The sequence below is a fragment of the Chlorocebus sabaeus genome, chromosome 1 (genome assembly GCF_047675955.1).
Source record: "Chlorocebus sabaeus isolate Y175 chromosome 1, mChlSab1.0.hap1, whole genome shotgun sequence".
Taxonomy (NCBI): domain Eukaryota; kingdom Metazoa; phylum Chordata; class Mammalia; order Primates; family Cercopithecidae; genus Chlorocebus; species Chlorocebus sabaeus.
Window position 1 is genome coordinate 54,094,854 of NC_132904.1, and position 72,089 is coordinate 54,166,942.

General features: G+C 42.4%; 1 protein-coding gene across 1 annotated transcript; it reads right to left on the reverse strand.

Annotated features, from left to right (window-relative positions):
- Nucleotides 1–3,101: 3,101 nt before the first annotated feature.
- CTR9 (CTR9 homolog, Paf1/RNA polymerase II complex component) lies at nucleotides 3,102–32,046 on the reverse strand. Its single transcript, XM_008006764.3, has 25 exons — nucleotides 31,368–32,046; nucleotides 30,061–30,159; nucleotides 27,628–27,867; nucleotides 27,029–27,146; nucleotides 25,977–26,066; nucleotides 22,515–22,663; nucleotides 20,794–20,901; nucleotides 19,308–19,415; nucleotides 18,967–19,203; nucleotides 18,645–18,734; nucleotides 18,413–18,541; nucleotides 18,118–18,301; nucleotides 16,368–16,456; nucleotides 14,867–15,052; nucleotides 14,701–14,788; nucleotides 14,371–14,519; nucleotides 12,538–12,654; nucleotides 12,232–12,377; nucleotides 11,249–11,320; nucleotides 10,218–10,353; nucleotides 9,593–9,739; nucleotides 8,691–8,848; nucleotides 7,552–7,648; nucleotides 7,227–7,339; nucleotides 3,102–4,161 (listed from the first exon to the last, which is right to left on the reverse strand). Exons 1-25 carry the CDS (start codon nucleotides 31,410–31,412, stop codon nucleotides 3,735–3,737), a joined length of 3,522 nt encoding a protein of 1,173 aa, XP_008004955.1. The 5' UTR covers nucleotides 31,413–32,046; the 3' UTR covers nucleotides 3,102–3,734.
- Between the last annotated feature and the right edge of the window lie 40,043 nt (nucleotides 32,047–72,089).

Consider the following 72,089-nt stretch of genomic DNA (forward strand, 5'->3'; position numbering starts at 1 on the left):
TGTAGTCCCAGCTACTCAGGAGGCTGAGGCAGGAGAATCGTTTTAACCTGGGAGGTGGAGGTTGGTGAGCCAAGATTGTGCCACTGCACTCCAGCCTGGGCGACAGAGTGAGACTCTGTCTCAAAAAAACAAAAAGACAAAACAAAAAAACAGCAAAAGACAAGAGCCAAATAAATACACTTCTTTATAATTTTTTTTTTTTAATTGTTTTTGCTGGGTGCAGTGGCTCATGCCTATAATCCCAGCACTTTGGGAGGCTGAGGTGGGCGGATCACTTGGGGTTGGGAGTTTGAGACCAGCCTGACCAACATGGTGAAACCCTGTCTCTACTAAAAATACAAAATTAGCCAGGCATGGTGGCACATGCCTGTAATCCCAGCTACTCGGGAAGCTGAGGCAGGAGAATCGCTTGAACCTGGGAGGCAGAGGTTGCGGTGAGCCGAGATGGAGCCATTGCACTCCAGCCTGGGCAACAAGAGTAAAAATCCATCTCAAAAAAAAAAAAAAAATACACACACACACACACACACACACACACACACATATATGTATGTATGTATTTTTAAAAAAATGAGACAGGGTGTCATTCTGTTGCCCAGGCTGGTCTTGAACTCCTGGCCTCAAGTAATCCTCCTACCTCAGCCTCCCAAAGTGCTAGGATTACCGGCATGAGCCACCACACCTGGCCCAAATAAATGTATTTCATAAGCAAAAATATATCTGTGTCTATAAGAAATTAGGCTTAAAACAGCAGAAAAGATTTTCAATTACTAGAAATACCTCAAGTGAATAATGCAGTTGAGGTAGAGACACTGTATTTAAAATTATTTGGGCTGGGCGCGGTGGCTCACATCTGTAACCCCGGCACTTTGGGAGTCTGAGCTGGGCGGATTGCCTGAGGTCAGGGTTCAAAACCAGCCTGGCCTGCATGGCGAAACCCTGTCTCTATTAAAAATACAGAAATTAGCTAGGCATGGTGACCAGCGCCTGTAATCCCAGCTACTTGGGAGGCTGAGGCAGGAGAATTGCTTGAACCCAGTTAGGTGAAGGTTGCAGGGAGCCAAGCTCATACCACTGCAGTCCAGCCTGGCATCAGAGCAAGACTCTGTCTCAAAAATAAATAAATAAATAAATAAAATAATTGAGAAAGCCCCCAGAATGTTAAAAGGATCATAAACAACCTATTTTATAGATAGGGATACTGAGGCTGAAAAGTGAAGCATTTTGTCACATCAAGTGAGTGTCAAAGTCAAACTAGGAGCCAGGGCAGCCTTCCTATCATTAGGGGCTGATCCAAAGTGAGAATCTCTACCTCTAGCTGCAGTCTGATTTGCTCAGGCCCAAATCGGAGGATGCATTGCAGTCTAGACGCATTTGATTTGCCTGTAGCACATACCCTTTCCTGGGCCCATAATGCCATTGCAGGAAGCGCTGCCACCAACCCATACTTCCTAACACACCCACAAGACCAGAGCATCAGAAACTACCCCGCGACAAAAGCTGCACTGATCATAGGCTCCAAATTCCAGTTTGAGGAGATGATATTATTATCCTTTAAAAGGTCTTTCTTGCCTGTTTTGGCTAATTACACTCCCAGGGATGGAAATTGTTCATTAGTGGAACCAAAACAAGGGATACTTTAAAAGCTCCAGGAAAATCACATTTCCTGGAGATTCAAAATATTTTTCTCAAAGGGAACTAGGAAGAATTTTTTAAAGGATGACCTGTGAAAGAGTAACTGACCTAGTCCCCACTTAGGCTAAACAAGCCAAGCTTGATGAACGGTGCCAAACATTCAGAGCCAATTCAATCACATGTATAATTTTATTGGGAATTTACAGTGCATTCATCATTTAACCTACCTTAACTCATCATCCTCACAACATTCCTGAGTTGGGTATATAGTCTTTTGCTATAATGGGATAGTCTGCTTTAAAAGACTGTTAAGTAATTTCAGTGGGGAAGGAGTTTAAAGCTTCGGATTCAGAATAATGTTTTTTCTTGTGTAAATTTCAACAAAATTTAAATTAAATAGCTCTAATTGTGGTGCTTGGTCTAGTTCTAAATGAACATCAAAGACAATGCAAGTCTTATTCTCTAATTGTGACACTGAACTGAGGCTTTCAAGATTAACAGTGGAGAAATGGTTTGATTTAGATGAGGCACGTGGCCTATCTAGGGGAAGTAACTTGCCAAAAGTCACATGGCTAGTTAGTGTTATGAAGTGAGATTCCAGTCCCGGACTCCTGGGTTCCAGTATCTCTGCTCTCAGCTCTGTTACCCAGGCTGAGTGCAATGGTACAATCACGGTTCGCTGTAACCTAGAACTCCTGGGCTCAAGCAGTCCTCTTGCCTCAGCCTCCCAAGTAGCTGGGACTATAGGTGCATACCACAGCGCCTGGCTAATTTTTAAATTTTTCTGTAGAGATTGGGCCACACTAGGTTGCTCAGGGAGGGTCTCAAACTCCTGGCCTCAAGCAATCTTCCTGCCTCAGCCTCCCAAAATGGTGGGATTACAGGCACGAGCCACTGCACTAGGCCCATTATCTATGCTGCCTGCTCCTGCTGACACCAACTCCACTAAGAAATGGGAGACTGATCCTGAGGTACAGGCAGGAGCCCTGGCTCAGGCTGAGTCATCTCAGGGCTCCTGTCCTTCAAGAAACCTTGTCTTCACTGCTTCCTCCAACCTCCTTTTTGCTCCCACAACCTGTGCAAACATCATCACCCTATTTCTCACGTCACACGGGCAATAAATTTATCTTTACTCAATTTCTGAAGACAAGAAGGGAACTTTATCTCTGCATTCTCACTTCAATGGCTAATATAGCACATTTAATACTACTTGTTGACTACAATAATTAAAGCTCTTACAAACTGCTACATTAAAATATTACTCTTGTTAATTACTGAATTACTGAAAATAAAAATACATGCTGGTACCTTTGTTTTCTTGCATCTTTAAAACAAACACTCCACAAATCTGTAAGAATTATAAAAGTCTTGAGGCTTAATGTAGGATTTTTCAAATATTTGCATAATTTCTGCTAAACTGCCATGCACAAATATATCAAAACAAAAAAGACACAAAATTACCCATAAAAGTTGGTAAAAGAATTTATTACGTGGCTTAGGTAGGTTTTTGCATTCTACTAACAGAAAAGCATTTTCCACACCTTATTCAACCTAACAAATTATATATTTGTGATTTTATCTACATCGCTGCAGTATTACACTATTGAAAACCTTCCTTTCAAATGTACTTTGGTGCAATTACACAGTAGATATCTCTGACTTCAGAAAATAAAATATTCTCAATCTAAACTCAAAACGGAATAAAGACATCAATACCAAGTTTGTGCACCACTTGGTAAAAGATTGCAATAAAAATCAAAAGAGTATGCTGCTTAACATATAAAGATGAGCCATCTGCCACAGTTTCAGTCAAACCTTTGTAGGAATGATTTAGCATCTGGGTTTATTTTTACTGCAGTTTTCACATATGATAGGTGGAATTGTACCACAAAGAATAGTCCCATTTGCACAAGAGACTCAAATATTGGACTCTAGCACAGGAAATGTCTCTTGGGGCTTAGTAATATACAAACTGATAGAAAAGAAAATTGCCTTAAGAAAAATTTCACAATTGACTAAACATCTGAAACATTTTTATCACAGCTTTCATATATTAAAAAAGTTTCCTCCAGAGATGAAGCTTATTGATGAAATAAAACCTAGTCACTATCATCTGACCCATGTTCTGAGCCTCTATCTGAGGCCTCATTGTTGGATCCCTCTGGTTCCGATTCATTTCCAGAGCCTTGGCCAGAACCCTCATTATCAGATCCTCTCTCTGATTCGTGGTCTGATTCGGCACTTGGAGAAGCTGGGCGAGAGTCGTTCTCAGAAACTCCTGAGCGGCTTCTCCCTGACTGCACAGATTCATTGTCAGACTGCTCAGAACCGGAGGGCCTTCTCTTTCTGGATGGCTGGTCACTGTCTGAGTCCTGATCTGACCGCTGTCTTCGTGGCCTCCGGGGACTGCCGGCCTCGCTGCCAGACTTGTTCTGGTTCTCATCAGAATCACTCTCTGAAGAGGCACGTTTCTTTCGCTGTTCGTCCTCGTCTGAGTCACTGTTGCTGTTGCTGTTCCTGGGATGTCTGGCAAAGATGATCACTGGTTAGAAGCTGAGGATTCTGGCTAACTGGGGCCTTGATGAGCAGAGAATGTACTTTTAAAACATAAGGGCATTTAATATTCTATTTCTTGACCTAAGTAGTGGTTACACAGGTATCATTTTGTGATACTTGTTTTGTGTACTATTCTGTAAATGTGATATATTTCACAATTCAAAAAGGTTTAAAAAGGAAAAAAAGATAAGGCACTTTAGCTATAAGTCAAAATATAAACTGGGATGGTGATTCACTGGGCACTTTTAATCAGAATGAAGCATTTCCCAATTTCATATATAAAATTATGAAAAGGAAGGGATACATTTGTTTATCTTTGTAAGCAAATTAACAGCAACAAAGGTGAAATCCAGGATCTCAACTGGCTTGAAGACTTTGAAGAATTAACCCTTTTCCAAAGGCAGAAAAGGGTTTCAAAGGACATTTCCCTGTCCTATTGCCATCAGTGCTAATAGGTACCTGAAGAGTGAGGTCATTATTCCTAAGATTTGCTACTGCGCTAGGTCCCCTCCACCATGACCAGACTTGCTCAAGATAGGGAACTGGGGCTGAAAGGGCCCTTTGGTTTATTTGCCTTTGCTCCCAAGCTCTCCCCTCTACTTCTCAGTTGATATGTGAAGGAAAGGGGAAGTCATGCTTATGCTTAGAATGGTGGCAGCACCCTCAGAGTCTTGGTCTCCTGGAGGCTCTGAGGAAAGAACATTCCCTTAACCGCTGTGACCGCTCCTTTGGAGCAGACACACTTCTCTGGCACCTTCCTTAGTTCTGGTTTTCATGACAGATATTCCAATAAAGGAATACTGAATCCCAGAGTTCGGTCTAGGAACGGTGAGGGAGGTGAAATATATTACTCTCTTTCTGTATACATATTAAAGACCTGTGGGTCTTCCCTGGGATCCAATTCACTCCATTCCATCTCGCCAAATAAGCAAACACACTTTATGATGGTCAGGACAAAGCTTAATTGATGCAAGTGGCTCAAACAAACTTGGCCTTGACCTCAGGTACAGATTTGGAAGCAGCTCAGCATCTCACAATGGACCTTTCTGCCAACACATTTAACAGTGCTCAGTCTTTGAAAACCATGTATTTCATTACACTGATCATGCACGTCTCTAAACAGACCTGGATAACACCATAGGGACAAGGGCTAAACAGTGCTTTACAGAAAAACAATCCAGATGTGTCAGCCGGTGCCTTCAGAGAAAAAGGGAACTGCAAATCTTTTTTGTTTTTGTTTATTTTGTTTTTATAAAATTTCTGTAGTGATGGAGTCTCACTGTGTTGCCCAGGTTAGTCTCAAACTTCTGGCCTCAAGTGATCCTCCTGCCTCAGTCTCCCAAAGTGCTGGGATTATAGGCGTGAGCCACCTCACCTGGCCAGAACTGCAAATCTGGTTCTTTATAGATTACCACCCTATGAGTCCAATCTCCACCAGAAGCCTTAGCCTCCTCAACATGCTAACCTCTGCCTCAGGAATCCCAATTCTTCTAAGACTCAACTCAAACACCCTTTCTTTTAGAAAAAAAAAATCTCTTACAACTCCTACCATCACCCAAACTCATGACCAAACTCAAACTCAAGACCAAACTCAAACTCATCACCCAAACTCAAGACTAGGTATAGTTCCTGGAGAGCAATAATGCAAATTTACATGATAACATTAATCCAACTATAATGTGGGTTTTTTGTTGTTGTTGTTGTTTTTGACAAGAGTCTCACTCTGTCGCCGAGACTGAAGTGCAGTGGTGTCATCACGGCTTACTTCAACCTCTGCCTCCTGGTTTCAAGCGATTCTTGTCCCTCAGCCTCCCTAGTAGCTGGGATTACAGGCACACACCACCATGCCTGGTTAACTTTTGTATTTTTAGTAGGGATGGGGTTTCGCCATGTTGGCCAGGCTGGTCTCAAACTCCTGGCCTCAAGTGATCCACCCACCTTGGCCTCTCAAAGTGCTGGGATTACAGGTGTGAGCCACTGCACCCAGTCTACAACATGGTTATAGTTTATCTGTTCTTCTCCACTGCCTCTGAAGCAGAAATTCCTTGGAGAATTTATGGGCCTATCTTTTCTCTCTGTATTACCAGCACTTATACTATCTCACACACTGGATGTTCAAATGTCTGTTGAATGAATAAATGAAAACGATGGCTACAGAAGAACACAGTGTAGTACAGTATTAAGAGACCTGGTTGAGAAATCCAAATGGGGCACAACTTGAGCTTGAGGGGCAAGTTTAGGACAAATGATTTTATGCTTCACTGGGTGGGCCATGAACTAAAGAAGAGCCTCACGGAAGGAGTCTAGGATAAGTCCTCCATGGAGCAGGTACTGTTGACTTACCACTGCACAACAGGGGAGGAAACAGTCAAGAAATAGGCTCTCTCTCAACACGGAGAAACCCTGTCTCTACTGAAAATACAAAATTAGCCGGGTGTGGTGGCACATGCCTGTAATCCCAGCTACTTGGGAGGCTGAGGCAGGAGAATCACTTGGACCCAGGACGTGGAGGTTGTGGTGAGCCAAGATCGTGCCATTGTACTCCAGCCTGGGCAAGGAGAGCAAAATTCCATCTCAAAAATAAATAAATAAATAAACAAATAAATAAAAAGAAATAGCCTATCTCCATATGACCAGGACTTGGCTACGTGTAACACTTTTAGTATGTCAACAGTAGGGCAGCAAAATGATACATTTCATTTAGAAGGGTGTCATCTAGGAAATTTCAGCTAATATCCATGAAGAAATGAGATTTCAAAAAAGGTTTTCTTCTTTGAGAGAAAAGATGTAGTAGGACAAAATGACAACTTAAACTTTCTTCCAGCTCTCAGATTCTAAGAAGCTGCGGAGAAGACATTTCGGCACAGCAACACTCCCAGTTATCTATTTCCTCCAATTTTCAAGTCTGTCCCCACCCCTCTTATTATTTGTAAATAAAAAGAAAAGTATATTTTTCTAGTATAGACAGGCAGATTAGTAATCACTTTTGATTTATCTACATCATGAGAAGAATTTACAAAGAGAAAATATCCTACCCTTCATCAGCAATTTTAAGTTTATCCTCATCCGAAGAGTCATCACTTGATGAAATTATGGCTTTGGATTTTATTTTTCCCTTCATTGATGGAGGCAGACGTTCTGGCTTGGGCTAAAGAATGTCAAACATAATAGATTTGTCAAGATGCTTACATTAGGCCATCTTGTTAAACTGGGTTTACATTACAATGACACAATCAAACAGCCACTGATGAACTTTGAAAACAAGCATTTGTGCTTGAGAAAGCTGCAAGGAAAGAATGTATTCTAGTGCAATCTTTCATGTCTACTAGGGGACAGAAAAACACAGTACTATAAACTTACAGCCTTTTTCTTCTCTGCTCTTGGTGGACGTCGTTTTTTCTGTTTGGGGCCATTTTCTGTTTCATCATCATCAGATCCTTCTTCTCCCTTCGGAAGTCTTAAATAGTGAACACCAAGAGAGAGTTTGTCAAGAGCCTACCTATAAAGTTCCAGACTACTTTGCCATTAAATTATTATTCATTCTGAATCCTCTTCTATATGGGTGCTGTCCTCAATCATACTGTACACTCCTCAAGGGCAGAAGATATAACTTACTCTTGCTGCACATGGCTCAGAAATCTGTAAAATGATGTATTTATGCAATGTCTGCTGATTAATTTAGTCACTGCTGAGGTCTCATTGATTTGCATTTGAATCTTGCACTTGGTAGAGTGATAGAGAACATGAGAAAAGACACAGGCTCCAGACTTCAACATCTTTCCCCTCCTCTTCCTTCTTTCCCAACTACTGATTCCAGGCCTACTACTAATATCCTCACCACAGCTTCAATTTCACAAGTCTGTGTCTTAATGAATTATCAGGTTCTTTCCCAAATACAGTTGGCTAAGGGTTGGGAAGGGCAGTCTAGGGGTAAGATAGCTGAATGGAGGTTCCTGGACAGGATAGCACAATCAGAGAGGGACAAATTAGCTTAGGAGGCACCCCCACATAAGAAATGGGTAGGGCATCCTTGATCTTAACAGCAGAGAACACTGAGCGGTTTTAAAGGTGCTTTCACACACATTCACATCTTATGCATTGAGCAAAAACCATGAAGTAGGCATTGCTGTTACCAACGACAGAGAGGAAACTGAAGCTTAGTGATTTTTCCAACATTGCACATGCACAGTTAGTGTGGACACAATCCAGGTCTTATTCTAAATCACAAGTTTTCCAATAAATATTTAGAGACACAAGAAAGGCAATTATGACTAACTTGTAGCTCTTAGAAGGAAAGCTGTGGAGATGTATGGAAATCCCAGGTACTCAGTGGATTTTGTACTGGGGTCTATCTTAGGATTAAAGTAGGAAGTGGGGCACAAAAAGCTGCACTGTTTGGATCAAGTGTTCATAAATTCTAAACATTAAAAGATTCAGAAGGTAAAAGGTCTTTCACCACTTTCATGAGGTTACTTAAAACACATTAATGATGACATTACCTTCTCCTCTTTTTCTTCTTTCTCTCACCACCCTCCTCATCTTCACCTTCTTGTTCACTGCCACTACCCTTTCTTCTCTTCTTCTTTTTGGATATAGGTAGGTCATCATCAGTGTCATCATTGACAAATTCATCAAACTCTCCTCCCTTCTTAGAACGCTAAAATCCAAACAAGCCTACAGTTAGTTATTTCCTGGTTGGTGGAATGTGGTTAGAATGCTAAGGTACAGAAAGAGGCCATATCCTATCAGTCATTTGACAATGAAGCATTTTTTTTTTTTTTTTTGAGATGAAGTCTCACTCTTTTGCCCAGGTGGGAGTGCAGTGGGGCAATCTCGGTTCACTGCAACCTCTGCCTCTTGGGTTCAAGTGATTCTTGTGCCTCAGCCTCCCGAGTAGCTGGGACTACAGGCAGGCATCACTATACCTGGCTAATTTCTGTACTTTTTAGTAGAGATATGGACCATGTTGGTCAAGCTGGTCTCAAACTCCTAACCTCAAGTGATCTGCCCACCTCGGCCTCCCAAAGTGCTAGGATTACAGGCATGAGTCACTGTGTCTGGCCCGAATGAAGGATCTTTCACTAAGTCACGTGGAAAAGGTTCTTGGCTAGGCCCATATTTTAAAGACTTCTAATTGAGATGAAAGTCTCAACCGGTTAAAACTTTGCAAAAATCAACTATTTAAAAGACAACTACAAGGTAAAATATACTTAGCTAACCTTGGAATGCATTGCTAAATACTGGATACCATTGAAATCATTCTCTGTGTTGGAAGACTGTCTCTTAACAAAAGAGGAAGTCAAAACTAGTAAGTACAGAAGGAATTTAACCAATTATCCTCATTTCTCAAAGCCAAAAGACAGAGACTGAGGTCACTCGTGCTAGCAGGATTATATCTTACCCGTCCACCACCACCACCTCTTTTCTTCTCTTTTGTTGCTTCAGTCTCACCAGTAAACATAAGAATATTTTTGGTCTTCTCCACATACTGGGCCCGCTGTTCCAAAAGTTTCTTTTGCTCTTCCTTTTCTCTGAGACGTTTCTCTTCCTATGAGGAAAAATGGTACAAAAGAAACACCACTGAAAATTTTCTTATGATGAAAAATTAATGGCTACCATCCTAAGTAGAGGACTTTTTTTTTTTTTTTTTTTTTTTTTTTGAGATGGAGTCTCACACTGTTGCCTAGACTGGAGTACAGTGGTGCAATCTCGGCTCACAGCAACCTTGGCCTCCTAGGTTCAAGTGATTCTTCTGCCTCAGTTTCCCAAGTAGCTGGGATTACAGGTGTGTGCCACCACTCCTGGCAAATTTTTGTATTTTTAGTAGAGACAGGGTTTCACTATGTTGGCCAGGCTAGTGTTGAACTCCCGACCTCAAGTGAGCTGCCCTCCACCCACCTCAGCCTCCCAAAGTGTTGTGATTAGAGGCGTCAGCCACCACATCTGGCAGAGGACTTTTTTTTTAAACATACAAAGTGTATGCATGCACACAATTAATTCCAGTATAACTGGAAAATACAAGATACCTGTTCTTTAAGAAGTTTCTGCCTTAACAGTTCCTTTTCTTGCTCTTGCTTAGCCCGCAACTCCCGCTCTTCTTCATCTTGTTTGCGTGCCCGGGCCACATGGTACTGGGCCTGGCTCAATAAGTCAGAACACTGCCTAGAACATTTCAGGTTTAGAGAAACATGAATGCAACTACTATATTGAAAAATTCAGCACATCTATTTTCCTTACACAAATTTAAAAATCTGAAGCAGGACCATTAGCTGATCTATGTGAAGTCTTTTTTTTTTTTTAAATGTTTTTTTCTTTTTTTTTTTGAGACAGAGTTTTGCTCTTGTTGCCCAGGCTAGAGTGCAATGGTGCCATCTTGGCTCACTGCAACCTCTGCCTCCCGGGTTCAAGTGATTCTCCTACCTCAGCCTCCTGAGTAGCTGGGATTACAGGTGTACACCACCACGCCTAATTTTGTATTTTTAGTAGAGACGGGGTTTCTCCATGTTGGTCACGCTGCCCTCGAACTCCTGACCTCAGGTGATCTGCCCACCTCGGCCTCCCAAAGTGCTGGGATTACAGGCGTGAGCCACTGCACCCAGTCAAAAAAATAATTTATTTTTTGCATTACACTTCCCACACTATACCAATGTATGAAGTCTTAATTAGCAAAATTAACTTAGTTTATTATAAGCCAATACTGCCAACTATGTTAAGTTTCCAAACTATAAATGTCCTCTGAAAGCACAGCTAAAAAGATTTCCAACATTATCTTTCCATATAACTCAGGGTCGTGAATTTTATCTTGACTAGGCTGACACAGCTGACATAAGTAAAATAGAAAAGTATTTCCCCCACAACTCAAGTACTTGTTCTAAGGCAATTTGCCCAGTTCCCTCAAAGGAAAAAATCCTGGTAAAGATTAGAAAGTCCCCAAGAGAAGTGTGAAAGACTGACCTGTGGAAGGTCAGGAACCTCTGTTCCCTACTGTGTCACTTTCCCAGCCCATGCAAATATCACTGCCTCACCCAAAGTCACCTTCCATAAATAGTAACATTACCTGGCTTCTGTAGCAGCAAGGGCCAAATCAAATCTCATTTTATCTCCCACTTTACTCAAATAACTGAAGTATCTAAATGAAATGAAAAAATACTTTACTTAAAAAAAAAGAGATTGTAATGAAATAAAGCCCTTAAAAAATTTAATCTGTTCTACAAAATCTGAGAATAGGTTTGCATATTAACTGATTTACACAAATTTATGCCAATCATTACATTTAATAGACACGTTCATCAAGATGGTCTAAGTTATATTTAATATTATCAGTAAATTCACAAATAACCACAAATCAATTCAAGCAACAACTATTTACTAAACATGAAATTTACTAAATATGTCAGGATGGAGGTTAGGGGGCTCAGGCCATGAAAGCACTTACAATTTACCAGGCAAGGCAAGAATTGTTAAACAAGAATACAAATAAAGTTGGACAAAACCTGAAGAGATGACAGGTTTTAATTTCACCACACACTGAATCACCATATAAATACTATATGGTTAAATAAATTTTGAGCTGAACTGAATAAAACTATTAAGCATTATTTAAGAGGCAAAACCTGAATCCTAGTTCAATGAAAATCAATATCCCATTAAAAGACACATTGGTGTAAAATGGAAAACCAACGTTAAGTGTCTAAAAAATTTCACATGTGTAAAATGCTGGGTCACATTACTGTCAGATGAATGAAAAATCTATGGCAAGTTTGCAAAGCTAGCCAGCCAGTCCTACAGGTTGAGCTACAAGATCCAAATCTGGCAGGATCCTGACTATAGTTTGGCACCACCTGGTGGCAGCAGCTGTCTGCTTTGGCTTAACTATTGCTGGAATGATTCTAATAGACCACCTTTAGAAGTACGTGATTTTCAGCAGCTTGAGACAAATGGCTTTAAACAAACAAAGCATTTCAGACAAAATCGGGAGCGTTCAAGATGGTATGGTCATAGACCAAAGCATTTAATAGGTTGTTTCTACAAAATCTTTACCTATGTGCAAGCTCCAGTTCTTTCACAGCATTAAGTACTTCCTTCAGATTACTTTTTTCATCTTTCAGGACAGAGGTAGCTAATCTTTGTAGGACCAAGGCCACATTAAACATAAGAACTGTATCACTGGGTGCCACATGTCTAGCCTGTGAATAAAAAATAAATATTTCATATGGTCAAGTGACATGAAAAGGATTTTAGACAGCAGAGTATTATTAAGTAGTAGGTATGTGAATATGCATAACAAAGAATTAAAAAATACAATGTAGCACAGAAATGGATGGGAGTAATAGCTCTCCTTTTTACCTTTAGCAAAGTCTGTTTGCATTCCTGTAACTTGCCACACTTGAAGAGGGCCCGTGCCAAATAGAGCACAACTTCAGTGTTTTGGTGCTTATAGAACTTTCTGAGGCAGTTTTCATACTACAAAAAAAGAAAAAAGTTAATTAAAACACAACAAAGAATAAATGACATTTTCATTTTGTAGCAAAATGGCACTGCAATTTTAAAGCTCTGTAAAAAGGTATTTTACCCTTTGAATGGTTAATTTCAAAGAATAATTTGGGGAATGATTTTTGACATTCATCAGGATACATTTTGATAACACAAAAATCTGACCATTAGAAAAACTAGATGCTTGAAATGATTTCTTTCCATTTGAAATGTGGACCAACACTGAAAGAAGGGGTAAATAGATTGGAAAGCCTTTTTCATATTTTTAGCAATACTATCTAGAATCAGCTTATTGACCACTGACTAGAAGTCATATACCTGTGTCCTTTGGGTTTTACTGTCTATACCTTTCTTAACAATTGGCAGAACATACCTACTGGCAATGAGTACAAAGAGTCTTACAGTTCTGATTGTTAACTTCTTGGTAAAACCAATACAAATAATACAAGTGTTATTTGTGACATGAACATAGTACTTTTTGACCATGTAATACCTCTTGTCACAGGTAAGACCTTTTTCATGAAAAATGGTTAAGACAGGTTTTTCCTGAATATCCCTAGTAATTTGCATTTATAAAAGGCAACATTATCATTCAGCAGATCAGGAAGGCCAACCTCACAAAACACAGCCTCTGAAGCTACCATATACAATCTGGGTTCTGTGAGTTTCTGTGATTATCGACTTTCCAGTACTCTGAATACTGATAATAACCCACTCATTTTAGAAAAAGGTAAACCACTTCTCAGAGCCTAGATTGCTCTTTTCTTCTACTTTTTGTAAGCTTTTCCTTTCTGACCATAATATATCCCAGAGAGCCAAAGATCCTTTTTACTTTTTAATGTTATGGATGCTGAGTATGACTTTTATTTCAAACTCAAGCACTCAACAAATGTGAGCATAAAAAAAAATCCTACAGTCATTAAATCTTATCCCTGTTTTCTTTTTTCTTTTTTTTTCCCGAGACAGAGTCTTGCTTTGTCACTCAGGCTGGAGTGCAGTGGTGCGATCTCGGCTTACTGCAACTTCCACCTTCCTGGTTCAAGCAATTCTCCTGCTTCCGTCTCCCCAGTAGCTGGGATTACAGGCATGTGCTACCATGCCCAGCTAATTTTTGTATTTTTAGTAGACAGGGTTTCACCAAGTTGGCCAGGTTGGTCTTGAACTCCTGACCTCATCATCCATCTGCCTCGACCACCTCAACTTCCCAAAGTACTGGGATTACAGGTGTAAGCCACCATGCCTGGCCCGTTTTCTTTTAAATAAGTCATTTAACCTTTCTGAAACTCACAGTTCAGTTTCAGAAACTGAATACACAAATGAATATTAAATCCTACTACTTACTGGGTATTACTAATATGCTAGGCATGCTAGTGCCAAGTAGTTTTCATACTGGATCCTCACACAATTCTATGAAGTTAGGGTACAATTATCTCCATTTTATAGATAGGAAAACTGGCTCAGAAGGGATGTCCCTTGCCTGAGGCATGTAATTAATGGCGGAACCAGGACTTCCATCTCTGTCTGGATACCAAAGCCTGGCCTTAGCATTATATAATTATAAATCTCTAAATAGACACAGTATCACAAGAGATAGCATGCAGTTCCATGGCAGGGCCAGAATGGCTAAGAAAATATCTGCTCAACAACGAACAAGATATAAAAATATCTTGAAAGAGAAGCTATTACCATCTGAACAGCGCTGATGTACTGCTTTTGCTCCACATAGATGTGTGCTAGGTTCAACCATACATCACTAATATCTGCTGTTGCTTCTCTTACTTGGGCAAATACATCACGAGCTTCACGAAAATATCCTTTGTGGGCCAAAACAGCTCCTAAAGATATAAAAAGGTTCACACTTAAGAATTTTCTAATTGGAGCCAGAAAAACAACTAAAAATTATATTTTAAAACAACTACATTCATCACATTTTAAGAAAAATTCTGATTTACAAACATTCCTCTGAAAGTATTCACTTAAAACAAATTGTTATAGGTACTCAAGTTTTATAATCACCTATGCCATTGGCAGCATACAGATTCTTTGCATCATTTCTGAGTACTTGTTTGTAGATGGCCAGAGCACGATCTTGATGACGCTTTTCCTATAGAAACAAGCACTCTTAAGATTCAAACAAGAAAGTAGAGTATCAGTTTTGTTTAAAAGGACAAAAAGAGATTACCTTTTCTCGGTCTCGGGTGGGCTGATGTAAAGTTTGGAGCCACACATTGCCAAGGGCTAGCATAGAATAGGTGTCACTCTGTGTGGATGGCTGTTTTAATATCCTCTCAAACTTCTTCTGTCCAGGACCCCATTCTTGTTTTGCCAAATGAAGATTGCCAATCAAAGACCAAGCATCTGGATGATCCTGAAACATACATATATGAAGAAGGAAAATCTGCAGTTTAGTTTGAGATAGATCAATCATCTTCCCACAACAGTTGATTACTGAAGAGGTTTACAAGCTATGACAGTGGTTTTCTTTCTTTTCTTTGTTTCTTTTTTTTTTTTTTTTTCGCATGGCAATCCAAATTTATTGAACTACTGATGCTAAGTTATACAAAATTGTACCACTTTAATTAAGGCTTTCAGTTTACATTTGGCCACCTCAAAGTAGTTGTAACATTAGGTTGGTCAATTTAAATACTGTGGCTCCCTGTTGGATAGACACAATCTTTACATCCAAACATTAATGCATACAAAGCAACAAGGCATTGTTAAATAAAACAGCAATACTTACTGCAAATTAGGCCTTGTGACCAATTACATAAGATTAAAATTACGTCCCCACATTCACATCCACAGTACTCGTCCACCATTTAACATCTCAACCAAAACGTTACACATGTGAAACCATCACTAACAGGCAAAAATACTAAACCTGTATATTTGGTATTGCAAATACACTTATGCATGAGCAAGCAAGGGATTCACAATGAGAATCTACAGCTGCAGAAGCCTGAAAATGATTTACAAAAATTGTTAAATCATTAAAAAATTGTTTGAAAATACACACTTCTTGTTGTAGACCCCCACATAACAGTGGTTTTCAAACTGAGAGTTGATACCCATTAGTGAGTTGTAAAATCAATTTAGTTAGTATTCAGTTATCTGCATAGTAAATGCAACAGAATGGAATAAAGTAAAAATATCAGTGTGTCGTCCATTGGCAAAAACAAATAATGATTTGTGAAACTTTCATTTCAGTTGTTTGTCTACATACACATTTGTGTGTACTAGGCTATGATGTGAAATCTATTTCTTTTTGTGGGCCCTCAAAACGTTTAGATGACCTCTATGGTTCCATCCAAAATCCTAAGATACTATGATTCTATAAAGTTCTCTCATATGGCACTAACTAAACTGAAAGTGAAGTAAACTAGAGTAAACACAGGAGCCAGGTCACATTTGTTGAAGTGGAGTGAAGGGACAGGATGGGGGAAGGGAAGAAGGAACAAAGAAGACAATAGGAAAGATTTATATAAAAAACATGGTCCCTATTTATAACATGATTAATAATGCAACCTAATACATTCTTTAGTATCTAATGAGTGAATGAAAACAAAACAAAACAAAAAGATGACAAAACCAGGAAGATGTAGCCATTAAAAGGAAAAACTGATTTATGGGGAAGGAAAAGTGAAAATAATTATTTCTCAAACCTAAGAGTTAATATTACCAACCTGATTAATCTGAAGAGCTTCCTTAAACCAATCTGAAGCCTCATAAAAGTTTCCTTTGTCTCTAGCCATGGCTCCTAGGCGCAAATAGCCTGAAAACATATTTAAAAGTTTTTATATCCCAAATATTAGCTATAAAGTATCATAATTTTAAAGTCGTACTTTTGAAACAAATTTTTTTCATTAATACAGCCATACAAGAAACATAAAAGTCCCAAAGGTCAATAATCAATCATCAATCCAACAAGTTAAAGAATAATTTTGTCACCAACTAGACTTACTGTCTGAAATCTAAGACTTACCACCTCTGCCACTCCACTCCCAATTCTAGGTCCCTGGTCTAAGTCCTTACCTCAAGCTAAGTTATTTAAAAAGCTTGGAACTGGCCCATTTCTAATTTCTCTCTAATGCACACCATTGTCAGTTACCTTTTTTAAAAAAAGCTGCTTGTAATATGGCAAAATAGTGAAAGTCTGATGAATAGGTATTATTACTTAGAAGACCTGGGCTCTAACTGGGGTTCTTCCATTAAATAACAGTGAAGTGCTACACAAATGTAAGTTGTTGTTTTCTCTAGGAAATGTTACTTCTCTCAAGAAACCAATAATGGTTCACTACTGCCTATCAAATCAATTCAAATTCAGTCTGGCATTCAACTGAAATCTTGCTTATTTTAAATCACTTTTGCATCCATAACAGCATGACAGGCACTAAGTTAATAGCTCCCGATATGCCGGGCATGGTGGCTCACGCCTGTAATCCCAGCACTTTGGGAGGCCATGGTGGACAGATCACCTGAGGTCAGGAGTTCGAGACCAGCCTGACCAATGTGGCAAAACCCCATCTCTACTAAAAATACAAAAATTAGTCGGGCGTGGTGGTGGGCCCCTGTAATCCCAATTACTTGGGAGGCTGAGGCAGGAGAATTGCACCAACCCGGGAGGCAGAGATTGCAGTGAGCTGAGACTATGACATTGCACTCCAGCCTGGGTGACAGAGCAAGACTCCATCTCACAAAAAAAAAAAAAAAAAAAAAAAGCTCCTGATTTATTAGAGTCAAAACATCATGCTTTAGGTTCTTTTTAAAGAAAGTACAAAAACAAAAAAAAAGAACCCTCATACACACAAATAAAATTAAGTACCCTATGTAAATTATTATTATTTAAAATATAAAGATGGGATCTCGCTATTGGGATTGCTTAGGTTGGTCTCGAACTCCTGGACTCAAGTGATCCCCCTGCCTTGGCCTCCCAAAGTGCGGGGATTCCAGGCATGAGCCACTATGCCAGGCCTAAATTATTTTTTAATTAAAAGCTTTCCATATTTTACAATGTATAGGTTGCAAAACTCAAATTAGGACATTTTAGTAATAATTATTTCAAGGAAAAGCACTTCTCTTTCTCTATAAACACTGCAAAAATGTTCATATGAAATCAAAACAGGATGTTTCAAAGGTAAATGCATTATCAAATATGCCAAGGAGTTGTTAAAAGCCTAACAAAAGTAGTTGATCCATTGAAGATAGCGTAGTCATTGAAATATGGTCCAGTTGGTTTTAGTTGCTTATTTATAGCACAAATGTAAGTAAAGCTGCACCTTTGTTTTAAGGCCACAAATCTGCCCTGGAGAAATGGGGATATCGGAACCTTAAAAATTTTTGACTATCAAATCTAAATTTTTTTTCAGGCTAAATTTTTGCTGCTCTTGTAGGAATGAAGGGATTTCATTACATAAAGAAGTTTAAAATCCTTACAGTCAACATAATTAGGATGTTCGCGTAAGATGTTTTTATACAGTTTTTCTGCTTCATGGAATTCACACATCGCCTCATATAGCCTGGCGAGGTTGTATGATGTGGTCACGGAAATGGCGTTATAGTAATGCTCATCATGTTCCGCCTCTGCTTTTGCACGGTCCAATGATGCCAAAAAATATTTCTATGAGAAAGAAAAATCACACTGTTAAAAGACTTAGTTTATACACTTTTTAAAAAGCCGTGCATTCAACTTGATTCAGTATAAAAGAAGGAAATATTTCTATTTTCCTACCTTAGCCTCCCCTAGGTTTCCAAGTCTAAAATGGAGGGCACCCACATTATTGAGAATCTCTGGGGGGACATCGGCCTGCACTTTCTCCTGCAGGATTCGTGTTGCTGTTCCATAGGCTGAAAGGGCACCCTGTATTATGATTGACAGAAAAAGGTATAAGTGGAAGAGAAACACTACACCAGGCTTACAAAAAACACATCATGTGGGAGATTAAAAAACATTACTCAAACACCTGTATATCAGTCTGTTCCAAGATTTGTGCCAATTCAATCCAAGCTTCAACATCATCGGGATACTGTTCCGTGACCTTCTTCAAATGGCCCTGGGATAAAAGAGATTGTTAAGCTGAAGTATTCCATGAATAGGTTGTCAAAATTAAAAGTGGGGGCTATTTAAGTTTGTTTAATAAGTTCATTGTTTGTTATCTAAACTGGAACAAGCTCAGCTAACAAAACTGTTTATATCATATTTCTACTAGCAATAACAGGAAATGAGAAATGGAAGTTTTGGGATAACCAACAGTAAACAGCTAAGACTTTAAAAAAAAGACGTACCTTGGCAATATCTCGTTTTTCTTGATCTTCTGAGGCAGCATACAGAGAGCCAAGAATTTTCATAGTTTCATAATTATTAGGATAAGCTTTCAAAACTTTCTCAAAGCATTGAGATGCATTTTCTTTGTCACCTCGATAAATATACATTTGTCCCAAACCAAAAAACGGGAGCACAAAAGAGGAAGAGGCAAACTGTGTGGCTTGATAATAGTACTGAAAAGCTTGGTCATAATCTTCCTAAAGAATGAAAATAAAACAAGACGAATATGAACAGAAGTATTGGAAAGACTTAAAACACCATAAGCAAAAAGATTAGACATTTAGAGAAGTTATAAAATTACCTGAACATGGAATGATCTAGCTAGCTGATAGCAGCTCTCTGCTTGCATAGCTTCCACTTCTGTATTATGGAATGCATGGAGGGCCAGATGCTGGACTTTACTATAATCCTGAACGAAGATCAGAAAGTCAACCGAGTGAACTCATAAGACTAGCTTGCATAGCTGTTTTATCTTAGACTAACATTTCGTTTACCTGTAAGATACATTTCCATCTTCTCCATAAATAATTGCCTTTCAGTGCTATAACAGTTATAGCCTAATCAATAATTCACTATGAAAGGGTAGTATGTTTCTACAGCCAGAGAGTAAAGCACTGTGGTTAGTCTAAGGTCACATAGCTATTAACCACAGTGCTTTACTCTCTCTGGTTGTAGAAACATATGCTCCTTTCATAGTGAATTATTGACTTTAGACTACTAACTCTTCCTCAATTTACCCATCCACAAAATGGGAATAAGATTACCTACATCATAGAATTACTGTGAAGATTACATAAGTAAATTCATAAAATGCACTTTTTTTTTTTTTTTTTTTTGAGACAGGGTCTCACTCTGTCGCATGGGCTGTAGTGCAATGGTGCCACCATGGCTCACTGCAGCCACGACCTCCCAGGCTCAAGTGATCCTCCCATCTCAGCCTTCTGAGTAACTGAGACTACAGGTATGTGCCACCATGTCCAGCTAATTTTTAAAATTTTTTGTGGAGATAAGGTCTCACTATGTTGCCAGTGCTGGTCTTGAAATCCTGGGCTCAAGCAATCCTCCCACTTCAGCCTCTCAAAGTGCTGGGATTACAGGCATGAGCCACTACTCTCAGTAGATTTAGTATTTTAAGAAACCTAAAATACCACTGCTTCTACAGAATTAGTGGCAACTTAAAAAATACAACATGATCAACATGCAAAATAAATAAAAACGTCAGTGACTCCTTGTTCCTTACATAGTATGTCCAAATTCTGATATTACACAAATGCTCCACTATCTGAATCCAAAGCATTGCCTACCATAAAAATATTATATACTATTTCATAGATTTGTGTGTCTTTCCTTTTTCAACTCTCTAGTGACCTCTTCCTAAAAACCTAGTTCAAAAGTTCTGCAGCCTTGGTGAAAATTCACCTTAGCCACCTGACCCCTTCCTCATTTCTCTACCATAAATGAGTGGATACCTTTATTTTTACATTTACATTTGTTTACATGGCTGCTTTTTCTATGAAACTGAACTCCTTGAGTACAGAAACCATGTTTTACTCATCTCCGCATCACCACCACAGTGTTGGGTACAGTATGTAGGGGTCAATAAATATTAAGCAAATAAATGAATAAACAAACGTATGTACCCCCACGTAACTAATACAACAAACTATAATTTGGAGGGGGGGAAAATCTGACATTTTCAAATCTCTTTCCCAGTTTAAAAAAGAAATAAAATATCGATTGCAGTATAGAAAAACAAAAATCAGAATTTAAAAATAAATGATTTCTACCTTTTTGAAGAAAAAGTGATTTGCCAAGTGGTTCAATACCATAGGGTTGCTAGGATCAATAGTATAGGCTCTGGAAAGAAGCTGGACGCCATTTTTAATGGAATCAGCCTAAAAGAAAACATTGCAACAAGGTGGAGTGAAAACAATACTAAATCAGCACTTTTCAAAGTTTTCTTCAGTCACAAGAAATAAGGTTATAAACCCTAAGATCAGACACTAAAACAGATTAGAAGCCTCTTATGATTTTTAAATATCTGTATTGCATTTGTAATTAAATCTCCCTTTTAATCCTTAATTTTTTTGTGTGTCACTTTTTTTTCCCTCTTTTTATTTTCTTGTTCAGTTCTTGCTTGAGACTTACCTACTTTATTAGTCCCTGCCCCTACTTCTCCCACAAAAAGCCACCTTTGTTTTTATTTATTTATATTCATTTTTATTTTTTTTCAGACAGGATCTCACATGTTGTCCAGGATGGAGTGCATTGGCAGGAACACAGCTCACCGCAGCCTTGACCTCCTGGGCTCAAACAACCCTCCCGCTTTGATCTCCCAAAGTGTTGGGATTATAGGTGATAGCCACCATGCCTGGCCTTTACCACTTTGGTTTTATTGATCCGAGCTGTTTTCTTCATGTGGCTGATACTGGTGGATTACCCAACAGCCATTTTATCACTTATCCTGCTAACAGAATCCAGATTTTGTAGCCTGTGAAAATCTTTTGAGTTTAGGAAGGAAAGCTCCCTTCCCCTCTTCCCCAGGCCTGGGGCATGAATCATGACTGACCTACACCAGTCCAGATAATCTATTCCTCTGGCCTAAGGTAGTGGTTCTCAACTGAGAATGAAGTCATGTTTGGTTATCACAACTGGAGGAATGCTACCGGCATTTAGTGGGTAGAGGCCAGGGATGCTGTTAAAATAAACATCCTACAATGGAAGGGACAGTTCCCCACAGCAAAGAATTATCCAGCCCAAAATGTCAATAGTACTGAGGCTGAGAAACCTGGGCATACGTGTTTTGGACAATTATACATAAAGGGAAGCATGATGGAGAGCTTCCTTCTCAATACAAGACAGGGCTTCTCTAAGAAAATGCCTTTTTATCCTTTCCCTTTCCTCCCTCTTTAGAAGATCAATGTAATAATGAGAAGCTGGAGATGCTGCAGCCATCTTGTGACTATGAGGTGACAGACATGATGAAGAAAGGCTGCACATTAAGGAAGGGAGGACAGAATTATATAAAATCATAAGTTTGATGACAAGGAGCTATCAAATTTGAGACCTTTGACAACTGGTTTAGTAAACAGTAAAAGCCCTTATGTTTAAAGCACTGAGATGTGTTTTTTGTTACTTGCAGTGGAAGCATTCCAAACTGATATACAAGTCTACAACCCCTTATCTGAGATTCTGAAATCTAAATGCTCTAAAAAACAAGTTTTTTTTTTTTTTTGGTAATCTTGGAGCAAACTCATTTGGTGGCAATACTACCTGAATTGTAACACCATCCTACTAGTATGAACAGTCTATCATTTTGCCACACAAATGTAAGTTTGCTTTTGGGGTACTGCCCCAATAACTGGGTATTATACATTACAAAGTATAGGTACCTTTCTGTAATCTGTAGTCTTAATTTCTAAGACACATCTGGCTCCGAGAGTTTTAGGTAAGAGGCTGTGGGCTTGACAAAGCAGTTAGAAGCTACACACTTTTTTCACTTACATACCTCTTTATTGTTGAGTTCTAGAACAGCCAGTCCAACTAATGCTCCCACGCATTTGGAATTGAGTTCCAGGGCTCTGCTAAATGCCAGACGAGCTTTTTCCAGTTTGTTAAGTTTCACAAAGCAATGACCCATTCCTAAACGAACTTCCGCTATAAAATGAAGTCATTCAATCTGTTAAACTAGGGCATTTTTTAGGGTTCAATTACAAAAATGCTTAAACATTCTCTATTTGTGAGTTGCAAAATCCCCAAAATTAACCTCAGTATAACTACACTATAAAATCTTTTGATCTATCACAAACTTGGTTTCCTTGGAGGCTATATCATACCACGTTCCAACCCTCTCCTCTATCACCGACACATTTCTCACCATAGAATAGAATACTATAATACTGGTATTTTTCTTGTCTTCTAACAACGCTGCTAACCATATCTTCAATTTCTCATTACTGAAGAATGATTTTTAAACAGAGAACAAAAGTTTCACTAAGACCTTAAATGTGACTGATTATGTACACATACCATTGTTCCCTTCAGAGCTATGCTCACATGTGCTACCTCATTTCAAGACCATGCCAAAACACAAACAAGTTCCCATCTAAAGCCAACTGCCATACTGGTCACTAGATGCCCTCTTATCTATTTAAGGATACTGCTCCAGCAACCCTCCCCTATTTTTTCTCTCTACTGGATCATTCATTCTCATCTATACATAAACATTCTCCCATCTTATAAAAATCCTCTCTTGAATATCTCTTTCCAGTTGTCAATCATGTCTGTTCTTCCTTTGATAGCAAAACTCCCAGAAAGATCTAGCTATGCTGGCTATGTCTAATTCCTTTCCTTCCATTTTCTCTTGAATACACTCCAGTGAAGCTCTCACCCTACTATTCCAGTAAAACTGCTTTTATCAAGGTCACTATGGATTTGTATGCTGCTAAATCCAATGATCAATTCTGTCCTTATTTTACTTGGCCTAACAACAGAATTTGACACTGTTGGTCATCATCTTCTTTTGGAAACATTTTACATTTGCTTTTAAGGACAATGCACTTACCCTATTTTCCTCCTATACCTCTGGCGATTATCTTCTCAGTCTCCTTTGCGGATTCTTCCTTATTTTCCTTATCTCTTAATGTCAGAGTGCTCTAGGGCTCCACCTTCAGACCTCTTTTCTATTTGCACTCATTCACAGCTTTATACACTATCTATATGTTGATGATTTCAGCCCAGACCTCTTTCCTGAATTCCAGCCTTTCTGAGCTCTTCGTCAATTTTAAATAACGGGATTTGGAAAATATGATTAAGTATAGAGTTTACTGGGGTGCAAGCTGTGAGAATGGCCACTGGAAAAGTACTGACTCCAAATGAGTGATATCAGCATTTTCCAAAGTGAAAAAGTTAAAGTTTTAATTATTTGGGGGAAACAGAGAAGTTCTAGCAGGATTATAACATTTTTAAATATAACACCAGGTGCATATGTTACAGCAATTTGATTGGTTACAAATTGCTATATTCTAAAAAGATTATTTTATTGCTCCATGTGAGGGGGGTCTTATTTGTGGCACCATTTGATCTTAATTATCTACAGCAAAAAAAAAGACAGAAATTGCAACTGCATGCCACGTGACTCAGATTGTATAGCCATATTCTTCTCAAGGCTCAGGATAAAGCTCGAAAAGCTTTAAGTTTGAACTGTTTAATTTGCCAACTTATATGTCTAAAAGGTATTTCAAACTTTTCATGTCTAAAACTAGTTCCACTTAAACTATTTCCCAAATATAATAAAATACAACTCTACTTTTCCAATTGCTTGTGCAAGGGAGTTATCTTTGACTCTTCCTCTCTGTTTCACACATCATATCTACTCCATCAGCTCTCCTTTCAAGACACGTGTAGAATCTGACCACTTGTACCAACTCCACTATTACCTCCCTAGTGTGAGCCACAATCACCTCTGACCTGCCTGCCTGCAGATGCCTTCTTCCTGCTCTCCCTACTTCTGTCCTTGACCCCCTCCCCTTGAGCCCCACTCTAATCTCAACCCCAAAGCTCCAACAATCCTTTTAAATATAGGTCAGATCATGTCACTCCTCTGCCCAATGCCCTCCAATGGCTTCCCGTCTCTGTCGGTGTAAAAGCTAAAGTCCTTACAATAATCTGTGATGCCCTATGTGATTAGTCAGTTCCTGGTTATAGTTTTGACCCCATTTCTTACTACTTCTCACCCCCACTCTTTCTCCATTCCAGATACAATGGCCTCCTTATTCTTCCTTAAACTTTCCTCTTTCCTCTGGACCTTTGTACCTTCTATGCTCTCTCTCTAGGAGCGGTCTTCTCCTATATATCTGCCTGGCTTCTGGTTGTTTTTTAGGTCTTCACACAAACGTTACTATCTCTGATGAGTTTCCTTGGTCATCCTTTCTAAGCAACTCCTGATGCTTCTCACACCCTTTTTCTGCTTTATTCTTCTCCTTAGCTCTTACTGGTAGCTTACACATCATACATATTTTACTATTTATCTTGCCCACTGAAAACTGAATTCCATGAGGGTAGGAACTTTTGTCTCTTTGGTTAATTGCTACATTCTCAGGGTTTAGAACAGTGCCTGTCACATACTCAATAAAAATTTGCTACATGAATGACATTTTGAAAAGAAAAATAATATAGGGCAAAAAGATTATATTATAATCTACTATCCAGACTTTTTTTTTTCTTGAGACAGGGTCTTGCTCTGTTGCCCAGGCTGGAGTGCCATGGCATGAACATGGCTCACTGCAGCCTCAAATGCCTAGGCTCAAGCAATCCTTCTGCCTTAGCCTCTTGTGTAGCTGTGACCACAAACACTATCATGTGCAGCTGATTTTCTATAGAGACGGGGGTCTCACTTTGTTGTGCAGGCTGGTCTCAAATTCCTGGGCCCAACAAGCAATCCTTCTACCTCAACCTCCCAAAGTGCTGCGATTACAGGTATGAACCAGTGCGCCCAGCCCCTATCTATTTTTTTTCCCCTTGAGACAGGGTCTCGTTCTGTTGCCCAGGCTGGAATGCAATGGCACAATCATGGCTCACAGCAGCCTCAACCTCCCAGACTCAAGAGATCCTCCAGCCTTAGCCTCCTAAGGAGCTGGGACCACAGGTGTGTGCCACCATGCTGATGTAACTTTTTCATTTTTTGTAGAGACAGGGTCTCACTACGTTGCCCAGGCTGGTCTCAAACTCCTGGGCTCAAGTGGTCCTCCTGCCTCAGCCTACCAAGTGCTGGGATTATGGGCATGAGCCACTGCACCTGGCCTCACCATCCAGTTTTTGACTCAAACGTAGCACTAAAAAAAAAAAATCATGATTCTGACACTTCAATAATCTAACAATATCTTTTCATAACTAACTTCATAAGCAACTGACAAATCCTCAATGTTTTAAGCTGGGTCATACACAGTTTAGACATAAATTTTTCTCTTACCTGGACATCCTGGGTTAGTACGCAATGCTTTCTTATAGTAAGCAAGAGCTCCTCTGTAATCCTTCTTGTTGAAGGAAATGCAAGCTTTACCTGTAAAGATTTTTAAAAATAAACATAGTGTCTGATTAAAGGCCATAAGTCTATAACTTATCTAAGTTAAACACATCACTCAGTAAGAAATACTTGAAAACAGTGAACAAAATTTCATATTAAAAATTCGTTTTTCATAAAAGTATATTAATTTATGTCTAAAAATAAAACTTCCTGTTTTTATGTGAAATGTTATGAAGTTAGCAAACTAACATAGGAACAGACAACTGAATACCGCCTGTTTTCACTTTTAAGTGGGAGCTAAATGATGAGAACACATGGACACACAGTGGTGAACAACACATACTGGGGCCTTTTGGAGGGTGGAGGGTGGGAGGAGGAAGAGGATCAGGAAAAATAACTAATAGGTACTAGGCTCAATACCTGAGTGATGAAATAACCTGCACAACAAATCCCCATGACACAAGTCTATCTATGTAACAAACCTGCACTTGTATCCCTGAACTTAAAAACAGTTTAAAAAGTTATAAAATAATAATTGAAATAGCTTGAAGTTGTCTAAGTAGAGATTGCTTATTGGCTCTTCAGAAGTGAATAACCAATTACTCTTTTTTGAAAAAATTATTTTTTGTAGAGATGGTGTCTTGCTATGTTGTCACCATAGCAAGTGACCACCATAGCAAGCTGGTCTTGAACTCCTGGTCTCAAGTGATCCTCCTGCCTCAGTCTCTCAAAGGGCTGGGATTACAGATATAACGAGACAGGGTCTCAAAGTGCTGAAATCACACTGTGCCTGGCCTAAATAATAATTACTCTTAACTGGTATATATTTTATTTCTACAATTTCAACAATATTTGTTGTAGGTAATTTCATTTGTAACAACATAAAGCTCTTCTACTGTGCTGTCTAGCTGAGTTATTAAGAAGCTATTACAAAGAAATATATTGTAGGCATATGCTGAAAACAATTGTTTCCTAATATGTTGCCAAAGATCACTTACCAAGAAGGGCTGGAATATTATTTGGAGACTGATTGAGTACAAAATGAAACTGTGCATCAGCTTGATCCATTTTGTCACCCTCAAGGAGGCAAAAGCAGGCTCTTCCCAACAAATGGTTCTATAAAGTAATGTATTATCTTAGACTTTACCCCCATATACCATGAACGTGTAACACTAAAGTAAAAACCAAATAGCAAGGAGGTGGAGCACAATGCAAATTCCCCTATCAAATGTAATGTGCTTAAGCTACTAACAAGTAATTCTTAATTACAAAATGAGAAATTATCCTGAAATGTAAGTCTTCTGCGCCAGTAACAATGACCAAAAGAAAAATTTTAATTCCTTAAAATATCCTTGAAATTCACCTGGAGATAATAAAATTACTGGTGCAAGTTTTATGTACTAAATTTGCCCATATTACTTAAACAGTACAAAAACCAAAGCATTCCAATTTTAATGAGGAACCGTTCTTCTTTTTGACTCTATCAACCATGTTATTTGAAGAAAAACTCTTTCAAAAAATCTGCTCTCACACACATTTTGCTTTCATGTGCTTTTCCCCCCTTCATAAATGGAAAGAAATTTGACTTTATTTTTACCTGATCATACATAATAATTTTATCGGCCATTGTGTACAATAAGGTGGCCTGTGTAATAAGATCCTTTTTATTGTCCTTATTCTTTTCTTTCCGAGCCTGTTGTACATAATACGCTGCCAATGTATCCAAGCAAGTCATCTGGTCTTTTTCATGGTCTCTATAGTCCAAATTGCCATCTATACGTGCTGCTTCCAACAATTTTACAAACTCTTCTGTTTTTCCTTGCTTGTAGTATTCCAGCTATAGGTAATGAAACAAATCAGAATCACTAAAGCATATGTCCATATAAAAAGTTGTACATAAATGTTTACAGCAGCTTTTTTTGTAATAACAAAAAACTGGAAACAATCAAAATGTTGATTAACAGGTGAATGGATAAACAAGCTGAGGTGTATCCATAAAAAGGATACTATCCTACAATGAAAAGGAATGAACTATTAATACATGCTACAACATGGATAAATCTCAAAGTAATTATGCTGAACGAAAGAAATCAGACCAAAAAAAGAGTACATATTGTGTGATCCTATTTATATAAAACTCCAGAAAACATAAAACAATCTCTAGTGTCAGAAAGCAGACCAGTGATTGTCTGGCACAGGGATTAGGGGTGGGGTGGGGGGCTTGTGGGGAGTGGTACAGAGGACAGTTTTGGAAGGTGATGGATGTATTCATTAACCTTGATTGTGATGATGGCTTCAGAGGTGTATACAGATGATAAAACTTATCAAATGGTAAATGTCAAATATGTGCAATTTATTATAAATCCATTAGACTTTAATAAAGCTGTTTAAAAAACTGGAATGACTTAAAATGTTCCCAATCTGCTACTTATCTAGCAATAGTTGATTTCTAACTAAAATTTTCAGACAAGTGGAGCCTAAGAGAGAAAACAAGAGTGAAAGATATGAAGAATTCTAAATAGAAAACTTGGCTTCTGGTTCTAGATCTACCAAAAATTCTCTGTGATTTGGGCCTGTTTAATAACTTCTCTAGGCATCTGTTTGACTTATAAATAATAAAAGAAATATCCACTAGGTGTGGTGGTATGCACCTGTAATCTACTACGTGGGATGCTGCAGTGGTAGGATGGCTTGAGCCCAGGAGTTTGAGTCTAGCCTGGGCAAAATAGAGAGACTCTGTCTCTATGTGGAATATCCACCATTTATTAACCACTGACTATTGGTCACATACCATGAAAGGAATTTCATATACATATTCTCTAATCTGTACAACCACTCTATGAGGTAGATGCTAACATCTCTATATTTTACATGCGGACATATGCTCAGAAGTTAGATCACTTGTTTAAGGTCACATAGCTAGTTAGCAGCATGCCGAGACTTGATCTAACCCCAAAGCCTACGTTCTTTTCCCTATAAAAATCTATATCCCACAATGTTTCATTAATCTATTCTACTACAGGTGCCATGCTAATCCTCCAATATTCTAATTTTTGTTTAAGTGCTGTTAAGGGAGGCATATGTACTTTAAAAAAAAAATTACATATATATATATATACACACACACACACACACACACACTCCTAAATTACCGTATGGTTTTAAAAAATGTGTGTGACAAGGAGGCTTGGTCTCCATTGAATAAGCAAACTTGGCACTTCAAGTCAAGAAGGCACTGCTTGTCACTGAAAATACTTCTCTGTAAATCCACATCCAAAAGGAAGAAACTCTTAGAGCAGTCTTGAGCATGGGATATAAGCCCAATTCCAGACCTATTTCTCTGATTCTTCAAGACAATATTAGGAGACTCTTCTGTATGTTTGTATGAAAGCAATATGGCATATCTCCTTAGGAATAATGACTGTAACATTTATATTACCTATTCCTATAAAAAGGAAACATCATTACGCAGCTGCCGCTGGCGAGTAGAGGATATAGAATTTTAGGCTTTCTGACTGGATTTTCTTGAGAATCTCCAGTAAGAGTCACATTGAAGGAGACTAAATAGGACAAAAAACGTAAGCCTGAGATAAACTTCACCCAAAAGAACTTCTGTGGGGTTTTCCTGGAACCTAATCACTTTCTAGAATATTTTAAGGGAAATGTTTTATTATTATAGGAAACAATGTTAAGCAGCAATGTTCACACAGAAGTACTTCCCTTCTTTTCAGCTTGTCTATAAACCATAAGGCAGCCTTCACTGATCAAGCACTAAATAATCACATATTCAATACCGAGTAGTACTTAAATGAATTTTGCCTTTACCAACATACACTAATTCACCAGTAGAGTAGCATATCACTTAGGAAAATGGCCTTATTGTTTCATAAATTATTAACACAATTAATTTCCATACACATGGTATAATTAATCTACCATGCAGCCAAGCTGGCTATTACTATATCTGAAAACAGAAACTACATATTTTCCTAGTCAACAAATAAAAAATATTTGTTACATGAATACTGACCGCCAAAGCAATCCATATGTGCAGTTGTGTGTGTTCCTGTTTCAGAATACTGATAACTTCATCTCCCTCCGGTAACTGATCGAAGTCAAGTTCAATGACCTAAAATACAAAATGTAGGTCTTAACTCTTATTCCGCTTTAAAATTCAAATTTCATCTGTGCTGCTTTTCTTGAATATAATCAACATGCATATACATAGAGTAGGTGTTCACTTTCAATACGGTTGAGCTAATACATGTTAATGTTTAAGGAGTACATGACAAATAGGTTATACTATAATAAAGAGGGAGCACAGAGAAGCAAACAAACCCTGCTACTTGTCCCCAAATCACTGGAACTATAAAATGCTAGAAATGGTCTGCTTACTCAAAAATAACAAAACAAAATCCTACTTAACATAGAATCCAAGTAAAGTGCAGATAAGCACCCTAGAGACTCTCATGCCATAGGTCTGACTCCTTGAGATGCATGACCCTACAGGCCATGCAAAGTTGAATGCCACTGCACACATTAATCATGGAGGTGGCACCTGCGTGTAACAGACAGTCCTGACTGTAAGCACAAAAATAATAATAGGAAAATGTCCTGGAATTAGAGGCAATGACTACACAACTTAGCGAATACACTAAAAACCACTGAATTTTATACCTCAATATTATATCTCAAACAAAAAAATAAAAATAAGAGTATAAGATATACAAGAAGACTGAACATCAAAGCTGAGAGCTTTACTCAGACAAGACACAGGCCACCCATGAATGAGACATAGGTGAACGAGAGGAGGTTAAATTCTATCAGCACACAGGGGCGGCTAAATCTTGGGCTATCTCGCTGAAGGAGAGCTGATGTAGAGAACATAGTGCACCATGACAGACTCGAGTTTCTAAGGGAGAAGAGGTGACCTCCTATATATTCCCAGGGAAAGATCTCGAGCTTGAGCAGCATATAAACCCCGGTAACATCAGAGCCCACCTCTGTAATCTGCGAGGTGTTTTACTTTTATCGGGTACTCTCACACCTCTGCTCCCGCGTGTTGTTTAGGAAAAGAGTAGCGCACTGTCAAATACGAATAGGCTGGAGAGGAACTTTCAAGAACTCCTTCTCCGAGTGGCCCTGAGGCTGCAGAGACGCGGTGCTCCCTGCTCGAGAGGGCACAGGAGCTGAAGAAGATCAGACCTTGGCCAGGGATTTTGATCAGGGCTCTTAGGGAAGGAGGATGCTTTCGCTTCAGAAACGAAGTCGAGCGAAGTCGGTGGGGGCGATCGTACAAGTTCACGGCCCCCACCCGCCTCCATACACGACACTTACCTCGTCAGTGTCCCGGAGGGGAATCTCGATGGAGCCCCGCGACATGATGGGGTCAGAAGGCGAGCAAGTGTCTCGCCCCGCCGCTCCGCAGCCGGTAGTCTCCGCTTCAGGCTAGTCCAGAGGTGAGTGACGGCTCCGGCTCTGGTCTTGACTGCCGCCCCGCGGCGCCGCCAGAGCTCTGGCTTCTCCTTCCCGTCAGCCGCTTAAACAACGAGCAGCGGACGGCGGACGGCCACTTCCGGCGACCCCGCCCCCTGTCCCGGAAGCACTCCCGCGGGAGCGTGCCCTACGCGAGCTCGCCCTGTGGCTCCGGTGTTTCCGTTTTGGTGTTGGCGGTTCAGAAGCTTTCGTTGGCGTGTCAGCTGTAGGGCTGTAGGGTGTGACCGAGAGCCTCCAGGACCTTCGGAACCATGTGGCGTTTGACTCTTCTCAGCGCTGGCTCGGCCCCAGATGAAAGCTTGGAAGGCGTAGCCGCTTGGTCCCGCGGTGGGCGGGGCCTCTGCCTGACGTGGACCTCTTGGGATGGGCCTGGCCAATCCTGTTGTCTTCCCAAGATTGTTGTGGATAATTCTGTCTTTCGTTCCGCAACCCAATCATTAGTTCATCTTTTGGTCCCCGTTGGGTGTAAGTCATACCTATGATACCTTTGTGACTAGTTTAAATAAAAAATTTACAATTAATTCGGTAATCATTGTGGTAATTCATGTCTTTTTTTTTTTTTTTTTGGTTCTTCGAAGCATGTAAGAGGATCTAGTGTATTTGTGATTTAAATAAAATTGCAGGAGAGGCCGGGCGCGGTGGCTTACGCTTGTAATCCCAGCACTTTGTGAGGCCAAGGCGGGCGGATCATCTGAGGTCAGGAGTTCGAGACCAGCCTGACCAGCATGGTGAAACCCTGTCTCTACTAAAAATACAAAAATTAGGTCGGCGCGGTGGTGGGCGCCTGTAATCCCAGCTACCCGGGAGACTGAGACAGGAGACTCGCTTGAACCCGGGAGGCGGAGGTTGCAGTGAGCCGGGTTCGCCTCACTGCACTCCAGACTGGGAACCGATCGAGACTCCACCTCAAAAAAAAAAAAAAAAAAAAGAAATTAATTTTAGTAATATATTTTATTTAACGTGATATATCCAAAATCTCATTTCAACATGTAATCAATATAAAAATTCAGATAATTTTACATTTTTAATACTAAGTCTTGAAAAATCGGTATGTATTTCACTTGTATACACTTGTCTCAGTTGCCTGATTTTAAGTGGAAATATTGGATCTGTGTTTAGATTTCATAAAGTTTGCAGTTGAAAAAATAGGTTCGCATACTTTAGTTTTTCCAAAATTTAAATTAATTAAAATTTTTTGAAATTAAATTCCTTAATTGGATTCGTCATATTTCAAGTGTTCCATAGCCACATATGGTTAGTGAATACTGCATTGGATGGCATCATACAGTATTTCCCAGAAGTACTGTTTAATACATTTTAAAGTTTATAAAGTAAACATTAAACGAAAGTACAAATAGTGGTGATTGTTATTCTCCATGCCCAAAAGCCTCCCTGATATTAAAAACTCTATTGATAGGTTTGGTTTTTCAGTTATTTGCATCCAAAGCATCATACCTGATAATGCATAGTGCCATGATTGAATAGTTGGGGCACTCAATTTAGAGTGGGATTTGGAGGAAGTGACATTAAGTTGCATCTGGGAAAATGAGTTTGACAGGTAAAGTATGTAGGGGAATGTGTACCAGAGGGGACAGCATGTTGGGGAAGAGCTTTGAGAACCTGCAAGGTCATGTGACTAGAATGTAGAAAATGAGGGGGAGAGTGGCGTAAGTTGAAGTTGGTATAAGAAGTACCCAGACATGCTGGGCTTTATTCATATAAAGCAAAACTGACATCTTGTCCTGTTTCCAAAATGAGTGAGTGTACACATTATATCCCACAGGAAAAACAAAATACTTTGTGTTCTGAAATAAACCGTGAAAGAAGAGTATCACACTATCTGTAGTCTCCAAAGTGAACAAAACTTTCAGCATTTCCCATATATTACTGACTCTCTTACAAGTTAATTGCTGACTTTTGTAATGCTACAGTGTGAAGATATGTGGGAGCTTGGTCATATGGCAGTCATATGAGAAAATTGCCGTTTTCCTACCATGAAGCAACTAACTGTAAACCTTGGTATGTGTGCATTTGATGTATCAGTTCTTCTAAAGCCTAAATTCACTTGTATACTTTTGCAAGTGTTTTTGTAAACTTTTTTTTTCTAAATGCTTTTGTCCTTCAGAATTTCTTTTGACTTAGTATATATTAATGATTTGGGGTTTTATCTTACATGCAAAGTGATTGAAAGGTTTTAAGTGATGTGTATGTGTCAATGAGAGGGAGAAAGAATAAAAGAGAATTGATTTTGGCCAGGCGTGGTGGCTCATGCCTGTAATTCCAGCACTTTGGGAGGCCGAGGTGGGCCTATTGCATGAGCTTAAGAATTCAAGACCAGTCTGGGCAGCATGGTGAAACTTCGTCTCTACTAAAGATACAAAAATTAGCTGGGTGTGGTGGTGCACACCTGTAATCCCAGCTACTCAGGAGGCTGAGGCACGAGAATTGCTTGAACCCTGGAGGCGGAGGTTGCAGTGAGCCAAGATCATACCACTGCACTCCAGCCTGGGCGACAGAGCGAGACTCTATCTAAAAATAAAAAAAAAAAAGAATTGATTTTAAAAGATTGTTCTGGCTACGTTGTGGAAGATGGATAGGAAAGTGTCTTGAGAGGATGTGGGCAGACCACTTAGGAAACTGCTGTCCAGGTCACAGATGATAAATAGGAATAGGTTTAAGACAGTGGAGGTGGAGAGAAGTGGATGGATTTAAGATTATCATCTATCTGTCTGTCAATCATCTGTTGATACCTTAGTCACTAGGACTTGCCAATGTATTGGATATAGGCCAGGGTCACTGAAAAAGTAGTGTCAAGAAGGACATCCAGTTTCTGGCATGAACAACTGGGTGAATGATGTGTCGTTTCCTAAAATAGGAAAGATTAGTGGAGGAGCACATTTGGGCAAGGGTAGACCACTAGTTCTATTTCACATGTGTTGTTTGTGCTGTCTCTGCAACAGCCAGATGCAGATTTCAGATAGTCAGTTATTGGATATACAGATCTGTGATTCAGAAGACAGTTTCTAACCTGGAGAAGTAAGTCTGAGAGCCATTGGCATAAAGATAAATTTTAAAACTGTGGTATTAAATTAGATTAGATAACCTAGAGAGAGAATGGAGAGTGACAAGAGAAGGGCCTAGTTCCCAGCCTGAGGAATTCTAGCACACAGAGGGCATGAAGAGGAAGGTGGCCTGCAAGGAATCAGCGAGGACAATGAAGAGAGAATCACCTACCAGGGGCCTAGCAACAATTGAGACAAACTACACTCTTGGTACAAGTTGCTACAAGCAACCTTTTGTTTTTCCCTAACTGTAGCAGACACTGATGAAATTAGATGTTTTAAAGCTGTAGAGCCAGTTTTGGAGCGATTTCAAATATTTTATTTCAACTGGCATGATTGCATAACGTCCATTCACAAAACGCCATGCTCCATATTGAGCCTGAGTGCACCAGATCAAGGCAAAGCAATTAGTGTATTTGGCCACTGTGGGTTTTGTTGAGTACATGTTCGAAATAGATTGCTAAGATTCTTAGTTTTTTGTTGTTGATATTGCAGTTGGCTGTAATGTTGGTAAATATATACATTTAGCCAATCTGAAGAGTAAGTTATTTTATATGTTGATAAAATACGCTAATTATTTAATTAACTTATTATTTTTGAGGCAGGGTCTCACTCTGTCATTCAGGATGAAGTATGGTGGCACAATCATAGCTCATTGCAGCCTCAAACTTCTGGGCTCAAGCAGTCTCCTGCTTCAGCCTCCCAAGTAGCTGGGACTATAGGCAGACACCACCACATCTGGCAAAATACGCTAATTATTAAAAAGGAGTGAAGAAAGTTGATCTTAACAAGTGATATATACATATAGTTTGTTATATATAATTATATGTGTGTGTTGATATAGATATAGATATATTTAGACAGGGTCTCACTCTGTCACCCTGGAGGGCAGTGATGTGATCATGGCTCATTGCAGCCTTGACCTCCCTGGGCTCAGGTGATTCTCCAGCCTCTGCCTCTCAAAGTGCTGGAATTACAGGCATGAGCCACCACGCTCAACCTAAATAATAGTTTAGATCTTAAGTTAGATATCTTTTAAATAGCAGGACACAAATCAAAGTGTTTTAAGTAGTTTGTATAAATTATTAAGAAACAATACGAAGCTATGTTAGTTTGCTGGGGCTAGGGCTGCCATAACAAAGTACCACAGACTGGATGACTTAAACAACAGAAATGTATTTTCTGACAATTCTGTAGGTTGAAAGTGAGAGCTCAAGGCATTGGCAGGTTTGGTTTCTCCTGAGGCCTCTTTCCCTGGCTTTTATATGGCCATCTTCTCTCTGTGGCTTCACATGTTCTTCCCTCTCTATGAGTTTAAATCCTAATCTCCTCTTCCTATAAAAACTTCAGTCATTGAATTAGGGTTCACCCTAATGACTTTATTTTAATTTATGACCTCTCTAAAGATCCTGTCTCTAAATATAGTCACATTCTGAGGTACTGGGAGTTAGGACTTCCATAAATGAATTTTGAGGTGAACACAATACGGCCCATAACAGAAGCCTATCAGCAGGGCACATCTCTGCAGCTGAATTATTTTTATTATTTTCCTTTTAAAAAAAAATTTCAGTAGTTTTGGGGGAACAGGTGTTTGTTGTTATGTGGATAAATTTTTTAGTGTTGATTCCTGAGATTTTGGAGCAACTGTCACCCAAGCAGTGTACACTGTACCCAATGTGTAGTCTTTTGTCCGTCACCCCTCCACCCTTCTCCCACCCCCGAGTCCCCAAAGCCCATCACATCATTCTTATGCCTTTGTGTCCTCATAGCTTAGTCCCACTTATAAGTGAGAACATATGACATTTGGTTTTCCATTCCTGAGTTACTTCACTTAGAATAACGGTCTCCAACTCCACCCAGGTTGCCGTGAATGCCATTATTTCATTCCTTTTTATGGCTGAGTATCCCATGTTGTTGCAGCTGAATTTTTAAATTATACTTTTCCCTATTAATTATTAAAATAAGGTCTGTTTGTGAAATATTAGGACAAATCATCATTAGGCAAAAGTTTTAGGGTTATAATTTATCAGTACAGTTGCCTGGGCAGTTGTCTTAGAATACCCTGTGTCATAGTTTCCTCTGGGGTTTCAATAAATATTCATCTCCAAAACATCACTGTATTTTCAGGAATTTAAAATTACATAAAATGCTCCCTTAGGTAAGAACTGGAAATACAGGTCAACACACCTAATTTGACTGTCAGTAAAACACTCTGATAGAAATCTTAGTTCTGGCAGGTTTGAATAACCAGAAAACCCTCCTGCTAAAAACACCTAGCTCTGCCAGATTGACACACACACACACACACACACACACACACACACACACACACACACAGAGTAAATGTCCTCATAAATGAATAGCTGAGCTATCTAATAATCTGAAGAACAGGCATGTAAGCCCATGCTAAGACTACCCAGGTAGTGGTGGCTGATAGCAGGATGTTCCATATTCCAGTGAATTGTGTCTTAATGTTCACACGGAAACAGAATTAGAGGCTTTGGGCTCACGTTGGAACCATTAAAAGATTACACCCTAAGTAAAAGTGAGGGAACTAAAAAAAAATCCCACCAACACAGATGTTCTGGGTATAAAAGTTATAGATGGTGCAATGGGGGAAGAGTCTCTCCTAAGCACTTAAAACCACAGGTCTGTATCTCAGGTGGGTTTGGTGTTTAACATTGTCTGCTTGGTCTGGGAATCTCCAAGGCAAGTGATTAGCGTGGATATTATCTCTAAGTATGTGATATCTTTGGGATGTCTGAACAAGTTACTTTGGTCATTGATTTTACTTCCCCTAGTAGTAATTAAATAACAACACCTAACAGGTATGGAATATTTACTTGTGTCAGAATTTTACATACAGAAACTCATTTAATCCTCAGAACAACCCTATAACAGGGGCACAGTAATCTGTCAACAGTGTAGATGACAAGGGTGGGAGTGAGGTTGGGCTGGGGTAGTCATATCTGTCTCCGAGGATTGGTGTGGAAAATAAGATGGGGTGTCAGGTGTTAGTTCAATGCGTATATGTCATTGCTTTAGCAGTGGTCATTGCTTTGGAAGCGGTCACTACTCTATCTCTTGGAGTTTTCTCACTTCAGGTGGAACACAGACTCTCCAACTCTTCTCATCCTCTCTTTCTTGTCCCCAGTGACAAGAAGCACATGATCTCTCCCCTCTTGTGTGTGTGTGTGTGTGTGTGTGTGTGTGTGTGTGTGTGTGTTTGTGTGCGTATTATTACTATTTCTTTTGGTGGAGACAGGGTCTTGCTATGTTGCCCAGGCTAGCCTCAAACCCTTGGTCTCAAGAAAAACTCTTGGCCTCCCAAAGTGCTGGGATTACAGGTGTGAGCCATTATACCCAGCTCCTCCCTCCTGAAGGATTTTATTATTGATCCTTATTGAAGGAAGGAAGGAAAGAAGATAGAACTTCAGGTAGGCCCTGAAAGATGGGTAGAATTTAAATAAGCAGAATTGTGGGAAGGATGTTTTATGCAGAAAGGGTATCATGAGCAAAATCTTGACAAGAACACTCTTTAAGGCTAGCAACAAGAGCACACGTCATAGCATTAAAACTTACTGATTATCTGACATCCGTTGTGTGTTCCCTCTCCTCCAGGAAGCCTTCCTTGTTATCCTTCTACAAGGAACTGTCTCTTTTATATTTTTATTGTCTCCAAAGATAGCTTGGCATTGAACTATATTCAGCTTCAGAGAACAGTATATCACAGTATATTTACCCTTTTCTCTTTAAAATACATTGTTGTGTATGTGGTCTTGTCTTCCCTCTGCCTCTGTCCTTCTTGAAGAGATACTTTCTGAACACCCCCTCTCCCAGGGTAAGAATGCTGGAAAATGCTCATTACATAAATTTTGAGTTTTCTTGTATATATATTAAAAAAAAAAATGGAAACATAGTGAAGAACTTTGTTTCTAAAAGCAAACGTTGTGTGGAACCTCTATTAACCTCAATAGGGAAAGCTCCAGGTTCAAAAGGTCAAAGAGACCCAGAGCCAGCAAAGGAGACATGGGGTTTTATTAGGGCTCACATATAGAGGAGAGAGTCCAGTGGCGGTGGACTGGGCAGGAGACCCGCCTTACCTACCTACAGAAACGGTCCAGTGGCGGCGGGATGGACCGAATAACCATATGACCTAGTGGAAGCAGCGGGCTGGGCAGGAAAACCATACTGCTTGCAAACAGCATGCAGTTTATACAGCATTTTCACTTAATACTTTCCTGCTAACAACCTCCACCTGGCAACCTTCATTTAACCCAGAACTCAGGGCCTCAATCTCCTGTATAGCCTGTGTTCCACTGGATGGGCCACAGGCTCAGATGTTCCTCATTGACAAGGAAAGAATCTCCAGGTTGGCCATGCACGGATTCCCCAGCTCGGGAACACACACGTTTCAGGTGTATCTACCATACAAAGTCATTCTAAGGTATGCTTAAGTTATTGCTACAGGTGCATTTACCTGACAGATGTACACATGGACTTTGCATGTTACTGCTTTGTGTAGAAGAAACTTTCTGCTTAAGTGTTTAAGTAAATATTTTGAAGATATTTTCAGGAGCTTGAAAAGATTATTCTTCACATTCATTCCTAAAAGTTGTAAGAAGTATTTCAAATTAAAAACAAGATGGGTCATTTTGACCGAATGATCTTGGATTTTGTATATTAAAAGATCTTTATAAAATGGGTTTAGAACTGTTTTAAAATATTTTTTCCTGATTCTTTCTCTATCTTTAAAGTATGTTATAAACATACCGTGTTCTGGGACCTGTCAAGGCAGAGAAAAAAATTAACATGCACTCCAATGAGAATTATTTTTACTTACCCCTGGGGTGCTTTTATGCATAAAGTAGTCCTATGCTGTAACCATTTAAGAAATTCTTTCCTGGCTGGGCGCTGTGGCTCATGCCTGTAATCCCAGCACTTTGGGAGGCCAAGGCGGGCAGATCACGAGGTCAGGAGATCGAGATCATCCTGGCTAACAAGGTGAAACCCCGTCTCTACTAAAAATACAAAAAATTAACCGGGCGTGGTGGTGTGTGCCTGTAGTCCTAGCTACTCGGGAGGCTGAGGCAGGAGAATGGTGTGAACCTGGGAAGTGGAGCTTGCAGTGAGCTGAGATTGCGCCACTGCACTCCAGCCTGGGCGACAGAGCAAGACTCGGTCTCAAAAAAAAAAAAAAAAAAAAAAAAAATTCTTTCCCAACTATTCTACCCACACTTGCTTCCTCAGTTAATGTGGAAAATAAATTTGACTGTGTAGTTTATGGTTGGCCACATTAGTGGCTAACACAGTGTAACCAAACTTAGTCAACTCATCAGTGCTGTTGGTCTGAGGATGTGTCAAAGCCAGGTCATACTGACTTATCTACGCCAGAGTGCAGACCGCTGGCACACGTGAAGGCTATTTACAAAGGCAATTTAAAAAGAGAAAAAGCATTGGGATCAGCACTATTTTTAATTCCTTCTTTTTTATTTGAAAAAATTATGTTCCAATGTTAATAGCATTTTAAAATAACTTTATTTTACAGTGGAATAAAGGGAGAACTTTTCAAGTTTTGGAGAGACTTTCTACTTTTTTGATTTCAGCAACAGGACAGTCCCTTCAAGCAGTGCTTCTCAAATGTTTTGGGTAACAAGCATCACCTGGAGAGTTGACTCAAACTTAGATTTCTGGGCCCTACTCCCAGTTTCTGGTTCAGTAGGTATAGGGTGGAGTGGATAATTCGCACTTCTCATGAGGTGCTGTCGATGCTACTGGTTTGAGAACCACAGCTTAGAGAACCTGGGGATTAGAGAATCCTAGAGTGGGACCTTAGAGGGAGAAGTTATAATTTCTTGGATACTTACATTGTGCCAGGCACTGTGCAAATCTCCCCCCATACATTATGTCTAATCCATGCAACAGCCTTACAAGTTGGGAATCACTACTCCTATTTTATGGATCAAGGAACTGAAGCTCAGAAAAATTAATCAAGTTATCCAAGATCACAGAGCTAGGAAGTGGCAGAGACAGAATTTGAAGTGGGTTTTTTTCTATTTCCAGATCCAAGTTGTTTCCACAAAAATATGCTTTATTAGTCTTAAAGTTTATCTAGTCCCAGTTCCTTCCTCATGTGGGGAAAGCTTCTCTACCATCCCTGAACCAGGATTCCTCTGCTTCTGCTCAGCTCCATCAGCAACAGGTACTCTCTGCTTCAGGAAGGATGCCTTGCTGGGGGACAGCTAGAGTGACCAACCATCTCTTGGCCCCATTTGCCTGTCCTAGCAGTTCTCCAAGATGGCACTTTCAGTTTTAATACCAGGACAGTCCTGGGCAAACTGGGAATGTTTGGTCACTCTAAGGCAGCTCAAACCATTTCCGATTCTTTATAAAGAGCCGAGCCTTTCTTCCCATGGTTTTCCACTTCTGTTACAGTTTTCTGTAAAAGGGTCTTGCACATGACAGTCCTTCAGATGTTTGAAGACAGTACTCATTCTACCAGACTCTAGACTGCTTTTTTTTTTGAGACAGTCTCACTCCATCACCCAGGGTGGAGTGCAGTGGTGCAATCTCGGCTTATTGAAACCTCTGCCTCCTGTGTTCAAGTGATTCTTTTGCCTCACCCTACCACATAGCTGGGACTACAGGTGTGTGCCACTATGTCTGGCTAATTTTTGTATTTTTAGTAGAGATAGGGTTTCACCGTATTGGCCAGGCTGATCTCAAACTCCTGACCTCAGGTGATCCACCCATCTCAGCCTCCCAAAGTGCTGGGATTACAGGCGTGAACCATGGCGCCCAGCCTCTAGACTTTTTATTCCCCTCAGCGTTTCCTCACATAACATCATTTATACAGTATTTATGATGTGCCAGGAACTCTTCTAAATGCTTTGTATATATATTAACTAATTTAATCCTCACAAGATTCCTGTGGCGTGGGTACTGTTATAGTTCACATTTTACAGATGAAGAAATGGAGGCACATGTTAGGTCAAACAGGGAAAGGTTTTTTTTGTTTGTTTGTTTGTATTGTTTTTTAAATTTTAACTTTTTAACTTTTAGGTTCATGGGTACATATGCAGATTTGTCATAGAGGTAAACTTGTGTTACAGGAGTTTGTTGTATAGCTTATTTCATCACCTAGGTACTAAGCCCAGTACCAAATAATTAATTTTCTGCTCCTCTCCCTCCTCCCACCCTCCACCCTCAAGTAGGCGCCAGTGTGTGTTGGTCCCTTCTTTGTGTCCATATGTTCTCATCATTTAGCTCCTGCTTATAAGTGAGAACATGGAGTATTTGTTTTTCTATTCCTGTGTGAGTTGGCTGAGGATAATATAAGGAATTATTAACTGTGCTGAAAGGATTACTATACTATGTAAAGAAACTCTGCTCAGTACCCTAGGGCTGAGGCAGGGCACCGAAAGAAGCCAACCTTGGGAGTAATTCAGATCTCACTGGAGAAGGTGTGGTTCAGCCACCAAGAGCAGTGTCTGTTTAGGACAGGCTGGAGCTGGCTGGAGTTGCTGGACAAGCAGTTGGCCACCCCTAGAATGCAGGAAGACATGCAGGCCATCAGCATGTGGTGGCCTGGGTGGTCAGGGCACTGGTTTGGGCAGGAGGCCTTCAGAGCATGTGAGCCACACAGGGGCTGCACAGGGGCTCTGGTTTTTGCTGAGAGGGCTCTGGAAAGGTTGTGGCTAGGCCGAGCCACAGGGTTGCAGAGACACAGTGCTCTGCATGCCTGACTGGGGCAAAGTCACCATGTGTCCTCATGCTCACCCCACCAACCCTCAACCTTGGCAAAATGGCAGGAAGGTCTTTTCCTCCTTCGAAGTCCCTCCAGCCTCCAACTGAGAAAGCTTAACATCATGCCCACTTTAAGGGAGAGACACTTAAAGGAAATCTGTTGCTTAGTGCAGAGCATACATTGAAAGGCTCATTCCGTGAGCTGAGAGGCAATAAATTGATACTGAACAATCGAGCACCAGGTTTTTAAAAAAAATTCAAGTCAAAAAATAATATAAATCCAAGGTAAAAATTTTCAAATCTTTTAACTTTACTTTAGAAAGATACAAAATGAAAACAGAGACTCAATTTTCTTTCCTCTCATCCAATTTTCTCTTCCTAAAAGCATACTCTTCTGTGATTCTTTCCAGAAAAAAAAAATTGCATTTACCTACATTGTGTGTCAGTGTTGTAATTTATACAAAGGGGATAATTTGTCCTCTACACCATGCTTTGCCTTTTTTTTTTTTTTTGACAGTGTCTCACTCTGTCATCCAGACTGGAGTGCAGTGGTGCAATCACAGCTCACTGCAGTCTTGAACTTCTGGGTTCAAGTGATCCTCCTGACTTGGTTTCTCAAGCAGCTGGGACTACAGGCATGTGCTACCATACCTGGCTAAATTTTTTTGCTGAGAGGAAGGTGGGCAGCGTCTTGCTCTGTCATCCAGGCTGGAGTGCAGTGACACAATCTCAGTTCACTGCAACCTCCACCTCCTGGGTTCAAGAGATTCTCATGCCTCAGCCTCCAGAGTAGCTGGGATAACAGGTGTGTGCCACCACACCTGGCTAATTTTTTGTATTTTTAGTAGAGATGGGGTTTCACTATGTTGGCCAGGCTGGTCTCAAACTCCTGACCTCATGATCCACCCACCTTGGCCTCCCAAAGTGCTGAATTACAGGCGTGAGCTACCACACTGGCCCATTTTTTATTATTATTATTTTTTTTTGTGATGGAGTCTCCCTCTGTCACCCAGTGATGTGAAGTGATCTTGGCTTACTGCAACCTCCCCATCCTGGGTTCAAGCAATTCTCCCGCCTCAGCCTCCTCAGTAGCTGGGACTACAGGCACATGCCACCATGCCCAACTATTTTTTTTTTTTTTTGGTGGAGACGGGGTTTCACCATATTGGTCAGGCTGGTCTCAAACTCCTGACCTCAGGTGATCTGCCCACCTTGGCCTCCCAAGCTGCTGGGATTACAAGTGTGAGCCACTGCCTCATAACCCCACTTCTCAACCCTTCCATGGCTCCCACAGCACTTAGAATAGAGCCCAAACCCCTTTGCATTCTCATCGAGGCCCTGCCCCCTCTGGCTACCCTCCAGCTACAGCTACTCCCTACCTCTATCACCTTTTCTGGGGCCTTCACGACAGCCTTCTTGCACCTCTGTCTGGAAGACCTGCCCCAAACCCCTTATCCCTTGGATGTGACTCGTATTCATGCTTAAGTTGCCTCCTTATCTTCTCGGAAGCTTCCCCTTGTCTTAGTCTATCCCAGCATCCTACTAAGTTCCTTTATCAGGATTCACGACTTTGTATTTGAATATACAGAACAGTAAGTGCCATTTGGGCAGGGATAGTTTCTTTTTGTATCCTTAGTACCAACCCAGTGTCTAGCAAACAGTAGAGATGCAGTAAACATGTGACTCATAAATGAATGTATAAACCCTTTTAATCTTCACCCTGGTCCTGTGAGGTAGGGATTATAACCTCTGTTTTGCTTTTAAAAAAATCGAGGACATGAGACTCAGAACGACTAGGTGACTGTTCACAGGTTCCAGCACGCTGAGGAGTGATGGGTGGGTGAAAATATTGGTGAACCTGTTCCAGCCTCCGGACCACAGAGGAACATGAAAAAAAGGTTGGCCAAGAACCCCCGGTGTTCTTGGTTACTGGTGAGCCCCGGGGCTGTGTAGGCAAGGGCCCAGCAGAGGGCAGCAGAGGGCTGCACTGGACTGGGATCTGCCGGAAGGAGCAGGCCCTGGGTGGAGTAAAGGGTGGGGGAAAGGCCAGGCACTGGGCTGGGACTTGGGGAGATGACCTTGTTTTGTCTAGTCCTTTGTAGGACTCTAGAGTGCGCTGATGAAGCGCTTGAGGCAACGTTCCTATTTGTGTTTACATGTGTCGATCCTCGCCACAGAGTATAAGGAAGCCGTCTTTCTTACCGTGGGGCCCTTGTTTTGAAGGTCACTCAGTTTCTGGGTGGGGGGAGGTGACGGAAGGGGTGGGGGTGACGGAGGGCCCTGAGGTGGAATGGTGAGTACAAATGTGCAAATGGGATTTTTGGTCTTGGCTGCTAGGAGACAAACGTCCTAGGGTGGTATCCAGCAGTTAGCGCCAGGCAGGGAGCTGGGAAGGCTCTGAGACAGCAGGGAGCAGGGTGGTGGAAGTAGGAGGTCATAATTGGCTCAGGGACATACATTGTCAGAAATGACTTTCTGGGTTTCTTATGCTTTCTGAATGGATTTCCTTTCTCTTCTCCTTTTTCATTAGGAAAGTTGTTAAAATTTCCACCCTATCATCTCTGGTTAGGGGAAAAGGGATTTTGCTCATGAACTGGAGTGAGGGTGCGGGGATGGGGGAGCCCCTTGGGGGCCAGCAAGGTGGCAGCAGCAGAGTCAGAATGGAAAGCCCCAACAAAAATGATATAATGGACTCTGGGGACTGGCGGGAGTTGGGGGAAGGTTGGGAGGGGAGTGAGGGATAAAAGACTACACATTGAGTACAGTGTACATTGCTGGGGGTACATTGCTGGGGTGACAGTGTCAGAAATCACCACTGATGAACTTATGCATGTAACCAAAACCACCTATACCACAAAACCTATTGAAATAAAAATAAAATAAAAATTTAAAAAATAATGGGGCCGGGCGCGGTGGCTCAAGCCTGTAATCCCAGCACTTTGGGAGGCGGAGACGGGCGGATCACGAGGTCAGGAGATCGAGACCATCCTGGCTAACACGGTGAAACCCCGTCTCTACTAAAAATTACAAAAAAACTAGCCGGGCGAGGTGGCGGGTGCCTGTAGTCCCAGCTACTCGGGAGGCTGAGGCAGGAGAATGGCGTGAACCCGGGAGGCAGAGCTTGCAGTGAGCCGAGATCTGGCCACTGCACTCCAGCCTGGGCGACAGAGCAAGACTCCGTCTCAAAAAAAAAAAAAAAAAAAAAAAAAAAAATAATGGAAGGCACACTTAGTCCAGCATGTGGTCTTCTCAGCTAATACAAACATACACACACACTTTACCATATATACACAATCACACACAACATACACACTTACACAGTCACATGTGCACAATACACTCTCATACCCACAAGCACACACTTCACACACTGACGCATCACACATTCACACTGACACACACAACACGATCTACCTACACCCACACTGAAGAAGGGTCTTTGGGGTGAAGATCTGCAGCTGCCATTCCTGCAGTTGCTCTCCCTTCCACACCCCCATCCCATTGTGTAAAGCAGCAATGTGGTTTAAGTCTAGGATCAAACCAACTCTTAGTTGCAGGGGTCAGTTCCAATTGGCCTAAACCCATCAACATAATCCCTGCCCCCTTGGCATTCCATTGGCCACTGCGATTGTTTTAGGGGTGGGCATACAACCACACTGATCCCCCAGACTTGAGTGAGGAAGTGCTGAGCCCTGGACGCTGTCAGCTGCCTTGTGCTACCTCAAGGAAAGACTGGTTTAGACTGGGAGGCAGAGGTGAGAAATTTTCAGACAAGCAGAGTTGTAGCCCCCCAAATGCTGGGAGCTCTCAACAGCCTGTGCCAGAAGCCCACGTTACCTCTAAACTTTAGATTTTGTGAACCCATACATTGTTTTGGTTGTTTAAGGCCTTCAAGTTTGATTTTCTTTCCCTCCCTCCCTCCCTTCCTTCCTTCCTTCTTTCCTTCCATCTCACTGTGTCACCCAGACTGGAGTGCAGTGGTTATGATCGTGGTTCCTATAGGCTCAAACTCACAGGCTCAAGCAATCCTCCCACCTCAGCTTCCTGAATAGCTAGGATTACAGGCGGGTGCCACTGTGCCTGGCAATTTTCTGTTTCTTATACCTGAAAACCTCAGAATGGAACAACTGCTCCCAGAACTTTTTTATGGGAAAGCCCATGAGGGGTCCAGCCTCCTCTTTAAGGAGGACTTCTCCTTCCTCCCCCTCCTTTGTCCTCTTGGTCCTCAAAGTAACCACAATGCACCTGGCATGGTTCTTGGAGCCTTATGCATATAACAGAGAAGAAGAAAATAGTCTTTAAAACCATGGCCCACTGTAGCTGCTTTGCCTTAAAAAGGAAAGTGACACAACAGAAATCTGTAACAAATCTCTAAATGGATTGTGTTCCTTGCAGAGGCCAAGATGAGATTCCAGCCAATGTTTGGACATTTCAAAGGGCAGGAAACCTTGGCTGACATGGTGGCAATCAAGGCACAGGATTATTATTTATATATGTAATATATTCAATTATATCAGTATATATTATATATACTTAAATGTATTCATTTAATGAGTGAATTAAGCACCCTAAGAAGTGAGCATTACTTTCCCCATTTTACAGATTATAAATGAGGCTGAGACAGAATCACCCGCTCAGCTACAAAGGAGTAGAACTGGACTTCCAAGCCAGGGCTTCTTGGCTCTAAAGTTTGTGGTTGGCCTTCCAGAACAGAATGCCATTTGCCACCCTCATAGCGGCCTCCTGCATGTGATTTGGTCTAGGTGGGCTTCTTGGGAAGGGAAGTGTTAAAGAGGTAGGAGGCAAGTTTTATTTGTATGTTTACTAAACTTTTCATGTTTATTTAAACTTTTATGGGAGTGATGGAGGGGGAATGGGGAGAATAGAGAAACTTTCTATTCTCTTTTTTGAGACAGAGTCTCACTCTGTTGCCCAGACTGGAGTGCAGTGGTGTGATCTTGGCTCAAAGCAACCTCCACCTTTGGGGTTCAAGTGATTCTTGTGCCTCAGCCTCCTGAGTAGCTGAGACTACAGGTGCATGCCACCACCCAGCTAATTTTGTATTTAGTAGAGATAGGGTTTTGCCATGTTGGCCAGGCTGGTCTCAAACTCCTGGGCTCAGGTCATCTGCCCATCTCTGCCTCCCAAAGTGCTGGGCTTACAGGCGTGAGCCACTGCACCTGGCAGAGAAACTCTAATACCAGGATTCTGATCATGGTAAGAAGGAGAAGCCCAGTGGACCTTGGAAAGTCAAACTCTGCTGGGGAGGCAATGTGGCATAGTGCTGGTCACACAGGCTTAGAGCCCAGCTAGACTGAGTTCAAGTCCCAGGGCCATGATGTGTTAACCGTGATCTCAGACAAGTTAGTAAACCTATTGAGACTTGAGTTTCATCCCTAAAAATGAGACCTACCTCCTAAGGTCTTTGAGTAAATCAAACCAAAAACCACAAGTAAAGCACTTAGCATAGTGCCTAGCATCCCTCAAATGATAGCTGTCATCATACACATTAAAATACATAGTGCTTGGCAGATTCGGAGGCATTCTAAAGTCCCTTGCTGGTAAACGTTGCCATGTTCATATACTACGCTCATATAAACGTTGCCATGTTCATATACTACGCTCATATAAACGTTGCCATGTTCATATACTACGCTCATATAAACGTTGCCATGCTCATATACTACGCCATACTGAGAGGGCACAGGAAGGCAGCTCATGCACAGTGCTTTTCTGTGTTTTTGTCCCAAGCTGGTGGGAAGTGGGGAGGGCTTCGGTTTGGACTACTGTCACTGGCTATTGGTATGAAAGAAGAAGGAGCTGCTTACTATACAAAAGACCAGTATCCTTCATGGAGACATGAGGACAGAGGGATTTAAATATATTTGGTTTTTCTGTGCCAGGAAGCCTGGCACAGAAGAGCTGGTTCTCAGAGATCCTGGTGCCCCCTCTGATATCTGGCTGAGAAATCAAGCTGGAGGTGGTAGGAAATCTGATCACCATGCTTGGCCAGGACCTGTTCAGAGACTGTCAAGGCTGGGATAGGAGTGTGGGTTAGGTCTGCCCTGGGAGCTGGCTAGAAGGAAGGTGAGGCAGGCAAGGTACTTGGGGCTCAGCATTTGAGGAGACACTCGCTCTCAGGTGCTGACCCTGCACTTGCATGAGCCAGGGAAGGAGTGTCTTCTTCAATTCTGTGCCCTGGGCACCCCCCTTGCCTCACTAGCTAGGAGGGCAGAGAGAGAGAGAGAGAGAGAGAATGCAAGGAAGAGGAAAGTCATAGTCCTTTATAGCCTAATCTCAGAAGTGACACCCCATCACTTTAGTCTTATTATATTAGAAGCAACTCACTCTGTACAGTACACACACGCACACACACACGCACAGATGAGGAGACATACCAGGATGTGACTGTAACTGCCTATTGGGTTCTCCTTGCCTGCTGCCCAGACAGAGCCAATATATCAAGACAGGGAAATTGCAATAGAGAAAGAGTTTAATTCACACAGAGTCAGAGTCAGCTGTGTGGGAGACCAGAGTTTTATTATTACTCAAAGCAGTCTCCCTGAAAACTAGAGGATTGGGGTTTTTAATGATATGTTGCTGAATAGGGGGCTGGGAAGTGGGGAGTGCCGATTGGTCAGGTGGGATATGAAATCATAGGGAGTGGAAGCTGTCCTCTTGCACTGAGTCAGTTCCTGGGTAGGGGCCACGTGACTGGATGAGCCAGTTTATCAATCTGGGTGGTACCAGCTCATCCTCTGAGTGCAGGGTCTGCAAAATATCCCAAGCACTGATCTTAGGCTTTACAATAGTGATGTTAGCCCCAGGATGCAATTTGGGAAGATTCAGAATCTTACAGCCTCCAGCTGCATGACTCCTAAACCACAATTTCTAATCTTGTGGCGAATTTGTTAGTCCTGCAAAGGCAGCCTAGTCCCCAGGCAGGAAGGGGGTTTGTTTGGGGAAAGGGCTGTTATCTTTATTTCAAAGTTAAACTATAAACTGACTTCCTCCCAAAGTTAGTTCAGCCTGTGCCCAGGAATGAACACGGACAGCTTGGAGGTTAGAAGCAAGATGGAGTCAGTTAGGTTAGATCTCTTTCACTGTGATAAATTTCTCAGTTGAAATTTTTGAATTTTTGCAAAGGCGGTTTCATGAGTACCCAGATCATCAAGATCATTTCAGAAGTGGCCTACCACAGGAAGGGAGTAGAGGCAAACAATTGGGATTTACTAAGGTCTAAACATGTGTGAGGGCATCTCATAATTATCCCATTAGGTTTTTTTTTGTTTTGTTTTTTGTTTTTTGTTTTTTTTTTTTTGAGGCGGAGTTTTACTCTTATTGCCTAGGCTAGAGTGTAGTGGTGAGATCTCAGCTCACTGCAACCTCCACCTCCCCACCTCCTGGTTGGGTTCAAGCAATTCCCCTGCCTCAGTCTCTCAAGTAGCTGGGATTACAGGTGTCCGCCACCACACCCAGCTAATTTTTGTAGTTTTAGTAGAGATAGGGTTTCACCATATTGGCCAGGCTGGTCTCGAACTCCTGACCTCAAATGATCTGCCCGCCTCGGCCTCCCAAAGTGTTGGGATTACAGGCATGAGCCACCGCGCCTGACCCCATTAGGTTCTCATGTTAGGCTTGTGAGAAGACCGGCCTCTGTTATTCTCTGCACAAAAGAACATCGAGGAAGGTTCTGAGGAATTGAAGCCCACTTGGGAGGCCCACATACATCTGAGGAAGACAAGTCTGAGTTCTGTGAGAAACTACAAGTGGGGGCCCTGAGGTTGGAGTTCAGAGATTAGTCAAGTTTGTAGCATGGTTGGCAACTGACAGACAAGCTGACTTCAAACCCAAGGCCACTGCTTGAGTGGGGAAGGTGGAGACTCCTCTCTTGTGATTAAATGTGTGGGGGACAACAACAAGACTGCAGGACAGCTCCCCAGAGGCTGAGGTTGGGATTGCAGTTATGAAGCCACTGCATACGGATGTTCCTGAATTGTCCATGATGTTGGAAGAAACAGCCACAAGCTCCTACAAGAAGAAGTCCTCTGACAAGCTGCCCCTGTGCTTCTGGAAGGGTGTCAGTGGGCCTGCCAGCCCAGCGGAGTGTCACCCCGATGGCTGCCTCAGACAGAAGTTGGAAGACGAGGTGGGTCCTGAGATGATCAGGATAGTCAGAATAGGAGGAACTTGTGAATAGAAGACAGCAAAGTGGGGACCATGCAGAACATTAGGAATTTCTAGTAGATGGACCTATAAGCTAAGCTACCTTTCCTTAGCTTGTATGATTTCTGGAGTTTCCCCTACTGTCCTGGGATGCAGCTGTGTTGATGTGACTGGAGCAAAGGTCACATCTTCTGTATGGGCTGGGTGCGGTGGCTTATGTTTGTAATCCCAGTGCTTTGGAGGGGCCAAGGTGGGAGCATGACTTAAGCCCAGGAATTTCACACCAGCCTGAGCAATATAATGAGACCCTATCTTTACAAGTAATTTAAAAATTAGCTGGGCATGATGGTGTGCACCTGTGGTCCCAGCTACTCAGGATGCTAAGGTGAGAGGATTGCTTGAGCCTGAGAAATTGAGGCTGCAGTGAGCTGTGATCATGTTGCTGCACTCCAACCTGGGTGACAGAGCAAGACCCTGTCTCAAAAAAAACAAAACAAACAAACAAAAACAAAAACAAAAACAAAACAAAACAAACAAACAAACAAAAAACCCACAAAAAAACCTTATTCTCTGCAAGCCTTAGTTCCCATAGTTTTAATATGGTGATAAGGCCTACTCATCGTGTTATAGGAATTAAGAGATATAAGTTACTTCATTTACAGTAGGTGCCTAATAAAAGCAAATTCTCTTCTCCCCTCCACCTTCTTCCTCTCTCCCCCCATTCGAAATGATATGGTGTGTTTTATCTGTACACAGTAGATTGACACTCAACTTTCATTCCGTCTGCCTTCCACTGAACTGTCCAGTATTGCAAAGGCTAGAAAGCTAAAAACTACATTTCCCAGACACTCCCATGCGGTCAGGGGGTTCGAGGGCATTAAGGCTCTGCGAATCAGATGCACTGTGGGAGATCTGGGCGGAAGCCAGGGAAGACCCTTGCCTGCTGCTCCCGCTGTGTTTTGCGGGCACTGCCGTGGGGGGACTGGCACTGGAGCTCTGTCACCGTTCTCATGACGTTGGGAGGCGAGGGACATCTGTTCTGCTGGGAGCCGGTCCTGGTCAGAGGCGACCCAGCAGCCCCCTTATTGGCACGGGGCCCAGGTTTCATTTGGGAAGCCTTGCTGAAATCTCAACTTAAAGTCTCTTCTAAATCCCTCCTAGTAGTTTTGTAAGACACTTAATACCCTGTCATAAATCCTCTCTCGCTTAATCTGCCCAAAGTGGATTTTGTCTCTTCAGCTAACCAATATAAATGGTATGGAGAGATTTTTATTGCCGAATTCCTCTCGGAGCAATCACTCTGTGTGTGTTTTGGAAAGATGCCTTGATAAGGGCTTGCAAGGAGAGTAGTTCCCCCCACTCACACACCCCCACCTCACTGGGGTGGGCCCCAGCCCTCGGTGTCCTCTCACACTAAAGCTTTAGGAACTTTTTGAGTTACTCCTGAAAAAGAGGGGAAAAGAGACAAAAGTATGGAGAGAAGGCAGAAGGACTCAGCAGATGGCGGAAGCCAGGTGTGTATTATATGGCACTTTTCCAGGAACCCCACCCCCACCCCCATTTTTCCACAAAGCCTGTGTAAATGCTTGCAGTGGTCAACTTTTTGTTGTGGAAACAACTGAAGTGACTGAATTTTATGGGGAGAACATACTATGGGGACAGAAGAGATGTGAGAGGAAGCCAGAGTTCTGAGAGGTAAAAAGAGCGGGAGACCACGAGTCCTCCCAGGGAACCAACAGAAATACTGGGGAGGGTGTTGGATCTCCAGTCCATGGGATTCAGAAGTCTGAGGCCATCTCACTTAGGTGCTGAAGAGCAGAGGCCCTCGGCAGACAGCTGGAGTACACACGAATAGCAATTAGGGCTGAGTCCTTTGCCCTCTGCTGGGCTCTTTACCTCACAACCTGATCTCTGTCTCCCTGAACTCAAAATACATAAGCTCCGCAGCCCTTCAAAGCGTGGGTCACTTTCTCATCTATATTGATATGCATTTTGTTTATTGTTGTTTACCTTTTCTGCAAGACTGTCAGCTCCTGGAAGACAGAGGCTTGGATCTAATTCATCTTTCGGTCTTTAAAGTTATTACATGCAAGTGCTGCGTGTATGTGCCTTTGTGTATTTTTTCTGGGTAGAGTACCTACAACTTTAATCATATTCTCAAATGAGTCCAGAACCTAGAAAATGTTGAGAATATGCATGAGGAAGTCTTTTGGGGGATGTCTGGATATTGTTTCTTGACTTACATGCAAAGGAGAGTCATCTTTCAAACGTCAAATCCATCTTATCCTCAAGTTTGTCTTCCATTGAGGGTGTGTGCCCACTGAGATCTAAAGCTCATGGGCTATGCAGGAAACTTAGACTCAGTCTCTGGTTTCAAGATTTTGTCAATTAGGGGTTCAGCCAAGCAATGCTTGTTTATAGCTTCTTCCCCAGGACGCCTTGCCCTGCATTCAGAGAGGTTTACAAGCCAAGCCGACACCAAGTGAGTCCCACTGTGGGTGGGATCCATGGCTGCCATGTGCTTTCCAGCCTGCTGTCTCTTCAGCTGTAAATATTTATCAAGTGAATGTGGGGATGTCAGGCTCCAAAGAGTGTCTAGGGCAGTGTGTGGGTGTGTGCGGGGGTGGTGCTGGAGAGCGAGAGCCCCATGAAAGCTGGTATGTGATGGTGATGCCTTAAGACAAGAATGATAATAAAAACCCCATCACGAGTCTGTATCTCAGCAGCTCAGGGCTGGTGGGAGATGAGCTCCGTTCTAACCTGCACATCTCAGGCCAGAAACCATGGGCGAATGTCAGCAAAGCAAAGCTGGATTCCTGACAACTGCTGAGTTTGTAAACTTTCCAAAGTTCCCATATTTATCTCTGAAATTAATCCAGTGCCACTTCTATTTGACAGCATGGCGTGTGGGTGTGTGGATGAGTTCAGTAAGGGAGACAATAAAAGACTGGAGGGGGCCAGATTAATTTTTGGTTGGCATTTTATGGGTTTTAACTTGGAGTAATTGGTTGTTAAAATGGAACTGTGTAACTCTCATTTGCAACTGAGGCTTCAAAATCCCTGCACTTTACAAGCTAAGATCACCTATGCCCCTCACACACTTAAGGATATAAAAGAGTTGAAGGAAAGGTGGCCAGGAGAAGCAGGCATTGGAGGAAGAATTCGATGAAAGCTGTCTGTGTGCTTTGAGTACCCCCGCAACCCTCCAACTCTAGAAGGGGTTCTGGAAGGTCTGAGAATTTTTTTTTTTTTTTTTTTTGGTGACAGAGTCTTCCTCTGTCACACAGGCTGGAGTGCAGTAGCATGATCTCAGCTCACTGCAACCTCCACCTCTTGGGTCCAAGCGGTTCCTGCCTCAGCCTCCTGAGTAGCTGAGATTACAGATGCATGCCACTACAATCAGCTAATTTTTGTATTTTTATTAGAGACAGGGTTTCACCATGTTGGCCAGGCTGGTCTCGATCCCCTGACCTCAAGTGATTGACCCGCCTCAGCCTCCCAAAGCAGTGGGACTGCACCCCACCAGGTCTGAGCATTTTCTACTCTCAGGAAGCCACCCCACTACTCTGTACAACTGCCACCCCACAACCATGCCATACTAGCCACAATCTCATAGCAAAAGGATGTCCCACCCTTTCCCTGGACACCCATGAGTCAGGATCTGAACAGTGGGGTTGCTGCCACCTACGATGCCAAGAAAGCACACACCTCCATGTCAGAGCTTGTCAGCAGAAATAGCAAAAGGCATGGGAGCTAAGCTTTAACACATCTCATTGGCAGGACCTAAATCCTCTTGGAAAGGTTGCCTGCAAGGAGAATGGGGGATGTAGTTTTCTTTCATGAGCCTCTGCAGTGCAGGAAGGATCACCAGGAGGAGGTGATCACCAGCATGGGTGCTGAGCATCATTTCACCTTGGCTAACACACTCCTACTCATGCTCCAAGGCCCACATCAAGGTCCCCACTGAGACTCCTCTCTCACTGTCACCTGCCCACATCCCAGTAGAAAATTTCGTCCATGTGATCCCTGGTTTATTGTAATCCAGGTAACATATCAGTCTCCTGTGTTAAGCTGAGAGTTTCTTGAGGGCAGGGATTTTGATTCATTTCTATGTCTCTAGTACCTTGTACCTGGCCAGATAAGTCATATCTGTAGTGGTTTTAAAACATGCCCAGAAATATTTTGATACTTTTCATTTTTTTTAAGTCTAGTCAAATGAAGCAGTGGAAGGAGAGAAGAAGAAAAGAAATCTGTAACTGGTTGTGATCAATTAGTTGTAAACATCACTGCATTCGGACCTGCCTATGTCTCTCTTCAAAAAGTAGAACCTAATTCCTCTCCCTTTGAGTATGGGCTAGACTTACTGACTCGTTTCTAATGAATAGAATGTGGTGGAAGTGATGCGTGACCCTGAGGCTGGTCATAAAAGATATGACTTGGTCTCTCTTGGATGACCAACCCTGGGGGAAGCCAGCTGCCATGTTGTGAGGACACTCAAGCAGCCCTCTGGAGGGATCTATGTGTCAAGGAACTGAGGCCTCCTTTCCACAACCAGCGCTAACTTAAGAGGTATTTTCCTCTCCCAGGAGGGAACCTCTTTTCTCATCTAATGTGGGAGGGCATTCAAGTTTCTTGTCTTCTCTGATCCATTAATGTGGTTAAAAACCACAGCCTGTTGACTCATCCATCCTCTTTGTTTCCTATGAGTTGAGGCATGGTGGACAAAAGGAGAAGGAATCAAGGGTAGACAAAATAGAGCTGAGGCTGGGAGTTCCCTGTTCTCATCAGTGTTACTGGTTTTGGCTTGGCCAAGTTTGACTAATCTCACTGAGGAAGGTGAGGAAAGACACCTGCAGTTCAGAGCCCGCTCACCTCTCCTCATCAAACAGAAGCTTGTGGTCCTAGTGAACCCCAGAGTCTCTGGCACGTATCACACCTGAGGAAGAAGAGCTCATCAAAGGGTAGCTTTGGCTGGGCATGGTGGCTCATGTCTGTGATCCTAGCACTTTGGGAGGCCAAGGCAGGAGGATTGCTTGAGCCCAGGAGTTTGAGACCAGCCTGGGCAACATAGCTAGACTCTGTCTCTACAAATAATTAAAAAAATTAGCTGGGCATGATGGCATGTGCCTGTGGTCCCAGGATGGCATGTGCCTGTGGTCCCAGCTACTCAGCTGCAGTGAGCCATGTTTGCACCACTACACTCCAGCCTGGGTAACAGGCCAAGACCCTGTCTCAAAAAAAAAAAAAAAAAAAAAAAGTGCCGTCTTCCAGGCCTGGACCACCCTAGTTGGCCTGCATGCAAGCAAGTGGTCTGGAAAGGCTGCACCCCACAGCAGAGAGAGAGAAGGGTTGTTACCCAGCAGTAATGCAAGAGCATTTAATGCAGGCACATTAAGCCCAGCTCTCCAAGCAACACATCCAACAGGAAGGCCCTCCTTTTCTCTGTTTCTTGAGGCAGCTGGGGATAAATGAGCAGCTGCCCTCAAGCAAACCAGCTGAGTGTAGAAATTTACTTCTTCAAGAAGGCACGGCCTTGGCATTCCTTGACCTGCTTTTCCCATGCTGAAATCCTGTCTTTTTTGTTCCTAATTACACAACTAACAAATTTTCATTATTAAAAAGTTTAAACAGTACAATTATATGAAGTAAAAACACAAATGTTCTTGACAACCTACCCCCCAGTCTCATTTCCTCCCTGCAGGTAACTATGGCTAACAGTTTGACGTGTAGCCTGCCAGACCTCATGGATATAGTAGTATCACACATTATATGTTGCCCTGCAACCTGGCTGTTTTTTTCTTCTCTTCATCTTTTTTCATGTATGTACAGATCGAATTCACTCATTTTTCTGAGAGCTGTGAAATATATAATAGTATATGCAAGAGGAAGAACCTTCTGTAGAGTGAAGAGTGTGGGTGTTGAATGGGGAGTTCCGCTGAGCATCCAGAAGGGTTTGGATGGTGAGGGTTGGGGACAGAGTAATGGAGAGCTGAATTACTCTTTCCAACAGACGGGAGGGAATCTGGACCTTCTGAAGTTCCCTGGGGTGGAGGAAGATTGGGGGAAGGAAGAGGTTGCTGACAAGATGGAATATGAGTGCCTTCCCCCAGTGACCCTCCCCACAGCCCTCACATCTTCAACAAGTTGACTAAATCAGTGAATGAACATATTCCCCACCTAATATCTCAAGGATGACTATAGCTCTTGGGACATTGTTTGTGAAATTGTTATTTCCAAGGTCTGTAAGAATTACTTTGCTACTTATGTTTCTCTGTGTGGGGAAGTGGAAAGAAACCATAGTTTAGGATGTGCATTTCTGAAATCTGAGAATGGAGATGATCTTCACAAGGTCTGGCAGAACAGCCCATGAATATGGAGGCCTACTGTGTGCCAGCCCCTGTGCTGCACTGAAATGCCGAGGCTGAGCTGACTCAGGCATCAACCTCAGTGCCTAGCCCCACGGGGCTGACAAACTTAGGGTCAGGCATGCATACGGAGAGTGGCCACACTGGGCGCGGTGGCTCACGCCTGTAATCCAGCAGTTGGGAGGTCAAGGCAGGTGGGTCACCTGATGTTGGGATTTTGAGACCAGCCTGACCAACGTGGAGAAACCCCATCTCTACTAAAAATACATTAACTGGGTGTGGTGGCGCATACCTGTAATCCCAGCTACTTGGGAAGGCTGAGGCAGGAGAATCGCTTGAACTCGGGAGGCAGAGGTTGTGGTGAGCTGAGATTGCGCCGAGCTGAGATTGCGCCATTGCACTCCAGCCTGGGCAACAAGAGCGAAACTCCCATCTCAAAAACAAAACAAAACAAAACAAAAACAGAGAGTGGCCCAAATACTAGGAGAGCCACAGACAGGGAATTACAAGTATGTGACGCCTCTGCCGCTCCACTCCCCACATTTACTCTTTTGGCAAATGTCCCTGATTGATCACGGAAGTATTTCTTGCTGAGCGCAGAAGCTGATTTGGAATCTTCTCAACACAGTGCTACAGGCAGCTGTCACCAATTAGTCAGAATTGGATGGTTGATGGGATGTATTTGCCACTCTGCTATAGGCTCAACTTAAAATGGGATTCTGAAATGTTGCCTTGTACAGAAATTTTATTTTTCTTTCTTTATTATTGTTTTTTTGAGACCTAGTCTCACTCTGTTGCCCAGGCTGGAGTTCAGTGGCATGATCTTGGCTCACTGCAACCTCTGTCTCCTGGGTTCAAGTGATTCCCGTGCCTCAGCCTCCCGAGTAGCTGGGATTCCAGGCGTGTGCCACCATGCCTGGGTAATTTTTGTATTTTTAGTAGAGACAAAGTTTTGCCATGTTGGCCAGGCTGGTCTCAAACTCCTGGCCTCAAGTAATTTACCCGCCTCGGCCTCCCAAAGTGCTGGGATTGCAGGTATGAGTCACTGTGCCCGGCCAAAACATATTGGCATGGTGGGAAGATGGGTGAGGGGAGCTCAGAGGGAAAGCAAGTCCCCTGTACCCACTTCCGGAGGCTGGCCTGGGTCGCATCTGGTGAGCCTGGAAGCCCATACTGGAAGCCCCAGCCACTTGAGGAAGCAATGGTGGCTGGCTGATAGTGGCAGGGGAACCTCAGGAAGGGGCTGGAGCACATCCGCTGGGCCAGTTGGTATGCTATCTGCCAGGAAGTCAGGGCCTGGAATCAGAAGATAAATGAGAGGAGTGTTCTGCCCAGCAGCCGTTAAAGGCCTTTCATGATCCTTGGACTTGAACCAGACATCGCAGGGCCAGAAGATGTGAAAGCCACATGAAAGCCCACAGCAGCTCTGTGCCTGCCGTTGAGTGAACTGCCTTGCACAGGGTTGGTTCCCTTTGCTTCATTTGTCCAATGGTAGTTACTTCTCTGGAAATTAGGCAAGAAGTGCCTTCTCTTCTCTATCTCATTCCCACCAAAGACCCAAGGAATCATCCTCAGAGACCAGTTTCCTCTGACTTTGGGGCAGTGTCTTCCCTGAGGGGCTCCTGTGGCCTCCCACACATCCCACCTTCTGGTCAGTCCTGGGTCACTCTGACCTTGAATTGCAGCTTCCCCGGTCTCTGTGGGTCCCAGATCCTGCCTTTTTGCTCCTTGTATTGTGCTTATATCTCCCCAGGCCCCATCCCACATAACTGCCCACCTGTCTCCTGCCTACCCAGGATCCTCACAGGCTTCTCTTAGTGCCCAAGCCACTCCCTCTATAGAACAGTGACTCAACATGCCAGATCCTTGAATACTGGCCTCACCTTCAAGCATCCTCCTATCAGCTGGGCCACAATTGTCATCCCTCACTAGGCTGTCGGCCCCAGCTCCTGTGTGGCCATCTGGGAACTGCCAATATTCATCTGTCCAGAGTGGTCTGAGCAGGAAGCCCATTTGTGTTGACAATACAATGAATTGGGCACATCTAAACGGAAAGTACAACCACCAGGCATGGCTCACTGGAGCCTAGGATGCATGGTAGCATCACTCATAAGGACATCCCTTCTGTCTGAGGCAGCAATGGGTGGTGTAGAGAAAAGAAAAGGGACTTCAGAGTCAAGCAGACTTCACAGTCAAGCAGTGAAGTTTGAATAATGGCTCAACCACTTAATACCCTGGATGAATCTCTTAACTCTTCAGGGTCTCGCAGTTCTTATTTGGAAAATGAGGCCAAATAAAAATATCTCGCTCATTGAGTTGTCATGAGGACGACTGAAATATGTAAGCATGATTTACAGTGAGGATTTTTAAAGTGTGTTAGTTTCCTGTGGCTGCCGTAACAAAGCATTGCAAACTGGGAGTTTAAACAACCAGAAACTTAACATCTCACAGCTCTGGAGGCTGGAAGTTCAAAATCACGGTGTCCCCAGGGTTGGTTCCATCTGAGGGCTGTTAGTTAAGCATCTGTTCCAGGCCTCTCTCCTTGGTTTGGAGATGGCCATCTTCTCCCTGTGTGTGTGTCTCTGTGTCCACATTTCCTTTTTTTTTTTTTTAAATGAGGACATCCATCAGTCATATTGGATTAGAGCCTATCTTAATGGCCTCATCTTAATTAATTACAACTGCAACAACCCTATTTCCAAATAAGGTCACATTCTGAGGTGCTGATGGGTGGGATTCACCATGTGAATTTGGGGGTGGCATGATTCAACCCATAGTAAGCTGTCGCTATTTGTCATAAGTTTTACTAAAGCCCTGATTATTGATGGGATTTTAGTGGAATTAAATGGTAACCATTCAGCCTTTTCCAGTGAGCTGCATTCTCCTTGAGATGCCTGTTGTATCAGTCACACACTGGTAGTAACATGTCAGTTGGTGGCCCCACCAGCCTCCAAGTCCATGTGTAGAAGCCAAATGCCGAAAAACTCCCTCACCCCTTTTTCTCTAAACAGTGGTGACAGTGATGACAGTGGCAGTGGCAGTGGTGGGCTCCTAAGTGTCATGCAGGCTACACCTGAGCCAGGTGCCCATGTTGGATCCTTAGGGCCTGGGGCCTCCTTCGGACCCTACCACCAACCCAAGTCACTATGAAGATGCTTCATGCCTCACTGCAGATTCCAGTCTGACTGGGAATTCTTTCCCTAAGAAGTGGAGGGGATGGCAGCCCTAGGGAAGCCTCCACCATTCTCCCTGTTCTGTAGGAGAGCTCGATTCCCACAGAAGCAGTGCCCAGCAGCTGATAAGCAGCCCTTCTTATGCCACATGGAAGGCAATGGAGAAGTGGAAAGCCCAAGGGACACTGGGTGTGATGCAGGTGAAACAGAAGAGCTTCCATGACCAATAAGTCTTCTGCACACCCAGTCCATCTTGGCAGGGTTAGCTGAAGCCTAACATCTTGGCTGATTCTCCCTTCGCCCTCCTCCAAGGGGAGCCACATTCAGGAAAACTGCTCTGAAAGTAAGGTCCAAGAGTAGGGAGCTTGAGTGTCTGGGACATACTTTTTTTTTTTTTTTTTTTTTGAGGCCGAGTCTCACTCTGTCACCTAGGCTGGAGTGCTATGGCACTGTCTTGGCTCACTGCAACCTCTGTCTCCTGAGTTAAAGTGATTCTCATGCCTCAGCCTCCAAATACCTGGAGTTACAGGCATGCACCACCATGCCCAGCTGATTTTTGTATTTTTAATAGACGGGGGTTTCGTTATGTTGGCCAGGTTGGTCTTGAACTCCTGACCTAAAGTGATCCACCCACCTTGGCTTCCCAAAGTGTTGGGATTATAGGCATAAGCCACTGCACCCGGCCTGGGACGTGCACTTTTGGTGTCAATGTCTCAGCAGCTCAGCACCCAGATGACCTGTAGTTTGGACAGTTGTCATGTCTACTTCTCACCAGGTCAAGGCTCTGTCTCTGAATGTTGCAGCAGGATTCGTGAGGCTAGAGATAGCTGGGGATTCCTAGTGAGCCCTTGGAGAATGGCGAAGCCCGAGGCTGCTGTTACTTCACTCTTAGCTTCATCTATGAGGCTGTGCTAGTTTTATGGAGGACACAAAGCCTCTCTCTTCTCTCTGTTTTATTAAAGGAAATTGGAATTTCCTTTCTAATCTCATCTTCTAGCTCAGCTCTAATTCAGCAAATATTTATTGAATATCCACATCATGCTAGCAATTACAGCTGAATAATAATATACGATCCAGGCTTCAAGGAGTTTACATTCAAGTGAGGGTTAAAAAAAAGATGTGGAAAAGCATTCATTGAAACATAGGCAGAGAGCAACAAGGACAGCTATTTAGGTGATGGCAAGTACCAAGAGGCAGAGAGAAAAGAGTGGTTACTTCCAATTAAGGCACCTGGAAGGCCCCATGGAGGAGGTGGTATTTGTTTTGAATTGTGAGGAATGGATGGGACTTCAAAGAGTAAAGAGGGAGGAGTGGAAAGAACAGATGGAGCAAAGTTAGGAAGGTTGAAACATGCAGGGCATTGTAGAAGGATAGCATTCAGGTGTGGTTTGAGCGTTGGATGGTGAAAGGGATAGGGCGAGAGATGAAATTAGAAAGGAAAGTTGTGCCCGGATCATATAGGATCTTGGATGTCCCATGGATGATTTAGATTTCATTCTGTAAGCAACGAAGATGACATGTAGAGATCTGGACCAAATTAACAATCTGATCAGAATGCTTTCAGAAGATTCACCAGGCATCTTTCTGTGCCATGGGTTTATATAGTAGAGCTGGAGGCAGGAAAACCACATTAGGGGCTGCGGCAACAGTCCAGGAGAGAGACGAGTCTCACCTTAAGATGGCTGGGGTGGGTTTCACGGATGAGGAATCAGAGCAGATGAATGGTTACTTAGAGCAGGACAAGCAGAAGGGTCTTCCCCCACCTACTCTGTAGCTGAGAAGGAGCTTAGATGTGACCCAGTGGCAGGTCATACCAAGGATTCTGCCTGGTATATGCAGTGATCTACTTGTAAGCAATAATTATTTCCTGTCCCTCACCTGCATCAAGTAAGTTGGTGGGGCATCTTAAGTAGTGAGCAGGAGGCAGGGAAGCCCAGGTCGGCAATAGCTGGAACCCCAGGCAGGTCTCCTGGAGCCAGGAGCTTTGTTACCGGCCCTGCCTAACTGTGCAGCTTTGACTAGGCATTTTCTCCATTCAGCTGCATACTCAGGTCTCTTGGTCAGATCAGCCACTGTCCAGGCTATCTTGTGGCTTCCAGGTTTGCCCTTATTCAGGTGCTATGGTCCAAGAAGTGCAAATTCCGTCCCCAACCTGATCTCTGTAGCCAGTGCTTCTTCTCCAAAGTCATCCACATTTTCCGAGGCCCAGGATTCCATTGTGAGAAAGATATGGAAGTGCCAGCTGGTCTTGGGCCCTTTGGGATCCTCTATCATCCTTAGAGATGTGTCTTGGGTCTTCTAATGATTTCATTGCTCTTCCCATGAAATGGGAAGGGGGAGTGGCAGGCAGCCACTCAGCTTTGTCTATGAGGCTGTGCTAGTTTTGGATAGCCTCAGCAGATGCCTTGTTACATGCAGATGCAGGGGCCAGGCAGATGGTATACTTCCATCTGGCCAGGTCTGGCAAAAAGACGATGACCCACCTCTTCTCCTGGAGCCAGCGGCAGCTAGGCCCACACTCTTCCAGCTGCACTAGCTTCTTCATTGCTGGCTTTGTGGGAATGGCTCTATATTTGTTTAGTATCTCCAGCTACTCCACCTCTCAGGGATACTCCATTCTTCAAATGCTGAACATTGAAATTGGATTTTGTTTTCTTTTCTTTTTTCTTTTCCTTTTTTTTTTTTTTTTTGTTCACATTCTCTAGGATTTTTGCACCTCTACTGATGAGCTACAATCCAGAGAGGCTTTGATGAAGCCATTGGCATTCTTTTCAAATGGGGTGACACATTTGCCCTTGTAACCTAATTGTCAGGCTCCCCTTAGTATTTGAGCTCTGGGAAAGATTGCTCCCAATCCTGAATTCCACAGTCTAGGGAAGTCCAAAGCATTCCCCAAGTCTATTGTGAATTCTCATGGTGCTTCTGCTTCTGGGCTCTTGCAACTGTGTAAGCCATCACTGATCCAAATACCCCACGTCCCCTGTATGCACAATTCATCTCTTCACTGGGACTACAAGGAATCCACTCACAGGGAGTATTTATGAACTTAGCAGAGGGACAGGGATCACCTCAGAAACCACAAAACCTTCTCGTTGGCATCTCTTTCCCATTACTGTCATGTCTTCCTCCAGAGTGTTGTCTCGCTTCCTCCTTTACAACACAGAGCAGTCCGCCACCTGACACCTCTTTCCCGGCTGACACTCGGATGTTTGAAGCTCCTCTTCCTGCCTAATAGTTCTCAAGGTGCTTTCCTCAACAAAGCCATTTTCTTGCTAGAAAAAATTCTAAAGCGTCACCTCTTACAATAATACAAATTTCTCTCTCTGATTTCACATTTCTCATACACAGAATTGGGGGTTTTAAGAAATTCCCTTTAGCCATTAGGATGTGATTTAACAGGAACCCAATTCAAAGCAGCCTAAACGCTAAAGATTATTATTATCTCACAAAATTAGAAGGCCAGAGGCAAGTTGGCTGCAAGCTTCAGGGCCTCAGCTCTATCTCTTTGTTCTGTTCCAGGCTTAGTCTCCGACTGGTAGCGAGATGACTGCTGCAGTTCTAGTCTTTGTAGCAGACTCCACAATGTGCTGGACAAGAAGGAATGGTCTCTTTCCATAGCTCTTCTTTATAGGGAGGAGTCATTTCCCAGAAGCCCCTGAGCAGACACTGCCTTCCCATCTCATTGGCCAGGTTTGGGCACATGTTTAAACCCATGACTCAAACCTGAGTGGGATCTGCGACTGGCTTAAATTAAGCAGGAACAATTTTCTGCGGCTGATAGGGTGTGGAGGGCATGCAGTGAAGCATGAAGCTGTGTGGAGGAGGATGGACACCCCAGCAAAGCTGGGGCACCTCAGCGTTCCTGCTACTCTGCCTCCTGGCCCTGCCTGATGGCAGGTTGTCTTCCCCCAATATCACTGTCTGTTCCTATAGCGGCAACCAGAGAGGAAGCTGCCAGACCTGAATGTCTCTGTCTTTATAGGTCTCCTCCCATCTCTGCACCAAGGGCAACCCATCACCTTCCTGGAGTAAATTATTCTTATGATTTGAGGAGTTTGTATTCTTGTCTTTGTTTTTCTATTTACAACATACTAGCAGCCTTCTGGAAGTAATTGCATGAAATATTTTTTGAGAGAAGTTACAGGCATCTGGGGGATTCCAAAACTTCCATTTCACACAAGCTCATAAGAGTCTGTTTTTTATTTGTATTTATATTTTTATATTTTTTTATTTTTATTTTTTGCCTTTCACTAGTTAGGACAGTGGTTCTCAAATTTCCATGGGAATTTCTTAGAAAGCCTGTTAGAAATAACTGTGCCCTCCCCCACTCCCCTTCTGCAATCTGGAGTAGAATCTAGGAATGTATATTTAAAGTATGTATCAGAGGTGACCACATGTTGAGAAACACTACTTTAGGAGAAGGTGTGCCGATCTAACCCTGCTTTAACAGATTAACTGAAGAGAGGGGGGCAATTCTAATTTCATATAATTTCATTTTTGTTTATACAAGGGACTTGAGGAATGCAAAAGCAAGGTAATATGAATTTTAGATCATCAGGACATTTTTTTCCTTTAAGTACTTTACAACTCAGAAAACAAATCTCTCACTAGGCTGTCTTCCTAACTAGACTTTAGGATGTCATTTGTTTGGATGAAATGGTAATTGCTTGTTTTCCAAATGCCAAGTGTTGGGCTGCTTAAGACCTTGAACAGTCTGGGCCTGGAAAGAAAAGACTCTGGTACTTGGAGTATTTTCAGGGTGTTGAAGTCCCCAAGTTGGTCTTCCCTGAATAGGTTTGCTTCTTTATAAATGGGAACCTCTCCTTGTGAATTAGGTCAAGTTAACATTGGACCGCGAACTGGCTGCAGAGTCTGCTTCTGGGGTTCTTCCCCTCTTGTCCCATTTCCTGGCAGAGTTGGAAGCTCCCAGTGTGGAGGAGGCGGATACAGTAGAGATGCAGTGAGTCAGAAAAGGTGGCCACTCTCAGCAGGTCAGGGAGCAGATGGAATCAAGGACACTCCAGGGTAGCCTCGATCTTTTGAGTTGGAACTGGGCAGCTTTAAGTTTTGACTTTCAGGGTGTGGAGATGGAGAGTGGAGATCCTTTTTCCCTTTGGAGAAGGTTCCCAGCACTGCAGCAGCAGAGGGAGCATCTGAGAAAACAGGCAGAGACATGAAGAAGGACCTGCAAGGGGCCAAGGCCTTTCAGTCCCTGATATCTGGTCCCCCTCTGCCGGAGACCATAAGCAACAGAGTCAATTTTAGAAGTCTCTCCATGGCTGTTACGGGGAGACTGGATTGGACAGAAGCAAGAAACAAGGAGACTAGTTAGGAGGAAGTAGAAAAAAATATATGCTTATTGAAGGAATGAATTTTGTGCTGTGATATTGAGCTGTGGCTTTGGGTCCCTGCTTTGGGCAAAGGCCACTTGCACCATGTTCCCTAGGGACTGTGGTAGGTCATCAGGCTTCTAAAAGAGTAAAACTCTTCTATTCCTGCTCTCCTCCACTGGCCCTGTAGATCTCTATTCTTCCCCTTCCTGGGAAGTCCCTGTGGCTGTAGCCCCTGAGATCCCATCCTGTTTTTCTCTATGCTTTCTGATGTGTTTGGAGCTCAGTCTCAAGCTGGTATTAAGTCTGGTTCTGCTTCGGTGAACCCCACTTCGTTGTCTCTTGTAGTCTGAGCTGTGGCTTGCTTAATAGCAAACACTATTTTTTTTTTCACAGCCTGTTTGGCTCACACCACATTTTTAGCCCACCAGAATTCCCACCCCCACCCTCTACATCCACATTTGAAACAAAGGCAGGTAATCTCTGGGCCAAGGGATGACAGCTTACGTGCAGAGCGAAGGTGGCTGCCAAAGTCTATACACCTTTGAGGGGGTTACCCACTCTCCTCAGGCTCTTGCTGCTCTTGGGGAACCCACCACCTACGTGCTGTGTCCCCAGGGTTCTGCCTTACAGTTTTCCAATCCCAAGATGCTTAAATATTCAGGAAAAAACCAGGCATTATTCCTATCCGTGAAAGATGAGGGAGGTCTCTAGCACCCCTCAAAGCTAGCTTTTGGGCCAGGCACGGCAGCTCGCACCAGCACTTTGGAAGGCCAAGGCAGGAGGATCACTTGAGGCCAGGAGTTTGAGACCAGCCTAGGCAACATAGCAAGATCCTATCTCTATTAAAAAAAAAATTTTTTTTTTAAACTAGCTTTTGGAGAATCTAAGGTAGGCTTAGACGCTTTAAGAAGATATCTTTTTCTTTTAATCTAGAAGAAGGAAGGAAGATCACAAAGGAAGGCTCAGATCCAAAGTGAATTCTTCATCTAGTACATGGTTTATTTTAAATGGGAAAGTTCAAAGTTACAAAAACAAATGATTTGGATGGGGCATTCGTGAATTCTGAAGCATAGTTATTTCTTCATGTTTGAAAGTTGCACTCAGATATTTGTGCGATTTTTGTCATTGTTGAAATAAAAGAGGTAGTGAGGCTGTGGAACATTGCATTTAGAATGATGTAAAAAATAAATAAACAACAGTATAGGCCCCAGGGTCCCAAGGAAGGGAAGGAGAGAAAATGTGGTCCTGCTTGGTCTTACTCTCACATGGTCCCAGAACACCTCAATGAAAAGTCTCTTCCTGACATACCAAACCATGAGTTGGATGGCTTTACTGAATGAATGGAATAAATTGGCCAGGTAAGCTGTTGTCAAGAAGACTGACCTGCAGAAGTAGAATGTTTACTTTTTCTTTGTTGTTAACCACTTGATTTTGTTAAAATCTCTTTTTATGACCTTGGCGTTAGATTGCATTGACTTGATTAGATAGCTTTTGGAAATGAATTTCTTGGGGGAAAGAATTGAATTCAGTGTCAGTAACTGGATTAAGGGAAAGAGATGGGCTTTGGGTGTTCATGCCTAGTCCTACCATATAGCACCTGTGTGATCTTGGATAAGGCATTTCATTTCTCTAAGTTTCATTACCTTAACAGGAAAATGCAGACCAAACTCTTCTTGCGAATATGCTTTGAGAGTAGGTGATGTATATAAATTGCCCTCTATGGTATCTGGTATTATACAAAGTAAGTTTTGATACCTGCTTGTTTTTCTTTTCTCCTATCTCCCTCTTCGACTTTTGCATGTGTCCAAGATGTTCATCTTTAGCACTTTGGGAGAGATGTTTTTTGAGGGCATGTCTCAGAAGCTGAAAGACTGGCTGACCGGTTTCCTTCAATGATTATGACTTTCCCACTGGATCTGAAATGTGGCTCTGAAAATCTTTGTGTCCATAGCTGCATGTCAGCATAAACTCTCATACTTAATTTTTGGAATTAAGGTAGAGTGGAAGAGAGTATGAGCTCTGGAGCTAAACTGTCTGTGTTCAAATTCTAACTTTGCCACTTACATGACCTTGGATAAGTCACAACCCTCTAGGCCTCAGTTTTCTCATCTGTAAAATGAAGATAAGAATAGCATTTAACTTACAGAATTAACCTGTGATGAAACAGCTTAATATATAAAAATACTCAGAACAGTACCTAGCACTAGAAGTAGCATTTGAATGTTGGCTACAGTGATGATGATGGGATGGTGATGATGATGGTGGTCTCCCCTGTTAGACTATAAACTTGAGGCAGGGAGTATGTCTAATTTGTGCCCCATGTCTAGCACCCAGCACAAAGGGCTTAGTCCATGAAGGAGACCCTCAGAAAATGCTTGTGGGATGAATAAATGCCTACATGAATTAATAAGATGAAAATAATAAGGGATCAATGTGCCAATAAGGCAGATGCATGTGGATGCTTCAGATGTGTGTATTTTCCTTCTGGGTGAGAGTTCTTCAAATATTCCAGTTTCATTGTGAAATTTTTGGAGGAATTAAACCCAAAGAGCTTAAAAATGTATAAGATTTGCATTCAGATTCCATGGCAGGGACTAAATGCTGAGGGCTGAGCACCTTGGTAGGGCAGGGGCACTCCTGCATAAGGCAGGTCACAGCCTGGGATCAGACAGGGTCAGGTGGGATGGATCCTGGAGAGGTGGTCTTCATGCCATCCACCGAGGACCTGGAACATCCTGGAGTCATAGGAGTCTGACCTGAGGCTAAGCAGGACCCTGGGAATGCTCTCACCTGCGTGGCCCCTGAAGAAACCAAGATCCCAAAAGCCACGAGCCATGCAGGACCTCAAGAGCTTGTCTCTCAAGTAGAAGGAGAGTGCCATCTGTCAAGGTAGGCTGGCTTTGAGAGGGACAATCTTCAGGCCATGTGAGTGGGATAGGGTCTCAGGCATACCCAAGCACGAGAACAGACACAGCATGTCAGATTCTGATGGGGTGGGGTGGGGGGTGGTCATATGATCCTATCCAGATCCAACACTGTTATCATCCTTATATATGGGTTCAAATCTTGGCTCTTACCATCTATGAGATCTTTGAACCTCAGTTGACTAATTTATAAAATGTGAGTCATAGTGACACTTAGTAGGTACTCAATAAATTCATTAATTCATTCAGCCAGTCAGTCAAGAAACACTTACTGACTGCTTACTTATGTGCTGTTGTGGGCACCAGGAACACAACAGCTGACAAAGCAAAGTTCCTGCTTTCACATTCTTGAGGCAGAATATAGACAACAGACAAATAAGTATATCACGTTTTAGATAGCAATAAATACTGTAAAGGAATAAAAGAGGGGATGGAGTGACAGGGTAGAAAGTGATGCTTTAGATTGGATGGTCATGGAAGACGACCCTGCATAAGGTGACATTTGAATAGAGACTCAAGAACATGGAGGGAGTGAGCCCAGCAGATAATAACTGGGGAAGAGTCTTCCAGGCAGGGGAACAGTAAGTACAAAGGTCCCGAGAGTGGAAGATCACTTGGAAGAGCAGTGAGGAGTGAGACTGGAGATAAGGTCCAGGAAACCAGGATTAGATCATGTAGGGCCTCTTAGGCCATGGAAAAGATGTTGGCTTTTCATACTGAGTGATGTGGGAAGCTATTAGCAGGTTATGAGCAGGGGCCAGGGGTGGTGGCTCACGTCTGTAATCCCAGTTCTTTGGGAGGCCGAGACAGGCAGATCACTTGTGGTCAGGAGTTCGAGACCAGCCTGGCCAACATGGTGAAAACCCATCTCTACTAAAAAAATACAAAATATAGCCAGGTGTGATGGTGGGTGCCTGTAATTCCACTTACTCGGGAGGCTGAGGCAGGAGAATCACTTGAACCCAGGAGGCAGAGGTTGCAGTGAGCTGAGCTTGTGCCACTGCACTCCAGCCTGAGTGACAGAATGAGACTTCATCTCAAAAAAAAAAAAAAAAAAAAGAAGGTTATGAGCAGGGAGTGACATGATCTAACTCATAATTGAAAAGAATCAGGCCAGGCACGTAATCCCAACACTTTGTGAAGCTGAGGCAGGAGGAAACACCATCTCTACTAACAATATAAAAATTGGCCTGCCATGGTGGCACATGCCTATAGTCCCAGCTACTTGGGAGGCTGAGGTGGGAGGATCACTTGAGCCCAGGGAGGTTGAGGCTGCAGTGATCATCACCATTGCACTCCAGCCTAGGCAACAGAGTGAGACCCTGTCTATAAATAAATAAATAAATAAAAGAATCACTCTGCTTGCTTTGTGGGGGCAGGGGAGCATTTAGGAAGCAATTGTGTTGATTACGTGGCAAGAAATTGTGGTTGCTTACACAAGGGTAATGGCAGTAAAGATGGTAAGAAATGGCCAGATTCTGGATATATTTTGAAGGTAGAGAAAAATGACTTTTTGATGAGTTCCCTGTGGGGTACGTGGGGAACTGGAGGAAAATCATGAATGACTCATGTTTTGTGCCTGAGCTACTTGAAGGATGGACTTGCCATTGACTGAAATGGAGAAGACTGAAGGAAAAACAAGTATTAGGGGTTGGATACGTGTTAGAAATGTCTATAAGATGCCCCCAAAAAGGTATTGAGTAGGCACCTGGGTGTATGATTTGGAGTTAAGGGAGAGGTCCAAGCTGGACATAAACATTGGAGAGTTTTCGGAATGTAGATGGTATTGAAAATAATGAGCTTGAATAAGATCATCTTGAGAGTGAGGATAGAAAAGAACCTGGGTCTGGGGCCCCAGCCCTGGAGCCGTCAAGTGTTGCGCATGAGAGAGATGAGGAACAGATACATCCTTCCTTCCCCCACTCCTCCTCCTCCTTCTTTTTCTTTCTTTAATGCAGTTAGCCTTCACTTGAACAAATCTGCTTACAAAACTTCATTTGGGTTTACTCTTTGAAAGTAATATGTGCACTTTTTAACTTCAAAGACTTTTAAAAAGAAAAAACACCCGACTCTGGGCTGTGGAACAAGGCCTCGTGGTGCAGGCATTGAACCAGGAAGGCCAGTGCATCTGGAGATCAAGTTCCTTTTAGGATTAGTGAAATCGAGCTTTTGTTAGCATTCATCTAATGGTGGAATGTCAACGTGAAAACCTCAGAAATCCTTTTCTGCTCCACATCTCTTTCTTTTTTCCATTTAACAGAAAAACTATGTAAAGCTAGAAGGGAGAATCTGAGAAAGATTTGACTCTTCCTTAGTGAGATAAAAAATCTGTTGTGTCATGGCACCAGCATAAAAATCCTGTATTTGAAGAACAGGCTGAAACACAGTGTTTCTCAGGATAGTTTAGGAAAGGGCAAAGTAGGGATAGCTCAACTCCTGTGTTAAAGATCTTAGGGTCTCAGTGGACCATAGATTTCCTATGAGCCAGGTAATGACATGGCTGATACAAGAGCCAACACAATCAAAGAAGTCTAGTGTATTGGTCATAGGAAATCAGAATCCCCTGAATGAAGAGGATGCTGGTTGGATGACACAAGCAGTCCACGATGCTATTCCAGGCATTGCATTATGAGAGGGACTTTGGCAAAGTGTGTGGTGTTCGGTGGAAGAGACCCACATGGGACAGGTTTTAAACAAACAACAGGAGTTTGGCCTCAGCTGGAGCCTTGGACATGCTGTAGTCACCTGTCTTTAGATATTTGCCAGGGAATCAGGGAGATGGGTTCTGTATTACTCCTCACAGAAAACTAAAGGAGAGAAAGTGACGTAGAACTTTTTATGGTTAGAATGGGCTTACACACAAGGTAATGAGCTCTCTCACCCTTTCTCTCAAATGGAGGGTAAGTAATCAATAGTCAGGGATGTTGTAGAGCAAAGACTTTTAGGTGGGGGCCAGTGGATGAGCCTCAGGAAGTCTGTAAATCCCATGAAAGTAAACGCCAAATGGTATAGGCATGTGTGTATTTTTCTGGGGAGATGATTCATAGCTTTTTATCAGATTCTTAGAGTTATGGAACCCTAAAAATGTTAAGAAGGGCTGCCATAGCAAATACCTATAAGCTGCAAGGTTTGAACCCTGTGGTCTCCTTAGACTAACTTCAATGGTTTTAACTAGCTTGAATAACCCCCATTCCCTGACTGAGTGGTCCTGTGGAAAGAACATTGACTTTGCAGTTGGACAGATTTCAATTTGAATTCAAGCTCAGCTACCTTCTACTTTTGTGATTCTGGGCAAATTGCTTAATTTCTCTTAACTTCAGTGTCTTCATTTGTAAAATAGGAATAATAAAATCAATCTCACTGGGCCATTAAATCACATAATGCAGGTCACCTGGCATAGTTCTTAGCTCATAGCAGGAGCTTAGTAAATGCGAGGTCCTTTCCTCGCTCCTTTTCTCTGACATATTTTATTGCCTATCCCACCTATAGTCACCCTGTTTATCACATGGTCCCAGCTATGGCTATCTGGTCAGAGAGGGATATCTGCATTAAAGGTAGCTAGTAATTTTGGAGACTTGGCTTAAACAGACAATCTAGGTCTTTTTTTTTTTTAAATCTGAAACAGGAGATAGCTGTCAGAGGGTTGGGGCAGGAGAAGGCTAGAGCTGAGAGGCCATGATGGCCCATAGCAAGGTGAGTGTGCAGAAAAAGCAGGAGAAGAGGTAGGAAGAGGAGGAGGAAGAGGAAGAGGAGGAGGAAGAGGAAGAGGAGGAGGAGGAGGAGAAAATAGATTC

What these genes read in the sequence shown, in the direction of transcription:
- CTR9 (XM_008006764.3), bottom strand. Translation starts at nt 31,412, where the DNA reads ATGTCGCGGGGCTCCATCGAGATTCCCCTCCGGGACACTGACGAG. An exon ending in AAATTATTATGTATGATCAG is followed by an intron (nt 27,147 to 27,627) that starts GTAAAAATAAAG and finishes ATTACTTTATAG; the next exon opens with AACCATTTGTTGGGAAGAGC. An exon ending in ACATCAGCGCTGTTCAGATG is followed by an intron (nt 12,655 to 14,370) that starts GTAATAGCTTCT and finishes CTTTTTTTGTAG; the next exon opens with TATGAAAACTGCCTCAGAAA.